We start from the raw sequence: 72,089 nt of genomic DNA on the forward strand, positions 1-72,089 counted from the left end.
AGTGATATAATCTAAAAAATTGTTCAATGTTATATTAAAATAAATTGCATTTATTTAAAAGAAATGAGTTTCCATTTAGAAAGTAAGGAAAACTAAATAAATTACAGTGATGTGTTCTGTTTTTTTTTTAAATTTACATGAATGTAAACTTTTGTTTATGTATTTTAATTCTTTTTTGCACATTGGTGAATCGGCATTTTAATTTTTCTTTTGGCTCGTGTAGAAAATAAGGCCAAGAAATGATTTGCCATAATCCTCCATATATTGATTTATTTCTTTACAAATAAATTACAATAATGTGTGCTGTTTTTTTAAATTTACCACAATGTATAGTATTATTTATATGTATTTTAATTAATTTTGCAAATTGCGTGAATCACCTTATTTATTTTTTCTTTCGCTCCGTGAAGTCAATAAGACAACAACAATGTTTTGCAATAATAGGGGATATTTTTATTTATTTATTTACAAATACATTACAGTGCTGTGTTCTGTTTTGTAATTTACCAGAATATATTCTCTTATTGAATGTATTTTCATTTTCTTTCAAATTGGGTGAATATGATTTATTTCTTTACAAATAAACTACATTGCTGGGTTCATTTCGTTTTTAATTTACAAAATTGTATACTCTATTACTATGTATATAAATTATTTTTGCAAATATCGTGAATCACTTTATTTTACATCCTTTGGCTCCGTGAAGAAAAGAAGGCAAAGATAAATCTTTGTTGTAATACTCGATTTTATTTTGTTCCGTTTAATTACACCTCGGCGTAGGACGCATTGTAAACTCATTAATATTTGAGTTCAATAATATTTTCATATTGGCATATGAGGGGAAAAGATGCTACAGCAAATTAAAATGTATTTTACTTAAGGCAGATACAGATAAGAATTGTGCAGGAACATTATCGTTCCCTCACTCAAGAGCGTGAAAATGGCAGTATACATCTGTGTGAGGTGTATGGTCTACCACACGATCATACATCTGTGTGAGGTGTATGGTCTACCACACGATCATACATCTGTGTGAGGTGTATGGTCTACCACACGATCACGCTATTGCAGCGTAGGTTGAGCGCATTTTATAAACTGACAATACATTTCATTTTCTAAAACTCATGTATAAACTCGCAAAAACTCGTCATCCACTGGTTGTATTTATGGATATCACAACAACTACATAAGTAGATTTTTTTTATCTGTAACTCAATTTTCCTTATTTAATAGCATGTCAATATTGTGATCATCATAAGTTATACTGTATTTATGTCTCTGCTTTATTTGTGAACTGAATTAAATGTTAATATTGATTTCAGTTTAAAATTGAAAATTGATACTTGCAGTTTTAAATCAGAAGATTACAACTACAAAATATTCGCTTTCATTACTTATTATTTTGTCTCTCGCAGATATCTCCACATTTGGGTTATATTAAAGGTTAATTATATAAGTATCTAATAAATATTACTTTGTAATACATTTTGAAAATGTCTTATATGGTTTGCAATATACACATTGTTAAAAGCTATCCATTAAACAAAAATATTATTGTTATTTATTTTTCGGCCTGAATAATTGGTAATATATTAACTAAATTTAAAACTAAAATATTATAAAACGCTATCAACTCTGATGGGTACCCCTAACTCACTTAAGGGAAAGTAAATGCGGCTGGGCATAGTGCTGACCACACTATCTCTTCATTTGCCGAGGTCACAGAAACAAGTGAACTCTACTTCACTTGCCTTATAGACCGTCAGGTTTGAAAAGGAAACTTTTTCACTTTTTAAAATCAATTTAATGCAGATACATTTATGTGTATACTTAAAAGACAAAACATGTATGAAGGTTACCTTTTTACAAAATTCAGAAATATAATCAGTTTGAATAGCTGAAGTGTTACAGTAGTTGTGATTTAGTTATATCTTCAAATTTTAAAATTTACTACACTCCCACACTTAAGTTAGCACATTATTTTGTGTGTTTTAAAAGACCACTTACAGGCTACTCTTAGCACATTACCTACACTCTATTTTAACACATCACTCTCACGGTACCGGTATCCAATCAGCTACACTCTAACTATATAATCAAAACCACCCCGAAAGCCTTTCGTTATACCAGCTTTACACAGTTGCTTGGCTAATAGACAGAACATTTTGACATTCCAACACACATGTTGCACAGCTGCCAGCCTAACACACGAAATCACTGGGGCGTTTAACACGAATCTTTATAAATGACTACACGCTACTTTTAACACATATTCTACACGCAATAAAAATCATCACCTGCACGCTATTTAAATCATCACCTACACGCTACACTTAAAATATCAAGTACACGATTTTATAATTCATCACCTGCACGCTACCTTTAACAGATCACGTACACGCTTTTCATAACACACCCCACCGCCTACACTCTAAACTTAACACACCACCTACACTCTAAACTTAACACACCACATACATGTTCTTGTTAAAACATCATCTAAACTCATTTTTATCTAAACATGTACACCCTATTCTTAACACATTACCTACACGATGAACTAAACACATCACCTACACGCTAAACTTAACACATCGCATACACGCTAAACTTAACACATTACCTACACGCTAAAGTTAACAAGTTACCTACACTCTAAACTTAACACATCATCTGCACGTAGCAACACACATACCTTCACACGCATCGATCCCCGTCTCAAAACGTTTTATAAATTAGTAGCTTTTAATGTTACTATCATCTTGACTGTGCAGTACTGTCACACTCAACATGCCACAAAGGGCATAGGTTGTTGATTATTAACAGAATATCTTGTTTACCATTTGGTTTTAGATTTTGCTATTCGATTTTACAGAAAACTTTGTAGAACTATAGGAACTTAGAGAGTAAAGTATTTTTTTTAACCAGACAGTCCATGAAGCAGGTAAAGTAGTGTTTAACTGTTTTAATGACATTTGTATACAAAGCGATAGTTTCGTCAGCATTTTGTCTTTATTTTTCCTGAATGTGTCAGCTACCCTTTTTAGTTAGTTTCACAACTCGAGACTTTCGGGTTGGCTGACTTATGCCCTACCATAAGAGCAAGGCGTCCAATATATTGGCTTTAGTATTTATAATAAAATAAAATATTTATAATAAAAAAACTATCTTAGATTTTGTGTTGGTATAAGAAAGAGGCGTAGCGACCCTTCCCAGCTCCCGGGGACAATCTTTCGATTTGCACCCCCGTCAAACTTTCGATTTCTTTTTCCAACCCATTTGGCGTCACCTGAGGTCGGCGCCCGTGGACATGTGTCCCCCCCTGCCCCCCCCCCCCCATCGCTACGCCTCTGGTATAAGCAAATACTACCAGCTGTAACGACGCAAGTTGTACATTAAAAATAGATTAGAGGTCAAGCAGAAGAAAGAATAAACATAGCATAGCTTAGTCAGGTAGACAAATAGAACTGTATGAGATGACCGGTCACGTGAGACGGTCAGATGACCACTGAAGCATGTGTCAGCAGTTGGAGATAGGTAGCGCTAGAGAAGGGTTGGTGAGTAGAAGTCTTTTATTAGCAGACGTGTTAGGTCTGACGCAGTTGACATGTGGAGTATGTAGATAGTTAAAATGTAGATAGTATTAAAGTTGGTCATGGGAGCGTGTAGGGAAAAGTCTATTGTTTGTTGCAGTTAGATAGTGTTAGCAGAGAGTCATGTGTTGAAAGTAATCATAGTAGGAGTCTGAGATTGATTTGTAAATAACCCGCTGTAGTATATCTTCAATTTTAATTGTTGTGTTTGATTTCACAAAACGTGCCAGGCTACATAAGACGATAGCAAGATACGATCCCCTGACTTGAATGTAATATAGTATACATGAAGGTATACACATTATATATATATATATATATATATATATATATATATATATATATATATATATATATATATATATATATATATATATATATATATATTTTTTTTTTTTTTTTTTTTTTTTTTTTTTATATATACACGTATGATCAAAACCACCCCGAATGCCTCTCCTTACACCAGCCTTACACACATTTTGACATTCCAACACACCAGTTGCACAGCTACAAGCCTAACACACGAGATCACTGAGGCATCGCAAAAGAACGTTTTCTAAGAAAATCCGAACAAAGGAAGTGCGCTTCTATGGTGTCTTTTATTATGTTAGCTTACGTATTTGCGCTTCCTTGTTACGACAACAAAGAGACAAAAACATCAGAGGCGGAACTAAAAAAAATAAGGGCCATTCTGCAAACAAAAATGTTGTGCCACAATATATATGTGTATATATATATATATATATATATATATATATATATATATATATATATATATATATATATATATATATATATATATATATATTTATATATATATATATAAATATATGGTTTGAACCTTTGCCTTTCTTTCACACTACAACTTAGCCAGTCTTAGCTACTGTAGAAGATCACTACTGTAATAGATCTGTTTTCTTTTTTTTCCAAAACCACTATCTTGGCTTGTTGTTGGGGCGCTAGCTTGTACACACTACCTCAGCACGCCCTGGTTTACGCTGATGGTGAAATGAACACCCTTCGAAGACGGCCTTGGTGTCAGAGGCGTCACGGGACTCTTGGGACACGGTAACCGGCGGAGGTCCCTAATGCAGCCAGACTGATGATTCAAGTAGTACACCTATCCCCCTGCGCATTACACCCAATAAGCGGACCCCAGGTGCTTAGATAGCCACTGGAGATATCTGGGCGCTCAACTACACATTTTATACAAATGTTAGCTTTATGAGTACTCAAAAAACTTACCAAATGTTACCGAAGTTGGGATGGTCTCAAGGGAAGGAATTCAAATTATACACGTTAACTATCGTATTTGCTTGCAAAAGAAAAAGAAGTAAACGTACATAAAAAAAGAAAATAGTACAGAATAGTGTTTCTACCAATACAACAAACGACCTTTTTACATTATAAAATCACAATGGATTGTGGGCCCCTAATGAATGTTATAGAGAAGCAAAATTCGTCTTAATACCTAGCAGCCTCTCACGTGATGGACTTTGATTTAATTTTTTTTTTAAATTGCTGACCACAGCGTGTGTTTGGTTTTTGGAGAAAGAGGACTCGGGATGGTGTCTTTAGAATAAAGATAATCCAAGAGCATCTTTAACAAAACAACCATCAAGTAAAAAATGCAAGAATATATTTTAACTATAAAAAAAAATGATTATGGTTGGTTGTGTGCCCCTTAACGGTCTTAACCTCCTGGTATTGCGGGGTCTGGTTGCATTGTAGTTCCGCCCCTGATATACATATTATGTCTTATATACACATTCAAAAGAACATTGACTAATACGCATTTCTCAAAACAGGAATTAATACATACTTAAAGATATAACTAACCAACCGACCGTCCGATCGACCGACCCACCGACCCACCGACTAACCGACCAACTTAATTACAGAATGTCATTAAACAAGAACCTAGACTATTAATCTGCTGTGCTAAGAAACTAAAATACTAGCAGGCTGATGAACTTACTGACCAACCGACTGACTGACATCTAAATGCAACTTTGTTTTCTAAGAAATTATCGTTTTCGAGGATATATTTAAAGCTTTTGTTAAACTTTAGATGTCTCAAGAGATATATTTCATCCTGAAAGACAGGTAACTAAATTTCTATTTCGTGCATCATTTCCTCAATGGAGTCCTCTTACAACTTTCAGTGTGTTGACACTGTTCAATCTTTTTAGTAAATTCTTTTCAATTTTGAAGAATTCCAATATCGGTAAGTAAGTAATCAACTGTTAAATTTTAGTAAAATAGATGCGTCCCCACTATATATCAAACGAAAGATCAGGCATAATAAAGTCTAAACAGTTTTTTTTTAAAATTTAGATTATATTAAGATTATGCTTATTTTATTTACACCTCTCTCTATCACTTTCTTTCTCCCTGAATATATATATATATATATATATATATATATATATATATATATATATATATATATATATATATATATATATTTAAATATATATATTTAAATATATATATTTAAATCGATATTTAAAAAAGTATTGATTTTAAAAAAACCTATAGTCATTTCTTCATTCGGTGCCCAAAAGCTAAACCATATCGAAAAATTATAAAAAATTGAGACCTTGGGATAATAATTATGGGTTAACTGGGATGTTTCTTTTTATCCGTAAAATAATCCAAACAGTTTCGTCACTTTGCGAATGATTCAATTAGCATCTATTTTTAGACAATCAAATCAGAAATTGAGATCGAGAATCTAATAATAGACCATTAGTAACATATACCATCAGTCATACTGATGTTTAAATCACATCATATATTTTTTTTTTACATGTTAAAAAAAATCTTGTTCATGTGTGTCACTTTAGAGAATGACGCGGCGCCTATGCGGTAGTGTAAACTGGGGAGGGGGCTCTTTAGAGCGACCCTCTACGTCCTGACACATGGGCGGTCACCGAAGTGTGTTCTACCTCATTGTTTCGGTGACTAATTAACGTACACTCAGTTTTCATACGGTAGTGTGGGTAAACCCGTGTCACGATATTTATGATCCAAGCGCAGGCATTGTTTACATTTAAATAACTCACTTTTAGAAAACAAGGTAATGCGTCTAAGAACATGGATGAAACCTTTTTTATATATTTCGTCGGACTTTCTTCTATTCCCGCGGCAACGCGCGGGGGCGGGTACGCTAGTATATATATAAAGCAATGTATGTCTGTCTGTCTGTCTGTCTGTCTGTCTATCTGTTTGTCTTTTATGCATTACTACACCTCTTATCACATCGCCGTGAAACTTTGGGAAGTTGTTGAGAATATTGTGGGGAGGCTTCTGTGAAAAAATAAATATTAAAAATTCGCAGGGGTGGCGCCCCGAAAGGGCGCGATTTGTTTTTTTCTATATACGGTATATAAAAATAAAAAATAAACTTTTTTGGTTTGGCATCATTTATCCGATAGCCATGAGACTTTGGGTAGTTTATTATACTACTCCAAGGAAGGGTTCTATCAAAAATATAATTTTAAATTTCGCAAGGGCGGCGCCACGGGAGGGTCCAATTTTTCTCTATATACGGTATATAAAAAAAGTGAATTGCAGTGACACCGTCCATCCGATAGGCATGAAACTTTGGGGAGTTCATTATAAAACTCTAGGGAAGGGTTCTGTGAAAAATCATTTTTAATTTGGCAAGGGCGGCGCCACGGGAGGGTGCGATTTTTCTCTCTATATAGTGTATATAAAAATAAAAGTCAATTTTGATATGACATTGTTATCCGATAGCCATGAGACTTTGGGGGAGTTGATTGGGACACTTCAGGGATGGGTTCTGTAAAAAAATCTTTTTTTTTTTTTAATTTCGCAAGGGCGGCGCCACGGAATGGTGGGATTTTTCTCAATATACGGTATATAAAAATAAAGGTCGACTTTGGTTTGACACCATTTATCTGACCGCCATCAAACTTTGGGGAGTTGATAAGAACAATTCAGGGAAGGGTTCTGTAAAAAAAAATCATTTTTTAATTTCGCAAGGGTGGCGCCACGGGAGGGTGCGTTTTTTCTATACGGTATATAAAAATAATAAAAGTGAATTGCGGTGACACCGTTCACAAAATTGCCATGAATCTTTGGGAAGGTGTTCAGAATATTTCTGGGGAGGCTTCTGCGCTAAAAACATTTTTAAATTTTGCAAGGGTGGCCCCACGGGAGGGTGCGATTTTTCTTAATGTACGGTATATAAAAATAAAAGTCGATTCTGGTTTGACACCGTTCATCCGATAGCCATGAGACTTTTGGGAGTTGATAACAACACTCTGGGGAAGGGTTCTGAAAAAAAATCATTTTTAAATTCGGGTGCAATTTTTTCTCTATATAAGGTATATAAAAAATAAAAAATGATTGCGGTTCGATACATTAATCCGAGTGCCATAAAACTATAGGGAGCCAGGGGCCGTACGCGGCGCCTATGCGATAGTGTAATCGGGGAAAGGGGGGGGGGGCTCCTGACAGCGCCCCTCTACGTCCCAGACACATGGGCGGTTACCGGAGTGTGTTCTACTCATTATTTTGATGAGTGATTAACGTACACTGAAGGTTATCATGCGGTAGTGTAGGAAAACCACCCGTGTCCCGATATATATATATATATATATATATATATATATATATATATATATATATATATATATATATATATATATATATATATATATATATATATATATATATATATATATATATATATATATATTTAAATAACTCACTTTTTGAAAAACAAGGTCACGAGTCTAAGAATATAGGATTGGTAACGCACTGATGAAGCCCTTAAATATTTCGTCGGACTTTCTTCTAGTCCCGCGGCAACGCGCGGGGACGGGTACGCTAGTATATATATATATATATATATATATATATATATATATATATATAATCAATGTACAAATAAATTTATGCTGTGAAATATTTTGTCTGAATGAATAAATAAAACACATACAGATATAAATCAATAAACACATTAATATATATATATATATATATATATATATATATATATATATATATATATATATATATATATATATATATATATATATATATCAATATGTTGATATTATTCCTATTTTACGTCACGTTTATTCAAATATATATGGAACGACGTGGCCTATATATCTCTATTTCTATATATATTGATATTACAGGGAGCATTGAACTACATGAAATAAGTAAATAAACTACCCTTTAAAACGTGACGGTTAATGGGGCAAGTGAGCTAGAGTTCAACTGTTTTTGTGACCTCGGCACATGAAGGGATAAGGTGATCAGCACGACGACCAGCGACCTCTGACGTGATTTAAGTACCAATCAGAGCTGGAAACATTCGTTTATATTACACTGTATTGAATCCGGATTCGAACACTTGACTTTCGAGTTAGCAGTCTAGCACTCTGCCATTAGGGGTCACTGAAATTGAAGATGCTGTAGACCGAAATTTTACTGCCATTTGTGGCTGTCTAGCTATCAAATATTATATGGGTTCTGGTAAATTCCGCTAATCAACGTTACGTCATTATATTATTTTTACTCAATTTTACGCTGCTTGTGTTTCCGTAACAAAATGCCTAAACCCCTTTTTTGTTGTCGTCCACAAACGTCTATTTTTTTCTGGAGCTCCTTCCCTCCCCCACCGTGTAGACCTCATAAATGGATGACCCTTAAGTAAAACATGCTTTCTACTTGGATATTGCATTATATGTAATATAATTTTTTGATAATAACTAATACGCAGGTATAATAACTAACATATATTTAACTTACTCTAAAGTTTTTCAATTTCTACGCAGATTAACTTTAAACGTAAATGCTCATTTTATGAGATCAGCCTGCGCCAAAAAGTAACTTTAGCAGATTACCTGGGGTTTACATACATCTTTGTTCTCAGCGAGTCTTCATCCCGTCATCAATACTGTTTCTACATTCTTCTTTTATAGTTTATGTCAGGTATTTCTATTTTATAGCTTCATGTTACTAAATTAGGGTTTATTAATCTTTGTTTATTTTCGACAATTGTTTTTTATTACATAGTTATTGCTCTACCGTGACCTGTTTGTTAAAAATATCGATACTTAAAACAGTTTATAACTAGAACAGTAAATTTAAAAGACTTAAGTGTTATTTTTAATAGTATGTGTACATTGAGCAGGAAGCAGCAAGCTCTAAAAAAAAAACCGGCAAATCAGAAGAAAGATAAAAATATTACCTCGCACTACTCTATACTCAGAACATGCATCATAACACCATTGTTATACAATTAATATTAATGTTTCTGTTAGTACGTTTTTGTATTAAAATAATATAACTTTTCTAATTCCATTAAAAACTATATTTTTATCTGAACTATGTTTAAATAGTATGATTGCTCAACTGTTTAAAAAAAGACTTGAAGAATATAAGTCAATTACGCAAATAGTTTGACTAAAGATTATTGTACGATTATTTCAGATTCTACAACAGCTTTATCTCCACACAAACGAAAATCCAAACTGCGAAAAGTTTAAAATTTAATTTGAAAACGGTATACATTCACACATTTTGATAATTTAATTTCCTGCGATTGTCATTTTTATATTATATTATATATTTTTTGGATGTTTTGCTTAAAATTGAATATAAAACATTGTTTACTATCTTGTTAAAATACGTCAAAAAAATCAATGGCATTTCTAAATTTAGAAATGTTTGGGTTTGTTTTAGAAACAGCTGTGGATTACTTAGATAAAGCTTCTACGGTTGCTACTACAATTGCTATATTTTACCCTCCTGCTGCACCAGTTGCTGGTGTGTTAAAACTAGCAACAGGAAGCTGCTCATTAGTTTTTAAAATCCACAAGGGTGAAGATATGTTGAGTATAAGCAAGACAGTAGGTGAGCTTTTATTACCAGGCTCATTAAAAGCACTCAAAGGAAAACCAATTTTAATTTCTATCGTGAAATGGGGTAAAATAATAAAAAGCTTTAATTCGGCAAAAAATAAAATCATTGGCATCTATAATGGAGATCGCAACGTATTCAATATGTTAAAATTACTAAACTGCAGTAACGCCATTTATGAAGGGATTGACGATTTGAAAAAATGTGAATCACCAAATGACAAAACACAATCAATTTCATCGAAAAAAGAAGGTGAAACATGCCCTAAAGATGATGAAAAGAAATAGTGTCCCCATGATAGATTTAAAATATCAATTAGAGTTTTTGAGAAGTCCACTTGCAATATGCTTGCTAATTCAACTTTTTTTTTAAAGTTATCTTTATATGCTGGTTGTTTGAGTGTGAACTGCATTCTCTTACCAACAGTTTGTTGTTTTAAAAGATATATTTTAAAATTAATCGTTTAACTGTTAATAAACAGATAAAAGTGATTTAAGGTTTTGCAACACATTGTATTTTAAATTAGTTTTGAGGCTGAACCAAAAGTAATAACATTGTTCTTGTATATGCATTTTATATTTTTATCTTACATGAGTGAATTTTATTCATTTATATTTTTACTATCTCGTATACAGAATATAAAAACAATATTTGAAAAGCGCAAAGAAAAACAAACTCAATTTTGACAGTTTTTATATTTTGAAACTAAAAGAAGAAAAGAGTGCTTTCAGTTTCTCTTAGTTTCGATGTTTATACCTCGTATGATGGAATGATTAGTACATACTTTATGTATACATATAGACTAGTAATTTTCCATACTTCTACATATATTATAGATCGTTATGGTAAATTATAATCAGGAGATATAAACAGTAAGCCACTAAGCCTATTATAAGCACATGGAGCTCACTTCTATTTATGAAATTTACACTGTAGGGTAGACGTGTCATAACATTCTAGTGGGCTACAATTATACTAGTATCACTAGCAGTTGTGTACTGAATAACTAGGCTTTTGTTTTCAAAATATTTGTATGAGGCTCATTGTAATTTCTTTTGGGAGCTTCAAACAAAAGAAAGTTCAGTCCAACAACTTTACCACACCAGAAAGACCACAGACAAGCGTGTCATTAAGGAATAAAGGAAGAAGGTAATGTCGGGACCTTTTTCTGTGTTCTGTACAGTAAGATGAAAATCTAAGACGTGTTCCCATTGAATATCATGTCGAAAACCATAAACAAAATATACTTTTGTGTTGTGTTTTTGTATGACAATTATACAAATAATTACTATAATGATTGCCATGGTCGTAGCTAAAACATGTTACAGTTCCTTACTGTTTTGTAAAAAAAAAATATTTTTTGGAAAAAAATGTTTTACATTCCTGACGGTTCTTATCAGTATCAATACATATTTGAGCCAATAAAAATTAACAAAACATTATATTTTCTTCGACGTATATTTTAAGTGTCCCAAAAGCAATATCATAACACATTGTTAAAGGCAAAACTTCATTCAGAACTTAATTCCGTAAATAAAGGGTTAACGCAAACACAAACGCAAAAACATAGTCATTAGCACAAATATAAACTTAATAGAAAATATACAAATACACAAGGTCAAATATAAACACAACCATGATTGCAAAAACTAACTAAAAAAATGGCAAAAGCAAAAGTAATCTCGAACATAAACACAAAGCTAAACGCAAAAATAAACGCAAACAATAACGAAAACTGAAACGCAAACGCCAAAAAAATCAAACGAAAAAAACATAAAATCAAACATAAACAACAAATAGTAACGAAAACAAAACCAAAAGCGTAATGGAAAACAAAGACAATGCTAATGCATTCATAATCGCACAAATCAACGTAAACATGTGGGACATTAAGTAACGGCTTCTAAACTCTTATTGATAAAAATAATATTTAGTAATCATAACATTCAGTGTGTACAATAAATAAAAGTTATTATTAAAAAAAACTGTGTATTACCTATATCATTGCACTTAATCAATGCATGCTAATTATAACGTTTTTTTCCAAATATAAACTAACTAAAAGGGGTGTAATTTTTTTATTGTCGTTTATCATGATAGATAACTCACAAAATTTAAAATTACAACAGATACAATATACACATTCATTCATTTTATTTTGTTTTAGAAAAGTATAGAATTTTCATTGGTTTGATAAATTGCGACATTGTTAGGCTTAGTGGTATTAGGGAGGTCTAATAACGAACAATCAATGCAATTATACATCACATCCAAGAGCGTCTGGGAGGTAGTGTGGACAAACGCATAAAAAACAATATGCGATTGGTAATGCAATAATGACATTATTTAAATACGAGCCGACCCGCGGCATATCATACGACGCTATTTAGTTGTTGTTTTTTCTACTTTTCAGTTATTCATAATTTGTGAATTCTACACTACCAACGCTGCCGCTGAAAATATTTCTTTAAAACACTATAAGTAGCTCGTTAAGGACGATAACCCCCCCTCCCCCCTCCTTTAAAGTAAACTCCACTTAGTTACCCCCCACCCCCTACGTTTAAAATCGTTTCAAACTAAATTATCTGCCCTGAATAGTCGTCACTAAACCCGGCTCTGTTTGTGAACATTTAGACTGAACCACAGCTCACCAGACCATGTAGGGTGAGGGTGGTAGGGAGCGCGATTACAGCTTGTTTTCTAGCGTCTCCCAGAAGAGAATTATATATATAGATAGTGCTTCAGTCCAGTGGCGTCGCTAGGTCAGGTGTCACCCTGGCACGGTAGGTGACTGACTTATTAGTTATTCAGCTTAACTTTTATTTCCTCCTCAAATGATGCAGTTGGTATACTCCCACCACCCACCCCTCTCACGCCGATGTTAGGGTGATAGCTTAAAATTGTGCAAAAAATATTATGCAAAAATAATATACAAAATGTTTATACAGAGTCGGTTATATATTATTATTAATATAGCTGTGTTTTCAATATAGTGAGTATACAGTAAGCATGTATACATCATGGTGTCACACCTACCGCTCCCCACCTTGCCTAGATCATCAATTTCTACTCACAATACTTGTTTTTAATCCTTTTAATTTTCAATAATTGAATTAGCAATAAACAATTTTTCCATATATATTTTAACTTCTGTCTGTGTGTTGGTGCAAACCTGTAAATGGTGTCGACCAGTGCGGTCCGCACCCTACGCCCCTGCCAGCCTTCCTTCTGAGAACTCAGCAACGAGCGGGAATGGTGACAGTTACACTAGCTTATAATACATGGTATGTATAGCCTATTAAAAAATATATTTTCTTTACTCAAAAAAATCAATTGCGCAATTGCATACTGACATTGGCATGTGACCATCTATATAGTAAGGTTGAACTTAAATTAAAAACAGAATACGACATTTGGTGCATGCGCAAAAATGTTTGGAATTTCCAGACTTGCTTCTACTTCCTTCTTTAATAAAAGCCGTGAATTATGCACACCTGCAATTTGAAACACGACCTTCCCGAATAGCAACTACGGTACGCTTTTAGAAGTTTCAACAGTGTGCAATATACACGCATGATCGATATGTTCCACTAAATACCAGCATAGATTTGCAGTCGTTGGTTAAAAGCACGTATTCTAAAATGATCATTCGGGCCGCCTTTATAATATTTTATTAACGTGTGTTTTAAGAATTGGATGTGACAGCTCCATTACATGTACATAACATAGATATATTTTGTAAGTGTTCAAGGTGTGAAAGGTTTAAAAAATAGTAAAACTAAACTTCAGGCTATGATACTGATATTAATTTTCTATTACTTAGAGTGACTATAAACATTATTTGTAACTTTGTATAATCGTGCTACACGGGGTTGTAATTTTACCCTGGTTTGTAATGTTACTCCAGGTTGTAATGCTACATTGGGTTGTAGTGTTAAATCGGGTTGTAGTTCTATACAGAGTTATAGTTCTTCTCTGGGTTATATTTTTTCACGTGTTTGTAGTTCTACAACAGGTTGTAGTGTTACTTCGGGGTGTAGCGCCTTATTTATGGCTAATTTTTTTTAGTGTAATAATTTGTTAGTTGTATACATTTTATTTAAAATTTACTAGAATAAAAAATACACACTTTATTTAACAACGCAATCGTTTAAACACTATTGAAACACACTGAATAATTATATTTTAAAAATGCATAAATGTTATTTTTCGTAACGAAGCATAACAAGATGTGTGGTGATTAAAAAAATGTAAGTCATTTATAAAAGTATAACATTTAAAAATAAAAGGAATACAAATGTAATGGGAATTATACTGTAGAAAACAAAAACATGTGGCTTCCATTAATAAAAGATGGACACAATACATTTTTTTTACAATTCATTGATGTATAAATTTAATACGCTTTAAAATTTTCTAAAATATCCATATCTGTGTTTTAAAATGTTAAATGTTATTCTGATAAATAAAATTTAATTTATAAATTGTATACATCGAAACAAACGCAAAACAATATCAACTAATCATATCTGCTTAAATGAAAACCCCGTTTAGCTTAATCACTCTTAGTTGTTTTTCCCCTTTTTCCTTTTAATTTGTCATACAGTTAAAACATATCAACATAATTTTACATTTCATAAATTTCAACTCAAAGTATATGAAGGAATTATTGATTTAGAATAATGTAAAAGTAATCACATTTTTTTTCAGGAAGCGTGTACAAGGAATTAGAAATTGTAAATGAATGTTAATTATGTTGTGTTTTTTTTCAAAATACGTTTTAAATATATTGATCCAGAAATATCCTTCAATGATGCAAATAAAAAATTAAATTAAAGTTCAAAAAGTAATTTAGCAAAGACTTCTAAATCTCAAATAAAAAAATAAAAATGTGTTATACAATTTAATGATATATAAATAGTAATATTCTGGTTATATTTCAAAATTTAATTTATCACAACCAGATACATATAGAATAAAACCTAATTAAGTATGCAATTCAAAGCTACCGATTAAGTAATATCCTGATGTCAGTACAAACAATAATTTAAAAAACAAAAACTGCTAAATCTAAAATAAAACATATTAAGTATTCAGCTCAAGTCTACAGAAAGAAATATTCTGATTTTACAGTATATTAATAAGTCATGTAAGCAAATACAATGATTAACAAAGTTTTTGACCAATGGGCCAATAATGGATCAAAGGCCGTGGATTAGGTAGTTTTTCATACTGATCTGGATCAAAACATAGAGGTATATTGCCCCACTCGGCAACCGGTAATGTCGATGCTTTTACTTGGAACATTAACATCCGCTTTAATGCTGGTGGAAGTTTAGTTTCCTGTAGTTTGACTTCCCTCTCTGGGCCATACCCCAATAAAGTAGACACGGCAATAAATGCTAGCTTAACTAGCGGCCACGGCTGTTGGGATGCCAGTTCTAATATTGCATGTATTTCGTTATTGTTAAGGTTTGAACTATAAGATGATGTTGTTCTTGGATATAACTTATTGATAAAAACCAGATCGGCATTATTTATAAACCCAATGGCGAAAAAATATTTTATACAATCGTAGTTTCTTTCACTTATGGCGAGACTAATAAAAGAAACATCATCCTGGTTTTTCGATGATGCCACAGGTACAGCCCCATTGCAGAAAAAAAATCTCAGAAACTCATTCTTTTTGCTTTTAATTAAATTATAAATACAATAGGAATATTTGTTCGGTTTGTTGCAAAAGTAACACGTATTCAAAACACTCTCTCTGTGTGATTCATTAACAACAGGGTTTATCCCCATGTTTAAAAATGTTTTAATATATGACGGTTTCTTATAATTTGTGTCGATTTCTAAGGCGCGTATTAAAACCGATCTATTTTCACAGTCGGTTAAATCTAGGTTTGGTCTAAGTTGTATTAGCTTTTCAAACCAGAACTTGTCATTACGACCCAAGGACAGCATTAGAGCCGTTTCTCCATCATTATTTTGTTCGTTTATAGACGCCCCATTCGATATCAGCAGCTTAAATATTTCTTTTTTGTATTTTGTACAGCTCATAGACGTGGGTGGATTTGATTTTGAAACTGGAAACTTGGCTGAATATAACAACGGTGTATTGCCATCTAAACCTTTAATATTAACATCTGCTCCAGATGTTACTAAAAGTTCAGCCATCTCAAAATTTTTATTTGTTACAGCAATGAACAAAGGCGTTTCTCTTCTTTGTGAAATGATATTTACCTCTATTCCGTAATGTAATAATAATTTGACAACCTCCATATTGTTTTTTCTAACAGCGTAGTGTAACGCCGTCATACCTTCTTTGTTTTTGTGATGGACGTTTGCACCACCATCTATCAGTTGTTGTGAATATTCCTTTTTGTTGCAAAAAAATAACGGTGTTTCGCCTATGTCTGATTGTTTATTCACATCTAGCCCGGACATCAAAATTCGATAAAAAATCGATGTGCTTTTGCATTTAGCAGCATAGTGTAAGGCAGACATTCCTTTATTATTTATTTTAGTTAAATCAGCGCTATTTTCTAGTAAAATCTCTACTGCATCTTCCGACATATAATCTAAAGCTGATAGTAACGGTGTATCGCCATATCTATTTATTTCATTTATATCAGTCCCAAAATTTAGTAATAATCTCATGTTGTCAACTTGATTGTATCGACAAGCTATAATGAAAGCCGTTTCGTCAAAATTATTTTTCTTTTGAGCAAATGTATTTACTCGTGTATCTTGAACTGTAATTTTTTCCGCTACTAAATGATTTTGAGGATTATCATTCAATTTAGTTTTAGGAAAAAATAAATCTATGTGTTTGGTATTCTTTTGAGATCTATTACAATAATCAAGTATCATTCTCATGATATTTGTGTTTGGAAACTCTGCTGCTATGTGTAGTGATGTGTAACTGCAATCGTCTACTGCCCAAACATCGGCCCCTGCATTCAATAACAATGCAACAATATTCTCTGCACCAGACTCCACGGCAATCATTAAAGCTGTTCTTTCACTAAAGTCCGTGACTGTGAGAGAGGACTTTGCCTCAAGTAACAACGATACAATCGTTTCTAATTTCAGCCGAGCAGCTAACATTAACGCTGTTCTACCTTGACTGTTTCTCACGTCAACCGCGGCAGAATGGCGCAGTAATACAGAAATTGCGTCTTTGTTATCCTTTTCTACAGCAATATGAAGTGCTGTGCTTTCAGAGAAATCTACTGAGTTAACGTTAGCACCATGCTGTAACAATGCATCAATCATTTCAGCCAGTATTTTGTGTGTGTTTTCACTTCTACAATTGCAAATGTTATTAGCAACAAAGAAGGGTTCATAAAGTGGGTTAACATTTGTTAGTCTTTTTCTATTTGAATTGTTCTTCGCATTGCAAAATGAATCAATATGTTCGATAGATACCGCTCGTATTAAAGCTGGCTCTAAATCGTCGTCACTGTAGTTGACATCGGCTCCGGCCTCTAGAAGTAGTTTAATTAATGCAGAATTACCATGATCGATTGCAACCATAAGAAGAGGTAAATTATCCTCATAATAACTGTTATAATAATCCTCCTCAGACTCCAATGTTTGTTTATGGCAAGTTTCCATCTTACAACCACTTCTCAACAAATTGTTTACTATTTCAACACTGTTCATCTCCACAGCAAGTCTTAAAACTGTTTGATTGCGTGTCCCACAACAGGCATTAACATCAGCACCGTTGTCGATTAAAAGACCAGCTATTGAAGGATTATTTGACAATATCGCCTTCATCAAAGGACTCTCGCCTTTATTATCAACACAGTTGACATTTGCTTTCGATTTCAAAAGGAATTTAATGATCGAAACATTGCAAGCTTCAACATGTCTTGAAAGTATTGAACATCCGTTCGTGTCCACTTCATCGACGGATGCTCCCGCCTTGATAAAGTATTGCAGGTATTTTTCATTCAAATTATTATCCAGCGCAATAGAGAAACACGATTTTTCCTTTTTGTTCAAAGCCCGTGGGTCCGCTCCATATTTTAGCAGCAGTTTAGCAATTTCTGGTTGGTCTTTGGAAGCAATATGTAAAGCCGTGTTTTTTTCTTTATCTGAGGCATTAATATCAATCTTTGTGCCCAGTAAACATTTCACGATCTCATCGTGTTTTAACCTTACGGCTATTATCAACAACGTCTCTTCTGAATCGTTTGTTATATTAATATTATCATGAAGACAATTGATAAGATGCACAATAAAATCAGTATTTGTAAAATCGGAATCCTTAAAATCACGAAGACAAACATGGAAACCCCTTGCAAGTAGATCTTTGAAGATATCGAAATTTGAATTTCTCAGAGACAAAACGAGAGGTGAAACATAATGAAAATAACCTGTATCAAATATCGAAGCGATAGTTTTAGATTTGCTGTAACCTTCAATAACACCGTCAAGAAACCCATGGGAATGGGCCATAACGACAGCGTCCCAGCCGCCGTCACAAGAAAATCTAGCACCTGATTGGATGAGGATTCTGACAATGTCACTTAAACCTTTCCGTACTGCCAATGTTAGGGCTGTGCATGGAAGTTCCCTCGAAAAGACCGACACATTAACATTAGCCCCTTGCTCAATTAAACTTTGTACGGCCGCTGCGTTATTGGATTCTACAGCAGTCATCAGCGCAGTCCTGCCAAATTTGTCAAACTTATTTAAATCCACAGTTTGTATAACATTTCCTCTGCGAAAATTGCGAGGCGGGTTTCGATACATTCTGTTTTTTTAAACAAAATGGTACACTTAACGTTAAAAAAACCTTCAAATTAGGAACGCTTTTTTTTTCCTGGTTGTATCTGAAAAATAAAAACAAGGTAAGATATATGTAAAACCAAGGAAAAGAAATACAAAAAAGTACTCATGCACTAACTCATCTTCTAGTCTTTATTAAGTTACCGGCTGTAAAGAATGCCATACTAACTAAACTTTACGTTGACTAATCAGATTGTATACATATTATTAGTATGGTATTGTAATTAGATTGATTTTCAAAGCCCATTTAAAGGCAAGACACCTCAATTGAAAATTCACACATTTTTAAACCTCTGTAGCTTTGCTGTCATAAAAGATATACAAAATCTAATTATAGATTTATTTTATTTTGATTTTCATAACGATAGCTAGAATGTCTTTTTTAATGAAATGTTTAACGTAAACAAAAATATGTGCTTATAATAAAAGGCTTAATGTATGTGGAATATTGCACGTTTAAATGATAAAGGTTCTAAGATTAGTTATTGAATTCTGAATTCTGAGTAAAAAATGCAAATTTGAGAAACAAAAACTAGAAAAAAATGTTAACAGTAAAACACATCATTTTCTGTGTCGAAGAGCCAATTGACAAATAAAATATGTGCTGATTATTGTTGAAATGTTTAGATAGTTTTTTTTTCTAAACAAGCAAAACATATAATAACAGATAATTAATTAATGACTATTACATATTATTAAATATGTTATTAATCGAGCGTTTTTCACAGAACAACCATCATTAAACCAGTTCTGTTTGTTAGCCGCTCGTCTCACATAAATATAATGTCTATGACTACTTAGATCACGGGTTCCCAACCTGGGGGTCGCGACCCCCATGGGGGTCGCGAAGGGCTTTCTGGGGGGTCGCCAACTGGTATACTAAACCTTATTAATTTGAAACAAAACATAAATATTTAGAAGAATTTTTGAAATTCGGCTTTACTAACATCACTGGAAAGGGAATAGAGAAGAAGCAAAGCGTACTCTACAAAGTTGTTCTCAGTCACGAGTTTATGAAATCGTCAAAACTTAAACGTCATTTGACACGAGTCATTCGAAAAACTCCAAAAAAGATATGCAGTTCTTTCGTCGGTATGAAGCTAGTTGCAAACGTCAGAGACTTGATCGAACAGGAAGTTTTCACCAAGGAAACACAGCATTTAGTGCAAGCATCAAATGAAGTCGCGACAGAAAATGCCAAGCAAAAAAAAATCACAATAGGAGAAAATCTCACCAAACGCTGCATGTTGAAGATGGTGAAGTTAATTCTTACATGTCCATAGATGTTAAATAACACATTTTTATTGAAATTAAACTTTCACCATTGTTTGCTTTTCAAGTTGATAAATCAACAGACGTAAATCGTGTTCGCAGTTGTTAGTCTTTGTTTATATTCATTCAGATGATAGCAAAGAAGAGAAAATAAATATGTTTTTTTTTAAATTGGATGATTAAAATGGGTTAAAACGGCTGTGAGGGTTTGTACGGATGGTCCACCATCGATGTTTAGGTCAAAATCGGGCTTTCAGAAAGCAGAAAAGATTTAGCTCCCTAACCACTGCCCTCGCCAATCGCCATCAAAACTCCATTGCTAGTATAATTCGTAAATTATATAAAATCTGGAGCCTTCAAAGAACTGAGCAAAGACCTGAATAAAGATCACGAGGTTCTGCTCTTCTACACTACAGTGCGCTGGCTGTCAAACGAATTGTTGTGAATTGTGTTTTTGAATTGAAATCTGAAATCAAATTGCTCTTGGAAATGCAAAGGAAACAAGACCTTTTGGTATACTTAAAACGACATAGAGTGGTTGGAGAGAGTATCATGCCTAGCAGATGTGTTCGAACATCAACATAAGCATAACCTGAAGCTTCAGGGAAAGTGAACGTATATTATCACTTTCCATGATAATCTCGGGGCATTTTTATCAAAGCTGCAAAATCGGCGAAGAAAATAAATCTTGGAAATATTGTAAATTTGAGAAACTCTGCAGTGTGGTAGATGAATCTAATTGTGAGATAATTAAAATTTTGAAAGAAGAAATTTCTGGGCATCTTGAATCTATTGAAAACGAACTGCAGCGCTATTTCTCTGAGCTGAAAAAAGAAGAATCTGCATTTACGCATTACCCATTCTCTTCTTCCCTTGATGTTGCCAGCATTCCCGATGAATTACAAGATGATATCTTTGATTTGTAGAATGATTCCGCGTAAGATGAAAAACTTCAGACACAATATTGATGTAGTATTAACCATTTATATCCAAACGTAAAATTGATTGACTTTTCGAGAATATAATTTTATTTTGAACACTATTTTTCGATTAACAACAAAATTAAAATAATGATATTGACATAGGTTGGCGTTAAAAAAGAAATTACTTAAAAAAAAATTAACCGCGAATGTTTAGTGAATAGTATGCAATTTTACTCATGGTATTAAAACATTTATCAAGAGTAGTTCATATTGAAATTCTACTAGAAAATCTTATTTTAGTGCTTATTGATTTCCATACTAATTTCGGCTCTTTAATTCTATGGGGGTCGCGGGTCACTAAATTTTTATAAAAGGGGGTCGCCACTCGTAAAAGGTTGGGAACCACTGACTTAGATTGTACCTTAAACAAGTTTATAGCCTCATGAACATAACCTACAACCCCTTCCGCCGTTGCAAATGTTAATTCAACAGCTATGGCGCTTTCGTGTAGTTAGGGTCAAGTGCTAGTAAAATCTATACGGGGCAAAGGGCTTACACATTAAAACATGTGTTGTTTAAATTCCGATGTAAAGTCCGATGTATCCGTTCAAGACTAAACAAAACGAAGTAACACAGAGGCGTAGCGAGAGGGGCGGGAGGCGGAGGGTACATATGTCCCTGGGCGCCGACCCTATGGGGCGCAAAATGGGTTGGGAAAAAAATAAAAGCTGCAGTTTTGCATTACAAAAATAAAAAAAAAAAAAAAAAAAAAAAAAAAAAAAAAAATATATATATATATATATATATATATATATATATATATATATATATATATATATATATATATATATATATATATATATATATATATATATATATATATATATATATATATATATATATATGAGAAGAGGGCGCCAAATTGAAAGTTTGTCCCGGGTAGGATACGCCTCTGATGTAACAAGACTAAAATACCGGCCGTTGATTGACAAGCAAGCAGACGATGAAAGGGGGGTTGGAATTGGTAAATTCGTCAAAGTGAAAGATATGTTCATTTCGCATTGTTTAAGCTTATAAAACGTACCTAACAGTATTTAATATTGTTCCAATGACAATTATCAGTGCATTTCTTGACAATTTATCAAATCAATCTAGTTGGAATTTTAAATGGAAGTCATTTTGTATTAAAATTCAAAGTTAATGATCATCAATTATCGTTTTATAATTAAAACCCTTACCTTAAAACCAAATTATTGATAACAAAACATGGCTTCCAGTAAACTAAAGCCCTTCCTGGTTGCTGAGTCAGTCAATATGGTGGACGGGAATTAAGTCGCAAGAAGGTAAATGGGTTAAAGTTTTCACAGCACGGTGGTGACATATGTGTATTACGCTTTGTATCAAATGCAGTCGTTATAATGTATTCAATAGGATAACGTAAAACGATGCAATTGTATTAACCGGTTTATGGTCCGCATGGTGAGGATTTTAAAAGAAAAGATTATATATCTTTATATATATATATATATATATATATATATATATATATATATATATATATATATATATATATATATATATATATATATATACATATAATCTGTTTTTCGCTTTTGACGAGATTTATAGACACGTTTGTATAATATTCGTTAGTACAGTTATAAAAAATATTCAATGCCATTTCAACTACCTTAAGTATACAGTTAAGTACAAAGAGCTCAATGTTCAAACTGCAAGGAGAACAAAGCTTTAACACATTTTACAATTATTTAATCTTGAGTTATAACAGTCTGATTTGAAAAACACAAGATATATATAATATATATATATATATATATATATATATATATATATATATATATATATGTATATATATATATATATATATATATATATATATATATATATATATATATATATATATATATATATATATATATATATATATATATATATATATATATATATATATATATATATATATACTAGAATACCCGTCATCCGTTGGATAACTGTGGGTTTCGGGGGTCATCCATCAAAAAACATCACGTCTGTCACTCAGAGGCATAGCGACCCTTCCCGGCGCCCGGGGACAAACTTTTCGATTTGAATCCCCCCCCCCCCCCCCCGCAAGATTTCGATTTGCAACCCCCCCCCTCAAACTTTTGATGTGCACCCCACCCCCCCCACTCAAACTTTTGATTTAAACCCCCCTCAACCTTTCAATTCATTTTTCCAAACCATTTTGGCGCCCCAACATATGTCCCCCCCCCCGCCTCTCCTTCCCCCCTCCACCTCCCCTCCCCCCCCCGCCTCCCCTCCCGCCCCCCCCCTTCTCCTCGCTACGCTACTGCAGTGTCACTTATCGTCACAAAAAACAGACCCCACATTCAAAAATATGTTTTTTATCTTTTAAAAACACCGAAAACACCGATTTCGGACTATTCCTTCATATACTGACGTCACATGTGACCTACTCAACTCTACTTCACCTGCCCAGTGTCCCGCCAAGTCTCAGACAACATGTTTTTATCGTTTAAAAAACGATTCCAGCCGAGCATGTCTCTGACCACACTATCCTTTCATATGCTTAGGACAAAGAAACAGATGAAATCTACTTCACCTGCCCTGTATCCTTCCAAGTTCGGATAGGCAATTTTATCATTCACATCTAAAAAAAAAAATTGAAAAAAAAATATCATTGACATATTGGTCTAGAACCTGTGCCACCCGCATGAGAGCCGGCTACGCTACCAACTCAGCTATTTACTCGTGACGTCACAAGTGAATTTTTATACTATACTTTGAGTCTCCTTATGCAACTTGATTTACGCGCATAGATCTAGATCTAAGTCTAATAGAAGTAACTTTCAAATTAAATTTTATCTTAAATTAGCCAAACAAAGATTTATATAAAATAATTAAGGCCTGAAATAGATTCTAGATGTATTAAGGCCTGAAATAGATTCTAGATGTAGAATTTACATTATGTCTAGATCTAGAATTTACATTGAGTCTAGTGACCTAGATCTAGGCTAGATCTAGATCTAGGCTAGATTCATAACTTTCCTTCGACAGCTGATCTTTAGATCTAGAGAAATTTATTGTAAAACTAAATGAAAAAAGACAGTTTAAAATTGATATAAGTGTTGGAACGTAATAAATACAGCAAACGGACGTATTGTTAAAGTTATGACCGACAGAAAATTAGATTTAGAACGCGTTAAACTTTTAAATGGGAACACAATTTTCTTCGATAGACGCCGCCATTTTATTGTACTAAAGAGTAAACAAAAAACTGTGACGTCACGGACCCGCCGAGTGTAGTGGTCGTTCTAAACTTTTAAAAAAAATAAGGTTACTCTACGTATGAATAAATCAATAAATTAATTAACGTCTTTAAATAAATGTGTGATTAACAGTCTGTCTGCATTAAAAAATTATTCTCTACCTACATACTATTTTACAGCTCTCCAGATAGAGTAGAACGTATCACAATACTCGATCGGACAAACAAAAAAACAAACAAAAAAAAACAAAAAAATAAATATTCAAACATGTAAACAAACTTGACTTTTAGTAGTATATAGAATACCCGTCATCCGTTGGATAACTGTGGGTTTCGGGGGTCATCAATCAAAAAACATCACGTCTGTCACTCAGAGGCAGAGCGACCCTTCCCGGCGCCCTGGGACAAAGTTTTCGATTTGAACCCCCCCCCCCCGCAAGATTTTGATTTGAACCCCCCCCCCCTTCAAACTTTTGATGTGCACCCCCCCCCCCCCGACACTCAAACTTTCGATTTGAACCCCCCCTCAACCTTTCAATTTAATTTTCCAAACCATTTTGGCGCCCCAACATATGTCCCCCCGCCCCCCCCCCCCCTTCCCCTATCCACCTCCCCCCGCCTCCCCTTCCCCCCCGCCCCCCCTACCCCATCCACCTCCCCCCCCTCCCCTTCCCCCCCCCCCGCCTCCCCTCCCCTACCGTCCCCCGCCTCCCCTCCCCTACCGTCCCCCCACACCTCCTCGCTACGCTACTGCAGTGTCACTTATCGTCACAAAAAAACAGACCCCACATTCAAAAATATGTTTTTTATCTTTTAAAAACACCGAAAACACCGATTTCGGACTATCCCTTCATGTACTGACGTCACATGTGACCTACTCAACTCTACTTCACCTGCCCAGTGTCCCGCCAAGTCTCAGACAACATGTATTTATCGTTTAAAAAACGATTCCAGCCGAGCATGTCTCTGACCACACTATCCTTACATATGCTTAGGACAAAGAAACAGATGAACTCTACTTCACCTGCCCTGTATCTTGCCAAGTTCAGATAGGCAACTTTATCATTCACATCTAAAAAAAAAAAATTGAAAAAAAAATTTCATCGACATATTGGTCTAGAACCCGTGCCACCTGCATGAGAGCCGACTACGCTACCAGCTTAGCTATTTACTCGTGACGTCACAAGTGAATTTTTATACTATACTTTTGAGTCTCCGCGCATAGATCTAGATCTAAGTCTAGTAGTAGTAACTTTCAAATTAAATTTTATCTTAAATTAGCCAAAAAAAGATTTATATAAAAAAATAGATTCTAGATGTAGAATTTACATTAAGTCTAGATCTAGAATTTACATTGAGTCTAGTGACCTACATCTAGGCTAGATCTAGATAGATCTAGATCTAGGCTAGCTTCATAACTTTCCTTCGACAGCTGATCTTTAGATCTAGAGAAATTTATCGTAAAACTAAATGAAAAAGACAGTTGAAAATTGATATAAGTGTTGGAACGTAATAAATACAGCAAACGGACGTATTGTTTAAGTTATAGCCGGCAGAATATTAGCTTTGTAACGCGTTAAACGTTTGAATGGGCCACAAAGTCTATGATGGAGTCCGCCATTTTTATTGTACCAAAAAAGTAAACACATCAAGGGACGTCACTATCCCCACAAAGTTTATTCAAAGTATTAACATTTTAAAAAAATACGGTTAATTTAACAATGAATAAATCAATAAATTAATTGACGTCTTTAAATAAATTTGTGATTAACAGTCTGTCTTAAAACAAAAATTTTTCTCTACCTACATACTATTTTACAGCTTTCCACGATGAGTGCAACCATGAGAAATAGTTAATCAGGCAAACAAAAAAACAAACAAATAAATATTCAAACATGTAAACAAACTTGACTTTTAGTAGTATTAAGATATATATATATATATATATATATATATATATATATATATATATATATATATATATATATATATATATATATATATATATATATATGGGTGTGTAAACACATATTGTTTACAAGATATATATATATATATATATATATATATATGTATATATATATGTATATATATATATATATATATATATATATATATATATATATATATATATATATATATATATATATATATATATGTATGTATATATATATATATATATATATATATATATATATTTATATATATACATATATATATATATATGTGTGTGTGTATTATTTTTTGTATCAGATTCTTAATTAACCAATATAATTTGCGAAACCCACTTATTTTTTTTCTGATCTAATTAGATTAAAAAAAAAACATTTTTTTCCCCAGAAAGTTATTTGTCAAAAGACATATTACACAGCAAGCAATATTTTTTTTGTAAATAAGACCCTTGCTAATAAAAATGATCGTAGTTATTGACCATTAGTACATTAATTGTTTTTTTTAATTATGTTACGTTCTATTCAGCTTACATATAGAAAACAGACTTTTTGTATTTATACATGTTTTAGAAAATAACCAAATATTGCATCAAATAACACACTCGAGTGTTACATGAAAAACACATTTTAAAACACTTTAATTTAGAAAAAATAGCAAGCATACACTTTAGTTGAGCTTATTTCTAAGAAGTAGAAAAATCAATCTACATTTCAATTTTATCATTACAGCTACGTTGTGACTTTTCATGCATTTAACTCTTAGCAAAACTTACGACACATTAGCATTCAACACTCAAAAACATGACCATATGTTTATGACATTTATTGACGATCTGTCAATGAAACTCTACTTACGTGAGGCGAAAAAAAAGCGAACTTATTCCTTATCGATTTTTTCTAGCTTAAAGGTAAGAAGTAACGCTGATCAAGATAAAATCTCATTATAAATTCAGCTTATACTTTTACAATCAAATAAAGTAAAGTTTTAATCAATAAAGACTCAGTTAAACGAATACAGTTCGCTTCGTATAATGGCAACAACGTTTAATCAAAATCATCGCTCATTTGAATTATTATTTTAAGTTTCAAACTTAATTTTTGAAGTAAAATCCGTTCAACGCTTGTTAAGGAAGATAAGCAAAGTAGGCTACACAACAAATGTTTAGATGAAACAACATGTTATAATGATATTGTTTTCTTTATCTCTTTTATTATTTATTAATCGCTGGCATAACATTGAAATAAAATCACTTACATAATACTTGCCGTTTGAATTTAAACACAAACCAAGCTGTTAGGATTCTTTCGAAAACAAAACGTATAGAAAGGAGAACTTTAGTCCACTACACACTTATATCTTTAACATACCATTAAAGAAAAGTTATATATGTAACACGTGTCAAGTAACTGCGCGGTTGTTGTCTACCCTGTCACCGGGTCAACTGATAACATCGTCCCCTTGTAAATTAAGCTTTGTTTAATTAAAGCAATGGTCATTATGACTAAATCGATACTCGTTGTAAATAAATTTATGTACGTTGTAAGTAGATTCATCGTCATCTATGTTATTGGATTCTTCCGGCACTTAACATAGGCACACAACTCTATCAATAGCATAATCGATCCTTTTTTTTCTACCTAAGCTGGCAGAAACTAAACTGGCATACCTACAACACTGAATTATGATATTTAATTTTTAAATTAAGCAATCATATGATAACAGAGTTTACTTGCTTGTTTTTGTTTTTAATATATAAAATATCATTGTTAAATATACGGTATCTTTTTTCATTGAAATATAATTTTGTTACTGGAAAAATGTTTTATATTTTAGAAATTACGTTCAGATAATATTAGTAAACAATGCTTACATAATGTAGAATTAAAAATATATAAATAATCATCTTTATTTGTAACCTCAGAATGGGAATACAAATCAATTTCAATTGTATATTAAGCAGCCATTTTAATTTTAAAGAATCGTTTACAATTAACACTGCAATCAATTTAATATTACTTTTAAACTGGTATTAAACATAAAATCAATCAATAATCACTGACATTGAATAAAAATGTTGATATGAATGAGTTACTTCTAAAATAAAAATAAAATTCTCTTGGTAAATTTAAGGGGTTTTGTATATATTGTAAAAATGTATGTAAATTGTAAAAGTTATAAACATTAAAGAAGGGTTGTATTTATTTTTAATATTTGTGTAGACAATTAAGTTGGTCGTTTAATTAACACATAAATATAGCTCCTATTAATCACACATTTGAATAGTGCGCTGGCGCAGTAAAGGAAAAATGACTTTTAATATAAACACCTATATAAAAATATATTTTACCCTTTTGCGCAGTAATACATAATTTATTCTTAAATTGTTAAGGATATCTTAGCTCTGGTTTTATCAACCCATGCATTTAAAAAAACAAAGTAGTATAGTGTAAATATGTAATGCAAAATAGTAAAAAAAAGTGTAAATATAAATGTGTGTTATGCATGTAAGCTACAATTGTAAATAGTATCTTTTAATAACTAAAAACAATAACAGTTCTTTACATGTACCATTTTGATTTCTTTCTTTAACATTCTAAATATTTTATATAAATTAAAAGTGTAAAAAATAATTAAAGTATCACATTATATCTAAGATGCGCAGAAAGCAAATAAGAATAACATAAATTTTATAATATATATATATATATATATATATATATATATATATATATATATATATATATATATATATATATATATATATTATAAAATTTATGTTATGCTTATTTGCTATATATATGTATAGTGCTAAATGTTATTTAAATATATTTTAATTAATCATTATTTTAAGATATTACTAGTATACACAATCATAGTAAATAATTATACGTTTTTACATTTTGACATATGTGCTTGCTGTTAAAATATGTATGATTTTTTTTTTAAATAAGATAGTAGAATAATAAATGTATTATTATAATTATCGTAACAGTAATATAGAATCCTAATATATAAAAGCACTAGCAGTCCCGGCCAGGCCCTGCTCTGGCTTCTGTGAAAAACCTTTCTGTTAAAGACCATTACCTGTGTGTTTAGTAATCATCATAAACCCGGCATTGCTCACCCAAACCACAACCAACCAAAACCAAAACAACAAAACGCAAACATAAAGCTAACACAATTACAAATACAAACGAAAACAAAAACCTAACAACAAACCCAACCACAACCACAAACACCAATACAAACACAAAGAAAAAACAAATAAAATAGCTAACGAAAACAAAAACCTAACAATAAACCCAACCACAACCAGAAACACCAACACGAACACACAAAAAAAAACGAAAAAGCAAACTAAAACAAACCAAATCCAAACGCAAAACCAACCACAAACACAAACACAAACCCAAAGAAAAAACCCAAACGAAAACGAAATAAAATACTTAAAAAAAACTTTTTTAAAAACCACGTTTTTCTTGTGGACTAAAAAGTAGAAAATAAATTTTCATACATTTGATGGCAAAAAACGTGGGTACGTTCACCATCAAATTTCCCGACCCATCTGCCCGACCGACGTTTTTTGTCATCAAACGTATGAAAATTTATTTTCTACTTTTTAGTCCACAAGAAAAACGTGGTTTTTAAAAAAGTTTTTTTAAGTATTTTATTTTCTCCTTTTTAGTCCGTTGCTACACATGAAAAACGTTGTTTTTAAAAAAGTTTTTTATATAGTTTATTTGCTACTATATCTAATGACTTGATTAAGTATGACTTGACTAAGTGTTTATAAATACACGGACTAAAAATCTTGAGCGACCAGGATTCGAACCTGGGTTGTCGCGGCCACAACGCGAAGTACTAACCACTATACGATCACGGCCAGCGCGCTCACATCGATTGGGGCCGAAGTAACTGTGCTAATAGGCCTCCAGTCTTGTCGGTATCTTTAGAAATCATGTCCTCAATTTTATGGTCCTTGGGGCCTAATTAAATTAAGCTAATTACGGTCTCTAATTGCTAGTTTTTATGATTGCATCTGAAATTGTTAGGCGAAAGTAGCCTACATGCCAAATTTCAGATCTATTGAGCAATCAGAAGTGGGCTAATTTTCGATGTCAATTTTAACAACAAACAAACAAATCCACAAATCCACAAACGCGAAGCTGAGTTAAGAAAAACGTGTTAAAAAGAAAGAACAAAAACGAACCAAATCAAAACGCAACCACTAATGCAAACCCAACCTAAACACAAAGAAAACACTAAAGAGAACATAAACACAAAGTGCTCACAGTCTAGCCCGGGGCGGAATCGCCTATTTCAGCTTAATAAATGACTATAGTACCCCAACTTATTCATAGTCTTTTGCACTCACTTTTACGAACGTAGGCGCCGAACCGTACACGGGAAGCCCGGGGCCCCAAATAGCACCCTGTCTGGGCGCCAGAGGATGCACCATGACGTAACCGCCTGATTCAACTTAGTAAACGTCTATAGTACATAACTTATTCATAGTCTTTTGAACTCACGCGGACGTAGGTACCATAGCGTACACGGGAACGCCAGGGGCGCCAAAATAGCACCCTGTCGGGGTGCCGGAGGACGCCCGGATTTGATTCACTTAAAGACTATAGTAACCTTTCTTATCCATAGTCTATCGCACTGTTTAAAAAAAAATTATGCAGCATAGCGCTCACATGATAGCCCAGGGTGCCAAATCGAACCGTGCAGGGGCGCCGGCGGATGCGCCTATTTCAAAAATAGTAAACAAAATGATAATACTCCAAGCTTATCCGTAAATGGAAAGAAATAAACATATAGGATTTTTAGGACCTGGCTTATTAAATGTTATCGAGTTAAAAAAAATTATTGAACAGTATATTCAGTGCATAGAATAAATAAAAGGCAGTATTAAAAATACCAACGACATTAATCAATCCCCGCTAATTATGTAATTATTTTTTTCTTAACACCAAAATAAAGTAATAAAAAGTAAATTTTTTCTTCCCCCGATTTAATATTTTTTTTAAAGGGAAGTAACTGTGCAGTCAATACATTTCAGACACAAATTTAGATATTTTATAAACGTTGATACACTTTTTAAAAAATTTATGTAATGTTCATAATTAAAAGTTATTATCCTAAGTACATAAAATGAAAATTGTTTTAAAGACTTTCAATAGTAATTTTTTAACTCATAAATGTAGACTATGAGCACGATAATAGTCTAACACTTAAATCCATCAAAGTATCCACGACAAACAAATTTATATTTACATACAGAATTGAGCTTTATATATTAGATATGTGCGCAATTCTCTCTCTCTCTGTCTAAAAAATATTTTTACAGGCCATGAGATCAGTATCTTCAGCGATATATGGAGAACTCGATACTGACTTATGTTGAAAATAACATGCTGGGTGTTTTAAATAAATAAAATACATTTTATTTAAAGAAGGAAAAAAATAAAGGCATATTTGAATGAAGAAACACACTTTTAATTATGCAACCGAAAACGTGTTTATGGTTGTGACAAGAACGCAATAAACAATGATGTCACTTGCCACATATTTAAACAATGGAAACTACACAAACACCAATGGCGTCATCTTCCAATTTTAGAATATAAAGAAATAAACTATTTCATTCAAATATGAATTAGATCTATAGATCTATTTATCGAGACGTAGGCTACACTATGAAATGTATACAATTTTCTCGGCAAAAAATTATATAAATAACTTTAAAAAACAACAGAAAAGCCGTTGAACAGCCGTGTTTTTTAAAGGAACCATTTAATTATCTTAATCAGTGTAATCATTTAATATCGTGTTGTGTTGACTAATAATGAAAATAATTTGTTTATTAATAGGTATTGGTAGCCTATTTTATTTTAAATGTATAGGATTTTTAGCTATTTTGTTACTTTTTTGTTTTGTCACTAATATCATTTGACGTGTAGTAAAGAATATTGCGTTTCGAGCAATAAATGTTTGAAGCAATATTTTCTCAAACAAGTGGAACATTAAAATATATAGGCCTATAATTCACGTGAAACAAGTACCGACGGCTAGCATGTAATAGATGGCTAACATAACGTTTTGAATGGTTCTATGTTGTATTAACACGAACAATGTCACATTTTGGAACTGAATCTATTTTTTTTTTTAAAACCTTCTGGTTAATAAAAAATATAATGTGCGGCACAATTGTTGTACCCGAATATATCGCTTGTCTGTTTATAATTATTTTAATAATGACATAATAGCATAATTTAAACAGTTAACTAAAAATCAAAGGAAGGTATTCAAAATAAGATATATCTGATGAAACTAAAAACGAAAACATTAGTACATCTTATATATTCATTGTTAATTTAAAAATACTGAGGCCTAATATTTTAAATCTTTATCTTACGCACGCAAGTGGTTTCTACACGCATTAGAATATTATTTTATATACTTTTTATGGTTTGAAATGATATTGCATATTTGAATTCTTATATGTATTAACGATAAGTATAAGAACCATGCTTTTAAAAAATAAAATGCATGAATAAGGCTAAATATAAAACAGCTTTTGAAATACACAATGACAAATTTCATTTTTATTTTATTTTGTGAAAGTTAACGAAATAATTTTTATAATGACAGTGACAAACGTATAGGCCTACTTCCTTTTTTCTTGAAATTATGTTTTCAGATTAAAAATCTATTAATCGACCCAAGCAGAATAGTCTCAAATGTATTCGAGACGCCAATTAAATCTTTAAAAAAATGCTTGGTGTAACTAAAACTAATGTGGATATAAACCCTCATTATTTATGATTTTTCAGATTTAAAAAAATAGTGAATGTATTTGGCATTTTATTATTTTCAGCTATAAAAGCAAAAGCAATTTGGTTTTCACGTGATAATGAAGACATATACAAGGCATTTTATAGGCTAGCATAGATTGTATTATACAAAATGTAATCAACCATTGCAGAACTATATCATGTTGTTTAAAATAGCATTATGTTTTTTTTAAAACTTTACCTGTAAAGTGTAAAGAAATAACGATCACGTAGTTCCTGTAAAGCCAATTAAAGTTTATCTTACGAGAGTGAATCATCTGGTTATAACTTAGGTTTAATAAAACTAAATACAAACGTACCTTAATCTCAAAAAACAAAAAAACAATTCAAGTTATCTGGATTTGAAAACATTTATAACATTGATTCTATAAATATTAAATTTCTGAATTATTTTAGGCTAAAGATTTTTTTTTTTTTTTGCGGGCACTATAAAATCCGAATATTAAAAATTAAAACAAAAACCAACAACGAAAGATGTCCATGTCAACAATAGGATAGAAGGATATTGTCTTCAACTCCGTAGCCTCCATTTATATATGTGATTAAAGTTATTTTAAAATATTGAAGACAATTTTTAATTTATGATCCAATAATGAGCATATTCTAATTAATTATACACTTTAAATTAAGGGTATGATTTGAAATTCCATTTAACATACGATTCATTCAAAAGTTCGCGTGCTGATGCTCTATTTGCAGGATCGTACTGAAACATTTTATTTAAAACTTCGCGTATATCTTGGGAAAATGTTTCTGCAAGAGTGTACTCGGGTTGAGATTCCTTTGCCAGTTGATACATGTGTTGTACTTCCTCGTGTTTTGGCCATGGTGGATGTTGTGTGGCCATTTCTACAACTGTACAGGCCAGACTCCTAAATGATTGACACAATTATTTTGATCATTTTTTTTCACCTTTTTAAAGATAATATTTTAAAACCATATGCACTGGCCGAACTAATCAATACGTTATACCATCACATTGTATTTTAATAGTGCACGTTGTGGTAACAATTTTATGTTAACGTTTTACTACATTACGATATTAGACGTCATTTAATCAATTACCTTGAGACGTTACGACTATTAGAAGGTTAGTGGTTCCGCGCAGCCTGGTGCCCTCGGACTCCCGCAGCCATGTGGGCTGGAGTGGATGAACAGGGACTGGGAACGAAAGGGGTTTTTATGGCCCTACAGCAGATGTTTCGACCTGAAGCTACGACCTCCTCGTGGTCGCGGAAGGGGACCCGGGTTTCTACCCGGGGAGCTAGCGGTAGCTAGGGGTCTTTGATCTGTACGCCCGAGACCTACGGAAGGAGCCGCTGTAGGACTTTCGTAGGACGGGCTCCGAAGAGCCTGGTACGTCGGACTCCCAAGTCCCCTACATGAGCGAGCCGGGAGATTTGTCCGCACTAGACTGGCGAATCTCCGTTGCTTGCTCTAAATAGCGTGGGGGAGGAGAGGTGCAAGACTGCCGGGAACCAAGAAGGGTTTTGCTCTCTACCCTAACCAGATGTCTTGACTTTAAGCTGCGGCCTTTACGTGGTTTCGGATGTGTGCCACTAGTCGGACCAAGCTCATGACCCCCCTAGTGGGTGCGGGATGGCTAGTGGTAGCCAACAGCAGCTAGAGGTTTTTGATCTGGCCGAGTAGAGCTGCTGTATGCGTTCGGCTCTTCCGAAGAGCCTGGTACGTCGGACTCCCAAGTCCCCCACATAATAGCGTGGGGGAGGAGAGGTGCAAGACTGCCGGGAACCGAGAAGGGTTTTGCTCTCGACCCTAACCAGATGTCTTGACTTTAAGCGGCGGCCTTAACGGGGCTTCGGAATAATGCCACTGGTCCGACCAAACTCATGTCCCCCCTAGTGGGTGCGGAATGGCCAGTGGCAGATAACAGCAGCTAGAGGGTTTTGATCTGGCGGAATGCCCCCCACGATCAAGCTGGGTACCAGGCGGTGGGACGACGTCCCGCGTCTGGTGGGTGGGGAAGGAAAGCCCGGTGAGAGCCCACGGAAGTAGCGACCGATGTGTGGGAAACTCTTGTGGTCGGAGTTTGCTACACTGAGGCCTGCCTGGCTGATGGAAGTCAACCTTCTGAGCCGGTTTCCGTATAAGGAAGGAAGGAAGAAGGTTAGTGGATCCGTCAAAAACAATATATTTAATACCACAAAATTCCCGAAAATTAAGGGTTTTTACCGGATCCAAAATTTGAAAATTCATACGAAATTAGTTGAAAGATGTGCACTTAGAATGTTTGGCTGAGTGCCCCAAAATATGGTAGAAGATCATGAATAAATTGTTTATTGGACTTAAAATGTAATATTTTACGAAAGGTGTAAATCCTTCGAAGAGGTTAATTTTCAAGATGGCCGCCGTTGTTGGAGTTACGAAAACATTACCATTTTTTTACAAGCTTTTATTTAACTCACTTCCTCGTCAGTCTGTCTAGACGGAAACGCAGGAGTGAAAATTCGGACAGTTCTACTTGACCGATACGATTCACAGTTGGCACGTGGGTCAAGACATGAAGACAATGCAATCTGAAACTAAATTTGACTTAATTGGATGCCTAATTAATTTTTTATGAATTAATTAAAATTTGGACCGAATTAGTAGGCATGTCGAGCCAACCACACCACACGCGTCATCACCTTCAATAGCTGCGCCATCACGTAATGGCGGCGTTCAAAAACCATTGCGCGCCTACTGAACGTGATGTTCAGTAGGCGCGCAATGGTTTTTAGTCATGTAACTCTAAACATGTAAATAAAACATGTAAAGTACTGAAAAAAAAATTCATAAAAAACGTTTTAATAACAAGCTTTTATGTAATGATGCACTAAAAAGTAGAAAATAAATTATAGACTACTATTTAAATAACTATAAAGAAAAGCGTGGGTCACTTTAGTATCTATTGGATACCTTTACTAATGTTAAGGAAGACACCCACGCTTTTCTTTATAGTTATTTAAATAGTAGTCTATAATTTATTTTCTACTTTTTAGTGCATCATTACATAAAAGCTTGTTATTAAAACGTTTTTTATGAATTTTTTAGTGGAAGTGCATATTCGGATGTATCTTAAAAAAGCTGTAGAAAAAAATAATTGCTCTCTAGAATTAAAAAAAAAAATATTTTTCACCGGAGACTACCCCTTTAACAATTAGGTATTTGGTTTTATATATCATACAACAAAGTGTTGAGATAAATTTAGCAGGCGTAAGAAACGTTTAGATGTATAACTTACTAGCTACAATTTGATGGCTTTAAATATTTATTGAAATGTATCTTTAAATATGAATTTAGCTGAGATACTAAACAAAAGCATTACCAAATGTCAGCTTTACAGTCGTATGGTGTATCAGTATTTCCTTTCAACACCTCTGGGGCCATCCACTTTGTAGTACCTGCGTTCCATGATTTCGGTTGATTGGATTTTGTCACAATTTTAGACAATCCGAAATCGGCTAGCTTAACTCTGTGCTCATTTTCTAGTAGAACATTTTCACCTATTTAAAAATGACAAACTACCGAATGTAGAAAATAAATAAATTTATTTTTTTTTAAAATGACATTCGATAATTTTGTCTAAAATCAGGATATGTATAAAACGTTATATATTTTATAATATGCATGTCGTCTTTTTTTTTCTTTTGCTATTTAGATACATTTTTTAATAATGAGGCGTACTAACCGTTTAGACGATATTGTATATATATTTAACTATTCAACACTACACTGTAGGTATATAAATATACAATAACACACACACACACACACTATACTCTATGTATGTTGTAGATTATCTTGTTTGTTTTAATATTAAACACACCGATACAATTGCAATCATAATTACATTTAATTAAATTTAAATCATTTATCAGTTGTTGTTTTTTGTCAGTTAATGTAGTCAATTATTGGTAAGTATTTTGAAATGGGAGTTTATTATAATAATTTAAAAAATGCATTAGCATATATGACTATTAAAATATTACTTTAGGGCTACAATGAATTAGCCTTACCTTTTACATCTCTGTGTATAACTGGTGGGCTTTGGTTATGTAGAAAATTTAGCCCTTCTAGTATTTGCCTTGTAAATAACTTGATCTTTTCCTCACACAAACTCTTTTTAATTTTTATATACGTTCTAAGTGAACCCTAATATGAATATCAGAAATTACATTTTTTTAAGTTTTCAATACACTTGAAAATGTAGTTACCACTATAATCTTTTGAACCAAATTATAAAGTATTATGTAATACATTTTGAAATAATATACAGCTTATGCTACATGCTGATTTTGTTTTACATAAATATAATTACATTTTTTTAAATTTATAATCCGAGCTATGATTTTTTAAAAAAAGTTCCACTTTTGACATAGCAATCCGTAGAGAAAATAGGGGAGAGTTTATATGTTTCTTGACATCGGGATGGTGTGGTCAGTACTATGCCCGGGCGCCTTTACTTAGAACAATGTAAGTTAGATGCTCATCATAGGTGTGGGGAATCATGGACGTATTACAGTCACAGCACCACAAGAAGATCCAAGCCCAAGACCTCCTAGCTACTATTCGATCACGCTTCCCATTTATATGACTTTTTGCTAATAATTTAAAAAGTATTTCTTTTAAAGGATAAAATTTTACCATTGGCATGTATTCGAAAAACATATATATGCTGCTTTGTTTCTTTTGAAATCCGAAAAAATATACAAGTCTCGGATGATTTAATCTGAACAATATCTTCAGCTCTGTTTTGATTTTCTGTAAAATATATAGATGCCATTGGTACATAAATAAATGGATAACTTTAAAATGAAGTTTTCCTTTGTCATTATCTATTAAAGTCATAAGTTAAGGTATTTGTCGTAAGTGATGACATTACCTACTATTAGCATTATAATAATCCGTGGTCATAAAATTACCTTTAAAGAGTTTATGATTCATGCAATATCTCTATATAAAGCAATGAGGTCGACTTTGGTTAGGCGCTTCAAATTTGGCAGGAAGTTGGTTCGGCTAATAATAGTCTGTTTAATTTCTTTTCACAAAATGTATTTGTTACAGATTATATGGTTTCTTTTCATATTTAACGGCTCTTAGTCGATTTTCGGAGGAGCAAAACGTTTTTTATTACAAAGCGGTTTCGGTCTAGGAGAATTTTCTCGCGGTCATTTTTTAGCTTTCATCAAAGGCTTGCAGTCTTACCGACAGTTTATCCACACGGCATGGCTATCTATCGAGGAGCGTGCATAAAAGTCATACATCATATAGCTTCAGTAATTTTACACAAAGGTTTAGATATTATTTTAAAGTAATATTATATTAAAATTTTTTAGAACTATATATCGAACGACTAAAAGTGTTTGCGTTAAAATCCGTCCAGCAATTGTATTCTCTAAAAATGGAATTAGCTGCCTTTAGTTAGCTCCTGCTCGAATATCAAGCACGAAACGAATTAAGCGAACCATACATTTTTCACCACAACAGTCCTCTGATCAAGAGTTCACTAGCATGTTTGAAAACTTTTCGTTTTGAAATCATATTCAAAAGTCTTATGCTATTAAATATTTTAAATTAAATTTTAAATTTTAATTTTAATTATCCATCTTGTTAGATTAATACTCCATATTATTGCATTTTTGTCCATGGTCTAAAATTGTAAGTTTAATTTTCGAAGATTTTCGAAATGTATTATTAAAATGTATTATTTATTATATATTAAAGATGTTAATGAAAAATCGCCATACAATGGAAAGTGAGTTAATTTATTTTTCAAGGTTTTTTGGAAAATAATACTGTATATAATAAAAATAAACCGGGAGTGATCTCCCCTAAACTTTCTCGAATATTCTAATATAACACTACGGGGGATGGCAACTCGGGATATAGACTTCTAGACATGATTTTTAATCCATTTTAAATACTCAAATTTTTTAAAATAGAATATAATCTCTTAGAAAAAAGAAATGCACACCAAGTGAACGCTAAATAAAGATGTGCATAATAGTGCGCAATATTATTAGTACTTTATAAATTTACTAGCCGTCCCGGCCAGGCCCTGCTCTGGCTTCTGTGAAAAACCTTTCTGTTAAAGACCATTACCTGTGTGTTTAGTAATCATCATAAACCCGGCATTGCTCACCCAAACCACAACCAACCAAAACCAAAACAACAAAACGCAAACATAAAGCTAACACAATTACAAATACAAACGAAAACAAAAACCTAACAACAAACCCAACCACAACCACAAACACCAATACAAACACAAAGAAAAAACAAACAAAAAAGCAAACGAAAACAAAAACCTAACAACAAACCCAACCACAAACACCAATACCAACAAAAAAAAAACAACGAAAAAGCAAACGAAAACAAACCAAATCCAAACGCAAAACCAACCAAAAACACAAAAACAAACCCAAACAAAAAAACACAAACAAAAACGAAAAAAGAAAGAACAAAAACGAACCAAATCAAAACGCAACCACTAACGCAAACCCACCTAAACACAAAGAAAACACTAACGCGAACATAAACGCCCGGGGCGGAATCACCTGTTTTAGCTTAATGAACGACTATAGTACCCCAACATATTCATAGTCTTTTGCACTCACTTAAACGAACGCGCCTGTTTCAATTTGATGAACAATTTTAATACTCCAAGCTTATCCGTAAAATACCTACAACATTTGCACTTGATCAATCCCCGCTAATTATGTAATTTTTTTTTTCCCAACACCAAAACAAAGTAATTAAAAAGTAAATTATTTTCGACTAATGCAATGGTTTTATAAAGGGAAGTAATTTTGTTTTCCTAATTTATCAAAGGGAAGTAAGTGCTATAGGACTAAATAAAGACATAATTAGAATTTTTGTAAAAGATGATATTTTTTTAAAACTTGTGTTTAATGAACATGCCGACAATTATTACTATAATTTGAAAAATGAAAATTATTTCCCAACACTTTCAATAGTAATTTTTTAGCTCATAAAATTAGACAAATGCGCACGATAATTTTCTAACACTTAAATTCATACAATTCCAACGACAATCATATGCATTATATACAGAACTGAGCTTTATATATTAGACATGCGTTTTTGAGAAATCGGAAGTAGCGTTAATAAGTACTTCCGATAAACGGAAATTACTCAAAATTTGAAAGATGGTAGAGAATTAGATCTTTTACTCACATGTGAAATTTCATTTATCTATCTGAAATAGAACTCAAGTTATAGGCTTTTGAAAAATTCAAAGTAGAAAAAGTACCACGTCCGGTTATCAGAAATCGCTCAAAAGTTGATACGGATCTACGATTTTGATAAAATACTTATATATGAAATTTCATCAACCTAGCTGTAAGGGTACTCAAGTTATCGTGTTTACACACGGACAGAATTGGATAATCCCGTTTTTCCAACTCCATTACGCATAAAACGCCAACATTTTTATATATCTGGGTTTATGATTTTTGCCCGATTAAAATAAGTCTTCTATATCCCGGATGTGATGAAGGACTGAGGAGTAAAACGGTGAAAACTGTCCAACTTTAATGTGATTTTTGTGCACGATTACAAGACTTTCTATATACTTCGTATATACGAGAAAGTAAAAAGGGCTTCTGAAGTATTTTTTTTACTACAGAAGATACACGCAATGGTTTTATTACTGTTTTTTTCTGCATGTATGACTTACTGGGAATAAATCCTCGTCAAGTTCCATTTCTTTAAGTGCAAACTTTTTATCGTTATTTCTATTTAAATCTTTTAAAAGATATACAAATCCATATTGTCCTTTCCCAAGAAACGTCGACTTTGCCCATTTCTCAGGAAAGCCAGGGGCTATGATTTCTGTAAAGCAAAAATGTCATGTAAGAATTAATTTTAAATAAGTAACAACTTTATACTTTAAGAAATAAACCGGGAGTGATCTCCCCTAAACTATCTCGAATATTTTTATATAACTTGGAATGTAGACATGATTTTTTATTACGTAAACTTTTAAAAATAGAATAGAATCTCATAGAAAAAAGAATTGCGCACCAAGCGATCGTCAAAACAAAATGTGCATAATAGTGCGCAGTATTATTAGTACTTTATAAATGTACATGCATTTTTTTTGAGAAATCGGAAATAGCGTAAATTAGTACTTCCGTTCAACGGAAATTACTGAATCTATCAGTTAGAAGGGCCTGAAATTTCATATCGGGCGTTTCGATCTAGACAGACAGAATGACGTCAGACAGAGGAAGCAAGTTAAATAAAAGCTTGTAAAAAATACAATACTTTACAAACTATTGTTAAATTTGCCAAAAGGGCTTTATTATTATAACACTATTAATCTTTTTTCTTCTGTCGATTTATCTCCTATTTATAATCGTTTTTTGTTACCTTGTTGGTTGTCAACAGTTATTGCTTCTCGTTTAACAAGCCATAAAACTGAGATTACTTTTTTCTGTATTATTTTGAGCTCACAACTTTGCATTTTTTCTAGTAACGACACTATTTGTTTTTGCTCAGATATTTTATAATTGCCAGGTTTTTTCTCAGCTATGGCTTTTAGGCAGTCAAGTGCAGCTTCTTGTTCCATTACATTGTTAGATCGAATGAGGCTCAGAAGACAGTCTAGTGGTTCCGCAGCTAGAACCTAAAATATAATATTTTATCGAAACTATAGATTTTTGAGGCTCTAAGCAATAGCGCTAATTTGTAATTAATTTCAAAATGTCACCTCATAAATTATTTCAGCGTGTAAACACATTTTCGTGAGGCATCGTATCAATGATATCACACTAAAGTCGTTGTATGATTTGTTTGTGTTTGCTATAGCTTGTCTTAAACCCTGAGTTATCATCTGTGCATCCTCTAAACAAAACAAAATGTATTATCTGACAAAGAAGTATTATGTAATTTACTTTTTGAAAATTTCAATACGATAACTATAAATATAACGTCGTACATGATGTTTATCATATTTTAACGATCTATTAATATGGCCTAATAAAAATGTTTGTGTATGGGTGACGAGATATTTTTTAAATGACAAAATGTCAGTGTTCAATATCTTGCATTTTCAAATCAAATGAGCGACTTACATAACTTTTACAGTTTATATAGTCTTTGTTTTTAATTTTTGTACTTGGATTATAACTTAGCTTATACATTTTCATACAAAATTGCAATTTTAAATTTATTTTTAAATGTTAAATGAAAGGGGAAAAAAGGAGAAAATAGAAATCTCATATTTTACAAATTAAATTGCTTTAATTATTTCTGGCTCACACAATACCTTTAGTGGGAAAAAACGATCTTTCGGTTTGATCTATTAAGACTTTTAAAAGATGAATTCTCATACATGTATCAGTATCTTTCAGACAATCGAACATTGAAAAAACCTGAGAAAATAAAATAAACACAAAATTGACATTTGAAAAAAAAAGCAAAAATATGTTATATGCCTATATATATATATATATATATATATATATATATATATATATATATATATACATATATATATATATATATATATATATATATATATATATATATATATATATATATATATATATATATAAAGCAATGTACTTGTGTGTGTGTCGATCTGACTTTCATGCATTACTTCACCTTTCATCCGATCATCATTAAACTTTGAGAATTTCGTTGAAAATACAACTAGTGACGTTTGTGCGGTATATAAAAAATAAAAGTGTGAAGCGGATCGACGCCGTTCATCAGAGTGCCATGAAACTTTGTGGAGTTGATGAGATTACTCTCGAGAAGGTTTATTTGAACAAAATAATTAAAATTTCTTATGGACGGCGCCCGGGATGGTGCGATTTTTGTCAATACGTGGTTTGGCAACCAGAGTTTAAGAGCGGCTATATTACCACTAGGTATCCGTTAATTTGGGCGTCCGGCATAGCGGATAATTTATTCAGCGTTAACACTGGCACTGGATTGCCCGTTTCTTCTTGTAAGCACTATTGGATTTGCGTTGGTTTTTTTTAAGCCATACACTATAGATACGATTAGATATTCAACACAGCTAATGTACTAATGTATATGTTCGCATTAGCATTTTGGCTGGATCTGCCGAAAGAAAACTAGATCTGATAAACCACGGGCTTTAGTTTGTTTTCTATTCTATAAAGGTTGCTGTCCCCAGAAATTCAGCCCATTGAGAACTAAACAGGATTTCTAAACTTGCATACTCAACATACTCGTTAAACTTCCTAAAACATTTTTTAAATCAATCCTAATACATAAAAGCCCATATGTCCACTTCTCTATCTCTGTCCGCAAAATATTTTCGCAGGGTATCACATCAGAATCTCCAGTGATATATGGAGAACATGATACGGACTTATGTTGAAAATAATATGGTAGATGTTTGAAATGTATAACCAACATTTTAATTAAAGAAGAAATATAAAAAAAAAAATATTCGAATGCAGAAAAACAGTTTTACTTATGCAACAGGAAAAGTGTTATAGTTGTGCAAAAGAACCCATTAAACAATGACGTCACTAATGTTTATACATTAACTAATGACGTCATCTGCCGAGTTTAGAATAAAAAGAAAAGAACTATTTCATTCAAATTTAATTTTGATCTTAGTACGCTATAAAATGTATACAATACAATTTTTCCGGCCAAAAGTTATAAAATGTATTTTATCTATTTTGATTCTAGATCTAGAGATTCTAGATCTAGACTAGATCTAAATCTACGCAAAAACTAGACGTAGACGCTAAGACCTAGATTTATACACTATCTATTCTAGAATCTATTCCAAAAATAAATTTCTATATTAAACTATTTCAGGCTTTAATTATTGTATAGAAATCTTTGTTTGTTTAGCTATTGAACTGGCTAATTTGGGATTAAAAATATGTCTTTCATTCTCCATTTTTATAGGGTACTTAAATAGCAGAGATGATAATGTACTTAATACCACGTAGGTGGTGCGGGATCGAGAGACACCTAGTCAAACTTATTTTTTAATTATTTTTTATAAGTCTTCTTCTTCTTCTTCGTTCTTAATTATTAGTGTTGAAGGGGATTGTGATTTATCTGCCAGTGGGTTTGAACTCGAGACTTTGTTCGAATTTATCAACCATGAGCTTTTTGCCGACTCGACCACGCCTCCAACACAATTAAGCGTTACGTGTCAACTGGTTATGGGCCATTAAGGCCATTGACTCCGATTTCAGCCTGCTTTTCTTTTTAAATTTGCTTCCACAGCCTTTGTCCAACCAAGAACAAACTACAAGGCAGCAGTTGTTTAATTTTGGAGTTGTCTCTCCTTTATATATGAAACTTCCGGTTTTAGACTATAAAGAAAGTAACTACTTCATTCAAATTTGATTGAGATCTAGATCTTTAGATCTATTCAATAAGACGTACGCTATGAAATATTTACAATTTTATCGGTCAAACTAATACAAATTAGTTAAAAAACAACACAATGACCATTTAATAGCCAGATTGTTAACGAAATCATTTAAGTCACTTAATCAGTGTGTGTGTGTGTTATGTTAAATGTGTCGGATTTTTAGCTAATTAGTTATTTCTTTGCTTTGTCACTAATATCGTTCAGAGTGTAGTAAAGCACATTTCGTTTTGACCAATAACTATTTCATATATTAATTTTCTCAAACAAGTACAACATTTTAAAATATATAGGCCTATAATTCACGTGAAACGGGTACCGATGGCTAGTGTAAAATAAAAGGCTTAAAAAGATGTTGCAAGGTTGAAAAAAACTTACCGTATAAATTTTTTCAGCGCTAGATTTCTCTATAGTGTTTTCATTTTCTAATAAATGAAATATAATGCCAGCAGATAGGTTTACAAACAAGACCCATTGCTGAAAAGATATTGTTTATTGATGTAAAAAGTAGAAATATATGTTCAGTAATTGTAAGAAACTTCACACAGGTAAATGTCAAATATAATTCGTTAAGCATCTTATCCTAAATAAGAAATAGGGGTCTACGACAAAGTCCCGAAAGACACTTGCCCGAATGCCGTTTGCCCGAAGGCCGATTTCCCGAATGGACACTTGCCCGAATGGGACGAATGCCCGAATGGACCTAGCTAGACCTAGACCTAGACCTAAACTTGGCCTAGACCTAGACCTAGACCTAGACCTAGACCTAGACCTAGACCTAGACCTAGACCTAGACCTAGACCTAGACCTAGACCTAGACCTAGACCTAGACCTAGACCTAGACCTAGACCTAGACCTAGACCTAGACCTAGACCTAGACCTAGACCTAGACCTAGACCTAGACCTAGACCTAGACCTAGACCTAGACCTAGACCTAGACCTAGACCTAGACCTAGACCTAGACCTAGACCTAGACCTAGACCTAGACCTAGACCTAGACCTAGACCTAGACCTAGACCTAGACCTAGACCTAGACCTAGACCTAGACCTAGACCTAGACCTAGACCTAGACCTAGACCTAGACCTAGACCTAGACCTAGACCTAGACCTAGACCTAGACCTAGACCTAGACCTAGACCTAGACCTAGATCTTTGTTTTATTAAGTATGTTTTTGTATCCTATTTTTGCTTTTTTATGTAAAGTTTTTAATGAATTTGAATACCCATATCGTTGTGTCTGTGTGTTCTAGCTAAAATATACCTAGACCCAGACCAAGACCAAGACCCAGACACTTAGAAAGCATGAACGAGTATGTTTCATTTGTAATAGAAGCCTCTTACTTTATGTTTAATCGTTTCTAAATTATGTAATCTCTCTAGTAGAATTTCTATTATTCCCTGCTGTGCCAAAGACTGAAATTAAAGGGGATTTTGAAATATTAAAGAATGTATTTAATAACATTCCTACAGTGAAATACTAATGCTCGATAAAAAAAGATTAATAAGATAATTAAACAAAAAATTATGTAATTTACCTTTGAGAATCGTCTGCTAAATTTACAAAATGATTTTAAATTTTGAAGAATCATGTTAATAAACTCTGGGGCTGAAATGTTTAGTAGTTTGTGTAATCTAAAGGGCTGAACTGTCAATTCTGTAGATTTTTTTAATGAGATAATAAAAATACAATTCTGTTTATAAATTAGATTTTTTTATTCTACACATAGATATTTTAAATATTGCTTATAAAAATAATAAAATAATTTTTAAAGTGTATATTTAAAAATAAATATTTAGAATCATTAATACCTTATATAAATAAATAAATAAATAAATAAATAAATAAATAAATATATATATATATATATATATATATATATATATATATATATATATATATATATATATATATATATATATATATATATTTGTGAAAACCATAAAAGACTACTAAAAACAAAGCTCTTTATAAACTCGCTATCTAACATCTAGTGTGTTATTATAAGTACAACGAATTTCTGAATCTATTTGAGCTTTTAATCAGAGCCGAAACCTTTTAAAATGTAACAAGTTTAGCTAATAATGAAGAAAATATATAATAATGTTGAAAGCCCAACTTACAATTTCATGAAATACACATAGCCCTAAACCTCTGACTACAACTAAAACTTGATATAATTCCTAATTAACACAACTTACACTAGGAAAACAAGATACAGAATACTATTGAAATTTAAGTTAATTACTGCCTAGTTTAAATATCACAACATGATGCCATGGGCTCTCTCTCTGTGGGTGTCTCGCGCCTTTTTTATAATTCTATCTCCACAGGATTATGGGATATAGACACGAAGGTCAAGGACTACCTAGGGGGGGAGGACAAAACACGCGTACAACGAGTACAGTTGTGATCACCGTCACAGGGGTCTGGTGGAAAATTTCTTAGTTTAATAAAAGATAATTCAAGGCCATTTGAGAATTAGTACATTTTAACTATTAAAAAGGACCTAAGTAGGTCACATATGTTGCAGAGAAATTGTTCTTGACATACTTTGCTGTTTACACTTTTTAAGAGGAAAATTAAAGTAATTTTTGTAATCGAATTTAAAGTGACCGAAAACTGACATAGAATGACTGCGGCCTCATATAAACATAAATTTTAAAAAGTGCTAGAATTAGATCGACCAGTGGCATATGCGACAAAATGTTGATATTTGGTAAGGAGACTACTCTAATGCCGTAGACACCAGTGTTTCTTCCAGACTTTTTTCTCTGGGGGGGGGGGATATTTTCAGGGGGGGGGGGGGGACACTGTTAAAAGTATATATGTTCAATATATATATTCCATTTCGTTCGTGGGAGCGGCAGGGATTCCTGGAAGAAAATCTGATAGGCACCATGAAAAATTCAAGAATCTCAGAAATAACATATAAAGGGTTTAATAATTGAGTCAATAATTTCAAATTTTTAATTTTCTGACTACACGCAAAAATAAACGAAGAAAACTTTTGGTTTAAAGAAAAAACTCCTTTTAAAAAGTATACTAAACGGTTTTCAAATAGGTGTAAAAATTATAAAAATAAATTATTTTTAATTGTTCAATTAAATAAAGAAATATAACTGCGTCAGTAATTTAAACTTTTAATTCACTTATTCTTTGAGTGCACATAAAATTAAACGATAATATCAAGTGGATGGAAGAAAAAACATGTAACTTTCATTCTATATCATTTTTTTAAAAATAATTATACACTATAATTTTTTTTTTAAATTATAATTATAATTTAAGGTGGCAACTTGTAAAACCTGATATGTCTGCTTTTGGAAAAAAGTTGATTTTATAGCATCCTTTGAAACTGCAGTTGTATTAGTATGGTTTTTGTTCGTCACACTTTTTTTTTACATGTTACGACATCAGGTAAAATAGTTTCCCCATCATTAAGATTAAACTTACTTTTGTACTTTTGTACATTTCGATGGCCCACTAATTTCTAACCACCAACCCCGACCTCCACTTCTTTCATTTCATGTAATATATAAAACTCTCTTATGTTTTTTGAACATTGCATATAGTATAAACCTTTAACTTCATCGCCATTGTGTAGTATTTTTAAAGTGTTAATTTTAGTACTGAAATTTAATTTTATGTCTAGAAAACTCTAAATACCTGACAGCACTGGGAATATGATTTTTATTAACTCAAATGCCAGTGCAGGGCCTGGACGGTACGGCTAAAAAAGATATATATAAAATATATACCTGCGAGTTTTAAATCGGCAAGATGTTTTCCAATTTCAGAACATTCTTTTACTGATTTTTTTCTCATCACACTACACACCACCTCAAAGAATTTTTGCTGCACGTAACATTCTACGTAGTTAAATTCGTTTGCATTTCTGATCGTTGACATAACATCTCTAATTTGTTGCCGCAACTGATCTACCGACATTTCCACTTCCTTAACAAAATGAAAGCAAAATACACATTCATATTTAATTATGAAGACATTGTGGCTGTATACATTCATACATTATTTCTGCATATGAAGGGGTTTATTTATATAACTGTATAACTTGTCAACGCTTTAGCTAAATGTTCGTTTTTCTAAACTTATTTCATTTGTTTTATTATTTCTTTAAAAATAAATAAAGATATTGAATACTTACTAAATGTGTTTGGTGTTCCTTTAATTTCCTAAGAGAAATAAACAATACAATTTGTGATAGTGACCAAACAGTAAAAATAAATACGTTTTTACAAGCTTAACACTGTCTTCCACCTGTCTTTCTATTGCCTGTCTAAATCGAACGAGCGAGCGAAATTTCTGGTACTTTTAACCGACCAATTTATCTGCAATTAGGCACATGGTTCAAGACTCAAAGACAATGTAATATTACATAAAATGTGACTGAATTAAATGCCTAATTGATTTTTTATGAATTAGTTCAATATTTCTCAAATTAGTAGGGGTTCTCACTATTTCTAATCCGCATTAATATACGCAGGTTACCTTGTTCATTTGGAGCGCAATACATTTTAGTCAAGCAAATCTCTTGTATTGAAAATGTTAACTAATGAAAAATAAAATGCATGAGAATCGTTTTAATAACAAGTTTTTATGTAACAAGTTATTGAAAATGAGAAAAGTAGATTATAATTAAGTATATTATAATACACTACTATTAAAACAATAATAAAGAAAAGCGTGGATGTCTTTCTAAATGTATTCAAAGGTATCCAATAGATAATGGTGACCCACGCTTTTCTTTATATATTATTAATAATAGTGTATTATAATATGTTTAAAGAAAACATGTATTTTCTCTTTTTTAGTGTATTATTACATAACATTTTTATGTTTTATATAAAAACGATTTTTATTCTTATAAGCTTTTGTTTTACTTGCTTTCTGTTTCTGTCTACATCTTGTTTTTTCTTGTCTAGATGAAAACGGGCGAGCGAAATTTCGGACACTACTAGCCATTCGATTTCTATGAAATTCGGAACGCGGGTCAAGACCCGATGGCAATGCACTATGATATTAAATGTAATGACTAATTAGTTTTTTAATAAGTGTTATAGCTGGGGTCTATGTGTCCCGCAGCTAGAGGGTATGCACTACCATTATATTCTGTCTAGCCATTCAATAGTTCATCCTAAAGCACGACGACATCAAAGTATACAGATGATTCGACATGATGACGTTATTTAATTTTACTATTTATAGCACAATTAAAAATACTAAGGAGAACTTGAACGAACGGTACTAAAACTGAATTACATTACGACCTCACCATAAGACATCAAGAACAAGACTACTAAAAACGTATCCCCCCCCCCCCCCCCGACAACAACGATCCTACACTGAACCGTCACATTCTTGCATACCGCGTCATACTTTGGCTCTTTCAATATACTCACGCACCAATATTCATTTTGCATTAATTCGCATAATCAAACATACATCCTAACAATGAGTTAATATTTTTCTAAAATAAGTAGACTGTCTGGATTCTAATTCTACAATTACGTTCTATTATCGGCTCAACAATGAGCTTAACCAACCCGACCAAGACGACCGCATAATTTATTCCAATTTATAAATGTATAATAAAATCCATTGCTGAGAAACAAAGATTTTAATGACATTTAATTTTACACATGTTTTATATCTTAGTCTTTCAATATTAGTAAGCTTTTAAAAATTCTTAACACGTTGCACATTTTTTTTCTCTGGTTTATCAAACCTTTATATATATATATATATATATATATATATATATATATATATATATATATATATATATATATATATATATATATATATATATATATATATATATATATATATATATATATATATATATATATATATATATATATATATATATATAATATATATTATATATATATATTATATATATATATATATATATATATATATATATATATATATATATATATATATATATATATATATATATATATATATATATATATATATATATATATATATATATATATATATTATATATATATATATATATATATATATATATATATATATATATATATATATATATATATATATATATATATATATATGTATGCATATATGCATATTAGGGATGTCTTTATCTTCAATATGCATACACAAATATTTAGCCATGCAAATATTATTTACTTTATTATCTCGTTGAATGTAGAAGTTTTAGAATCTGAAGACTGCCATGCCGTTGGCCATTTACCTAGAGAATAGTGTAATATAACATTTTGTATATGAATATTTAAAAATAGAGCAATATCTCTTATACAAAGCATGTATAATATTTAAACTGCTTATTAAGATATAATTACTAACATTTTTATCAATAAACAATGTTAAACATATATTTGATTTAAAATCGTTATTTATATTTTTTTTTACTTCGATTGTATATTTCAAAATATATACGATGTTATTATCATTAAATGTTTTGGAATAGTTCAGCTAATCGTTAATTTGACATAGATGAAATACCTTTTTAAGTATGTAATACCGCGATATATTATTGAACATTTTTTCTTTACGTTTTTAGAAGATTGAAAAATGTAATTGTAAAATTCTTAGAAAAAGAAAAACAACGTACCGCATGAGAGCAATTCATTGTAAAGTAACTGGAAACCAATATCTAAATTTTTAAAACGCTTGGTAAGTGCTTTAAATATCAAGACAGAATTTGATTCGCTACCACAACTGAGCTTGAAGGCACTTTTACCATTATTAAAATCTTCTTTAAGTAAGAGTCTAACAATGTCTGTATGTCCCTTAAAACAAGCCTCAAGTAACGCATTTCTCTGAAGATTGTTCACACAATTCATATCAGCGCCTTTCTCAATAAAAAATTTAACAATTTCTGTGTGGCCGCTACTTGCTGCATTGAGTACAACATTATTTCCACATTTATTAATTTCAGTGAGACTTGCGTTATGTTGCAAAAGTAATTCGATAACACTGAGATGACCAGCTTGAATAGCAAGCAATAACGAAGTATTGCCTGAATTATCGCATTGTGTTATGCAAAAATCTTTTGTGAGTAGAAAACGTACTGTGTCTATATTGCCCATAAAACATGCTTCCATTAATGCATTTCTGTGATATTTATTGACACGATTAATGTCGGCGCCTTTCTCAATAAGAAATTTAACAACTTCTGTATGACCGCCCCATGCAGCCCAAATTAATGCGTTACATCCATCATTGTCTACATCATCGAGACTTGCTTCATTACCCACAAGCATTTCAACAGTCTTCAGATGCCCCTTTTCACAAGCAAGCATCAAAGCAATACTGACAGTATTATACGTTTGTTTCATATTAAAATCTTTTCTTAGTAAACACTCAACAGTTTCTGTATGTCCCATAAAAGAAGCTTCCATCAAAGCATTTCTTTGATATCGACTAAAACAATTAACATCAGCGCCTTTCTCGATAAGAAATTTGACAATATCTGTGTGGCCACCATGCGCAGCCCAGATTAAAGCGTTGCATCCATTGTTGTCTACATAAGTGAGACTTGCTTTATAATGCACTAACAATTGCACAGTCTTTAGATGTCCTTTTGCGCAAACAAGCAATAGAGCGTTATTGCCAATATTATTTGTGTTTATCGTATTAAAAAATTTACTTATTAAAAATTGAACTGTCTGTGTATGCCCATTAAAACAAGCTTCTGTAAATGCAGTTCTTTGAAAATTATTGGTGCAATCGATATCTATGCCATTCTCAATAAGAAATTTAACAACGTTTGTGTGACCGCCGCGTGCAGCCCAAATTAAAGCGCCATCTCCATTATTATCAACACCAGTTAAGCTTGAATTATGTTGCACAAGCAATTCTACAATTCCAACTTTTCCAGCTTTAGAAGCAAGCATCAAAGCTTTATTTGTAATATTACACAATTGTTTGGTAACTAAATCGCTCGTTAATAGCAATCCAACAATTTCGATATGCCCTTTAAAGCAAGCCTCTGTGAATGCATTTCTTTGAAATTTATTGATACAATTAAGATCAGCGCCTTTTTCAATTAAAAATTTAAAAACTTCTGTGTGACCACCAAACGCAGCCCAAATCAAAGCGTTATATCCGATATTATCAACATCAGCGATACTTGCGTTATGTAGCAAAAGTAAATCAACAATGCTAAAGTGTCCGGATTTGCAAGCAAGCAATAACGCACTTTTTCCATCACTATCCTTTTGTTCAATATTACAATTTTCAGTCAATAAAACTTGAACAGTTTCTGTGTGTCCCATCATACAAGCTTCCATTAAAGCATTCCTCTGAAATTTGTTAACGTAGTTTATATTGGTCCGTTTCTGGATTAAGAAATTAATAGTGTTCGTGTGGCCACCACGTGCAGCTTTTAGTAAAGAGTTAGATCCATTATTGTTTATAGCTTCGAGACTTGCATTATGTTGCAAAAGTAATTGAACTATACTCAGGTGTCCATTACTACAGGCAAGCAATAACGCACTGTTTCCATATTTATCCTTTTGTTCGATATTAACTTCTTTATTTAATAGATATCGAACCATTTGCGTGTTTCCTTTAAGGCAGGCAGTCATTAAAGCACTTTTAAAATATATATTGACACAATTAATATCTGCATTTTTTGTTAAAATTAACTCCACAACTTCGGAATGACATTTCAATGAAGCTTTAAGTAGAGCGTTATTTCCATGACTATCTGTACTATTAAGATTTGCATCTCGTTGCAAAAGTAAATCAACACAGCTAAGGTGTCCAGCTTCACAAGCAAGCAATAACGCATTGTTCCCATTATTATCCTTTCTTTCGATCGGAAAATTTTTTGTTAGTAAGAATTGAACAGTTTGTGTGTGTCCAAAAAAACTAGCTTCCATTAACGCATTTCTTTGAAAGTTATTAACCTCGTAAATGTCTACATATTTGTCAATGATAAATTTAATAACTTCTGTTTGACCCTTTATTGCAGCCTTAAGTAAAGAGTTATATCCATGTTTATCTACAGCAGTGAGACTTGCATTGTGTTGTAAAAGTAATTCAACAACTTTGAGGTGTCCATCTTCACAAGCAAGCAATAATGCAGTATTTCCATTGTTATCCTTCTGTTCTACGTTAAAGTTTTTAGTTAGTAGAAGTCGAACAGTCTCCGTGTGCCCCATAAAGCAAGCTTCCATTAATGCGTTTCTTTTAAACGAATTGATAGAATCTATACTGGCACCTTTTTCAATAAGAAATTTCACAATTTCAGTGTGACCACTCCATGCAGCCCAAATCAAAGCATTGCATCCACTACTATCTAAATCAATGAGACTTGCGTTTTGTTCTAGAAGTAATTTCACCGTCTCTAAGTATCCGTTACCACAAGCAAACACGAACGCACTCTTTCCATTGTTATTCATTTTTTTTTAAAAATCAAACTCTTTTGTTAATAAAAAACGAACAGTATGCGTATGTCCCAAGAAGCAGGCTTCCTTTAAAGTTTTTCTTTGTAATGTACTTGGTACATCTTATTTTGACTCTCTTATCTAAAAGAAATCCAACAACTTATGTGTGACCATTCGCTGCAGCCAGTAGCAAAGCATAAGACCTATTAGTATCAATATAATAGACACTCGCGTTATTTTCAAATAAAATACTTTTTATTGTTGACAGGTCGCCTTGTTTACAAGCGGAAACAAACTCATTACACTTTATTTTATCGATACCATTGGTGTTGTCTCGAACTGAATTATTTCCATTGCTATTTAATAAAACATCTTTTGAGTTATTGATTTTGATTCATTTCCAACCTATACAAACGTATGTGAAACAAAAAAATTAGTATAAGAATTTTATGAATTATGTATGAAATTTTGATTAATTAAAGTTACTTTAAATGTAAAAACAAATGTTAGTTTGACCATAATAGTGGTGATACTATTTTAGCTGATGTCAGAACATTTACATGATATAAAGGGTGACTGCTTTAATGTGTACTTTTCTGAACAAAACTAGTATACTAAATAAATTAACAAGTTAAACTGCAGGCAAAACGAGCAACCTATTTTTTTTTTAAGTAGCAGGTTTAGCAAGTAGTCTATCCAAATATCAGATATCACAGAAGTTGTTTTTTTAGCACCGTATTAGGAAATTTAGTAGAATCGATTTTAAAATATGTGTTTTTTTTTCTTTTTTCATGTTATTATCGTTTATTTTTTGCATGTAATCAAAGTACTAAGGGAATTAAAAGTTGAAATACCTGACAAAAGTAAATCCCCTTTTATGGGTATAATAGAGCGGTAAATCTTTTTAATTTTTATTTTTTATTTTCACAACTATTTGTAAACTGTTTAGTATAATTTAAAGAAAGTTTTTCTTCGTATAATTTGGCAAAGTCGGCAAGGCACGGGGAAAATTTAAAGTTTAAATTCAGACGCCGACGCGTCCCTTTAATAATTAAATCTCAGGAGAAAAAGCGTTCAATTATTCTCGTCCAATAAGACTTTTCTGAGTATCTGGTATTTTCAGATGCCTACGGAACCAAATAGATAAGATTAAGGTCAATTTTCGATCACTTTAAACTCGAATATTGAATATACTTTAATTTTCCCGTTAAACAGAGAGCAAACGGCAAACTATGTCAAGAACAATTTCCCTACAACTTACCTGCAAGTACCCGAACTAATAGGTGTGAGAAAGAAACCGAAAGAGAAAGAAAGCTGAAGACGAAGCTAAAGCTGAAGCTACAGCTTTAGTTGTGATTTACAAAATATAATGTTCGCATTGTACGCAATTTAGTAAGAACTAGACTATCCGATTTTCTTGAATAACCGTGTGTTTCGAGGGTTATCCATAAATAACGTCATGTTTGTTTGACGATTTTTATCTTTCCCCTTCCCTTCCCCCTGTCACACATCTTTACAAAAAGTCAGAACTATATTCAAAAAGACATCACACCTTAGGCTGAGAATGGGTCTGACCACATTATCCTTTCATATGTTGAGAAGACTGAAACAGGTGAACTCTACTTCACCTGCTCCGTGTCCCGCCAATTCACGATAGGCAAAATTTTCATTCACATATACAAACATTGAAACAAAATGAAGATTGACATGATGTGCCTTGAACCAGGGGCGTAGCGAGGGGGGGGGGGGCGGGGTGCGGACCGCACAGGGTGACACCATTTAGGGGGGGTGACACCAAGGCAAAAAATAGCAAAATATATAGAGAAAAACTTGAGGGGGGGGGGGTGCAAATCGAAAACTTGAGGGGGGGGGGGTGCAAATCGAAAACTTGAGGGGGGTGCAAATAAAAAAAGTTTGAGGGGGAGGGTGGAAATCGAAAACTTGATAGGGGGGATGCAAATCGAAAACTTGATGGGGGTGCAAATCATTATGTGCCGCACCGGGTGACACCCGACCTCGCTACGCCACTGCCTTGAACCCGTACCACCCGCATGATAACTATTACACTATCATATCAGTTATCTAGGCACTTCCGATTGAGTGCAAAATTAATGGTATAGTTTACTTAGAGTCTGCGTAAGAAACTTGAGTTAGGTGAATAGGCCTTGTTATTTCAAATTTAATTGTATCCCAAATTTGCCAATTTTACAATTTTATAGCTAAACAAAAAAATGATTTATATAAAATAATTAAGGTCTGAAATAGTTTAGTATAGAAACTCATTATTGGCATAGATTCTAGATCTAGAAAGAGGTAGATCTTGATATAGAATCAACGACTGGCTTAAGTCTAGAATTTCCGTAGATCTAAAAACTAGATCTAGAGTTTAGATAGATGAATCCCTTATTATCGAATTAGATGATCATCGAAAATGAAAGGCAAATATCTATATCAATTATTTATGGACTAACATAGTTTAATAAAGAAACTCAATACTTTTTTGTGTTTTTATTATAGTTTTTATTTTTAACTAATTAATTTTGGTTTGACCTAGATTTTAGATCTCTGTTCTACTTTAATAACTTTGACTTTCCTTTCCTCCGACAGCTTATCTGTAGATCTAGAGAAATTTCTTTATATTCAAAATTGCATAACTGTTGAAAATGTATAATAGTGTTGGAAACTAATAAATATGGCAAACGGACGTATCGTTAAAGCTATAGCCAAAAAAAAAAGGCTTTATAATGCTTTCAACTTTTGAATGGGCAACATGATATTCCATAGAAGCCGCCATGTTTGTTGTAAAAAGTAAATAAATCACATGAATTTATTATAAATAAAGTAATTATTCTGAACTTTTATAATTAAAGTGGTGTTTCTAACAATGTATATATCAATACATTTTTAAACTTCTTTAAATGAATTTGTGATTAAAAGTTTGGTAAAAAATTTAAATTATTCTCTATATAAATACTTGTTTACAGTTCTACACATAGTGTAGATGCTCTTAGGTAACTAACTAGACAACCAAAAATACACCAAAAATATATATATATATATACAAACCTTTAAATAAACTTGAGTTTTAGTAGTATATAGACGGAATAAAGTATATATTTGAGAATGTTCGTAGCTCAAGTGGTATTTGGCAGATAACTTGGATATTTTAAAGCAAATCAAAATATGCAGTAATTTACAGTCATTTACATTGTTTGAATAAAACGTAATTTAAAGCAAACTATATTATAGTAAGTAATATAAAGGTCATGTTTTACATTTAAAACGGGAAGTTAATCCCAAATTATGTCGATAAACTTATATTACCTGATATTAGGCTCATGTCATATTTTGTTTTTTAAATATATTTACTAATTGTTTAATAACATGTATAATGTTTTTATTTAAGAAATATAATTTCGTACCGTTTGTAAAATGAGTATTGATATACAAACCTATGTAGGCCTATAACCTAACACAAAGAAATTTTTCCCCCCAAAAAAAAGATTCATTTTAGGAATTCCCGTTATTACATATCGTAGAGTGTAGTGTTTAAAGAAAACACTATGATAAAAATCTTGACTATAATAAAAATACTTAAATCAGTATACTTTTCAAAAGATGAACTTTGAATTTTTTACTCGCAAGTAGTCTACTATAAATACATATTTAATTTTTTTGTAATTTAAATATTTTTTTTTATATTTCGTTGCTTGCAGTTTTAAACTTTATTTAAACACAGTTTATATTAATAAGATATATATTACCAAATTATAGGGCATTCTAAACATCAGTAATAATACATTTCTTTTCTTTTGTCAATAGTAATTCGCTGTTAGGAGAGAGACTATTTCTAGCTTTTATCATACGGATCATGATAGAAAATATACAACATTTATATTTAAAAACAAAGTATATTTAATATTTCTGTCTGGAGAATGTATCTAAACAGTTTTCGACTTCAGTCACAATAGCGTGATGGATGAATGTTATCAAACACGATTGATTTACTTAGGTTTTGCTCCAGATAAAGCAGATAGTTGAACTGAAAACCCAATAGTCTCGAGTTTGGATCCCGGGCTTGGGTACTTAATACGTCGATGAGTACACTCAGCTCTAATGGGTACCAGGCTCTTATAAGATATAGTTAAACACGACTGGTTGAAAGGCTGACTACATTATCTCTTCAAAATAGGTAAAGAACAGCATTCTTTTTTTTCCAAAGGGAAAAGAAGAAAATCAATAAAATGATATATTTTAGAACCTATAGAATTATAAAACTAAATATGTAAGTTATAGTCCCACATATTATCAACGCCAGGCAGGATTTTAAGACTAGGTTCGTTTATTCTGGAAACAGTAACTTCAAACAATTAATCTTTTTACAACTTCTGTCAATTTAATAGTTGTTAAAATTCAATTTGTAATTGTATTGATGTAAATAGAAAACCGTTTCCTAAATGGTATTCAAGTTGGTTTCGTATATATTTATACCATTTGAAAAGTCTCATAGAAATTGAAAATGAGTAGCACAACTAACCTTTAACATGGCAATACCTTATTTACTTCAAAAGAAATGATAATTCAAAAGGACAGTTACATTGAAAAGTTTCGCGCATGCATGCTGTGCAAGAATGTACAGGCTGCGTCTAGTTGGACTTGAAACATATTATCGATAAGCTAGTACTGTAGACACTGTATTATTGCATTACATATCACTAAGCCTATAAGTTCTCGACGTCTCTATACATTTACAGGAGTAAAAGCATTTAGCCTTTGCGGATTGTGTATTTTTATAAACAAAAACAAATCTTGCTAACCTGTTATTCTACATACTTTAAATATAGGATCAATACAACCCTTTAAGAGTTTGATTGCGATAAGTATTCAGATACTGATTGCTTGTGTTAGTTTTGTATGAAAAAGCCATTTTCTTAAGGTCTTTCATATAAGTAATTTTTAAAAATTACCTATGCAAGTAATATAATACCCCTATTTACATTAAAATAGAAGAAACTACACCGATTAATATTTGTCATTACAAATCTCGCTTGCTTAATTATATAAAAGCATACATTAAAGTAATCTTGAATCGTAAATAGCTAAAAACTAGGACAAGCTTTATAGATAATATTAGCAGGCGCCTTTTCCTAAAAAACCCAAATCAATCAATAGGCCGACCTAAAGTCGTAAGCGAGACAGCACAAGTTCAAGTCCTTCTATTTTACCTGCCTAACAAAACGTTAGGGTTACGAGACGTTACTGTAAACACCTTGTTGCCACATTCCAGGATATGATAAGCAAACGTTTAGAAAGAAGGGAAGTTTCGAAGTGTATACAAATTTAATAAGATGGTGAATGCAATCAATTATCAATAATGTTGAAATTAAAACTGCCTCAGAGGCGTAGCGATGGGGGAGCAGGGGGACATATGTCCCCGGGCACCGACCTGAGGGGGCGCCAAATGGGTTAAAAAAGTAATCGAAAGTTTGAGGGGGGTGCAAATTGAAAGTTTGAGGCGGGTGCAAATTGAAAGTTTCATGGGGGTGCAAATCGAAAGTTTGTTCCCGGACGCCGCGAAGGGTCGTTACGCCTCTGAACTGCCAAATTAAGGATGCCGCGCTTGAAGATTTTCACAATTTAAAACGACATAATAACCTGAAGTCCTTGCAAGTCTTCACATAAAACAAACTATAGGCTCTCTTATCAGCAGGCGCGGGTGATGAATACCAAATTAGTCAAAATGTTTATTTATACACTTAATCATATTTATCATATAGTTACAACTCAAAGAGTTAAGTCTATATATTAAAACAAAAATAGCCGTAAATTTCCTGCCGTTGAAATAGTGATGGCATCTTGAATTTTATTTACCGTTTTAACATCGGAATAACTCAAAGATAGCTAATGCAGGTTCAGTAAAAACGTACATGATAATAGAGGCATATGTGGGTAGCAATACTGACAGATTACATTTTCAGATTTTAAAATACTTTTGTTTTAACATTGTTCTTCTGAAAATCACTTTTAAAAAATTCATTTTAAAATTACAAAATAAATGCTGCTTAACACTACTGTAACTTCTCTATTTTCTTTTACCACATCCCACCGCCATGTATCGAACCCACCCACTCCTACAGTAATGCAAACATTTACACTTGTATAAAACTGTGTGTTTGATTCCACGTATATTACACGAAGGGTTGAATATACCTCACAAAAAAAGGTCACAAACATTTTGATTTGTGGATTCGTTCATTTATTCGTTAATTTCATTAAGAACACGCCGAAGAAACAAGGGCTATAAACATTTTGGAAATTCTTTAAGCTAAGCAGCGACCAGCAGTTGTTAGGTATGTGCTGCAATTTACCCGTCACGGCACTTTACGGCCTGTGTTGTGTAGAGTAAGGTCTGTGTATGCGCCTAAAATAACCTTTATACACATGTATGTGTACTTTGGCACTACTTCTCAATTGTATTGTACATTTTATAATATACTAAGCATACCGCCTAGCTCCACATAGGTTTTCAAAAAAAAAAACGTATGAGAATTCGAATGAATGATTAATTTGTGATTAGCTGCAATGTGGAGTGTTTTTGTTTTTTTGTCGAGCTGACCCTCGATGTAGCATACGCCGCTATCAAGTTGTTTTATTTTCTACTTATCAACAATTCAAAATTTGTGAATTCGACACTACCCCACCCCCTGCCTCCCCCCACCCCACCCCGCCCAATGAAAGCAGCCGTTTACACACGACATTGAAAATATCAAGCAAAACTTATTATCTCCCCTTAGTTTCAAATCGTTTAAAAACTAAATTATCTGCCCATAATAGCCCTCACGTAGTCGAACCGGCTCTACTATTGTAAATATTCGGGGTGAACCACAGCTCATCTGACAGGTGGGGATGAGGGTGGTGGCTAAGCTGCGTGGTGTTTTCTATGGTCTCCATGAAGATAATTTTAAATATACGTTACAAAACAAGTAAAACAACATTAAACACATGTACAAATTTAACACTTAGTGGTTTATAGAGCTCTCATAAGGGATTTGTTAACATTCATTTTTTGAATAGCTTTGGCTATTTAATCGATCTGAAAGAGTGTGTCACTGATTTTTACCATTGTGTTTTTTTATACTTTTGGTACTTGTCTTGTTTGTCCTTGTTTGTCTCCTCGTAATTGTACAGTCGCGTGTAGTAATCGGTAAATATCGATTGTAATTTATCCGGGTCAGCCGTCTCTACTTCATTGATATCAGTGAGATGTGTGATTTGTTTTGACATTTGAATACTTTCTTCTAATATTACTGTGTGGTGTGAGAGGGATTTCCGAACCGATGATTGGTCTAATCGGTATGGTTCCTATAGTTGTCCTTCCGTTATGGTTTGATATTTATTTGGGGTGGTAAAGTATCATATAAAGTCGGGAAAAGGCAAAATGGGCCGACCAAAAAGATCATGGAGAAAAAGAGTAGAAGAAGAGGCAAAGATTACCGCTCTCTCGTGGGCACAGAAAAAAGGGAAAACAAACTCTGATCACAATAATTACACATGGAGAAACTTAAGATCTGTGCTATAACACATTATAGGTCAATGGCAATGGTAGTTTACTAAGGTGGCAGTCGTACGTCTGGTGAAAGAAAGGGATATAACTCTGCAAAACTAAAACTATGAGTTATTACGTATTACCTCCATTAATCTAATAGGTGTTAGATGTAACGTAAAAGTTAATTTTAACGAAAAAAAAGATCGTGGCCATTTATAGCGATTATACATTTTATTCTCCATGTCTACAATAAAAAATACATAATTCAATTTTCGTTAGCTATAAATGTACGGTTGTCCTTGTAAAATATTGTAACAAAAAATATAAATAATACAGACGTTTAATAATAATTAATAACTATTTCTAAGCTTATTTCACATTGAAAAAGTTATACTAAAAGTTCAATATTCAAATAAAAATAAATATTAAAAGTTTGTTAATCAAGTATTTAAATCACAGTTTTCTACTTACATGTGCATTTACCTTTTACTAAACTCCAACTCTTACAACAGCCGCCTGATTATAATTTTACCTCGAGAGACTAAGGATAAACTGGGGCGTGTACCTGGCCATTAGCTGAAGGGATCACGTTTTGCCAATCCGCTCCATAACTTTTTTTCCGTATAGCCCAAGGGATTGCTAAACTAAAGATTTGTTATCGTTATTGGTTACAGATGTTTACAAGTGCTAGTTATCCTATCTCTCCTAGATGGGCTAGCTTGTCTCACATCCCTAGAGGTTTGAACACGAGTCTTTTGGGTTAGCGGTTATCTTCACTTCATTCATCATTTGCTGTGTTTATGTATTTAAAAATGTCCCCGGTGTTATCGAATCTTTTCGATACTTAAATATGTTTTTGAAGATCGAGATAACAGAAATATAAATTTAGAATTAAAACTATTTAAGCACACTCTGGAATAGAAAATATAAACATTCCCACATTCCCGCCGATCACCATACACCAAATGTGCAAGACTGTTATCGGTCAGGTAATAAAATAAATTGACAAATACAGGATGGTAAAGAAAGCAAAAGTTATTAAAGCTTCTGCTCTCCAAAGCTAAGCTTTTTCTGGACAAAAATATAATTGGAGTTCTCAAAACTTAAATTGAAATTTAAACGATATTAATTCTGTTTCCAGTTACACATATAACTAAAGAGCAGGAAAATGAGTCTAAAGGTACAATTAGTTATTAAAAATTAGTAATAACCTCTGCAAAACTTAATAGTCATAAATTATATTTCAAAAGCAGTACTCTAGAAATGTTTTTTTGTGTTTTAGATATTTTCTTAATCAATCGTTGATGTACTAGATGGCTTGTTCAATTAATTAAAAGACTATCCAGAATTTGTGTTTAAATATTAGATACCTTAGAGCCTATGATCATTAATGTAATATCAGGGAAAAAATTTCTTGCACGGAAACGTAGGTTTACTCATATAGACATGTACACATAACTATATCGTAGTATTAACGAAGGTTTAACTTTAAAAAAATCTACTAACAGCCGCTTTAAACTATTGATTTACTTTTAAACATTTTCGTTATTTGAAGATGAAACAAGTCAAACCTTAAATATCTTACATATAATTACTATAATAATTAGTGTATGCATTGTTTGAATACTTTTTAGCGTAATATAATGTAATATAATTTACAAACATGTAATGCAAGGAAATAGTTGGATTGTTTTAAAAATTGAATTGTACAAAATATGAAATAAAAATTATAGTTATTTTTAAAAAGTAAAACAAAAAAAAATTTCGTTAATTTTGTAATTTACCCTTTTGGGCCGTTAATGGTGCGGTATTGAGTTTCTCACATTTGCTACCAATTAAGGGTAAAAACAAGAACAAAAACGTATATATAATACAATACATTCTGAAATCTTGAAACCTACCTATTGGGTGCTGATTAGCAAAATATCGTTCCAACGTTAGCTTCAAGACGGATATTAAATTTATTTTTATAGATGTGCATAAACGTAAATTTGTATATATATATATGTATATATATATATATATATATATATATATATATATATATATATATATATATATATATATATATATATATATATATATATATATATATATATTTAAATACATTTATATATATATATACTTATGTATATAATTTAAAATGATATTTTAATTAAACGCTGACGTTAGCGAACTTCCATTTGCTACAAGGCTAAGAAATATTTCAATGCGTGTTATTATCTATTCAACAGTTGTGGGGATATATAATTAATACTTGCCAACATTTAGCGTCCATGTGAACTAGTATTGCAGCCAAATATTCCTGTCATCTCACAGGATATAAATGCACAATATATAGGCATAATTCATTTTTACTTTTTATACATATTAGGAAAAATTGTAAATAATTATGATTAAAACAAGCATACAATGAAGCAATTTTAATTAATAACATCTAAAAATCTTGAAGTAATTTGCATTTTAATTAACCGTTAAATACATTGAATACAGGCGTGAAAAATCACTGAATTATGTTAATTTATCTGTTGTATGTTAATAAATATTCTCCAGAAACGGGTCATCAAAAAGTTCTGCGGCTGATGGCCTTTGTTTGGGATCATTCTGAAACATTTTTTCCAAAAACATTTTCAGCTCTTGTGATGAATCAACGGGGAGGTCGTAGACAGGTTTAGCGCATTTGGCAAGTTGAAGCATGTGTTGTTTAGGATTGTGTTTAGGCCAAGGAGGTTCTGTTGTTGCCATTTCCACAACTGTGCAAGCAAAACTCCTGGTAGGGATACATGTTTAGCAATCTTAAAATACTAGAATTTAAACTAACTTTACATTAAAATTAAAGTGTACTGTTATTTTGGAGGCCTTAGTTAATATGCACGTTGTTTTTCAATTAAAAAGTGGTTCGATGATTTTTTAAAAAAAATTTACGCAGTATTAATTCAAATGTGTTAAAAGTTTAAGTCTTGTTCAAATACTAACACAGACAATAAGAAAGTCGAATTGCTTTCAGCCATCAGTAATAAAATATAATGCATACATAAAAAATTATAAGAATATGCTTCTATGTATGTCTGATTGGCAAAATTATTTATGTTCTAAATTCCAAGATATAATATTAAATTAATAAATCCAAAACATATTTATAATTCAACTAGTCTATCAAATCAAATAATGCGGGCTCTATACACTAGAAAAAGTAACTTCATCACTTTCACTTCACTTGTTACATCATTTACATGTTGTATGCAACTCGTATATCACGAAATTGCATATAACAAAAAGAGCAAGTTAGAAAAGAATTGTCTCATTGTGTCATCCAACAGTGCTAGACACACATGCCTACATATTTTTATTATTTAGATGTGCTTTTAATACTGCCGAATAATAATTTGTTTTTGAATATGTTGCATTTACACATTAATTTATATGTTTTTAAGTTGGGAGCATTTTTTTTAACTCAAGGTTAATTCTTCTTGTAATCTGGGAGGGTGAAACGTAGTTTTGATTTTGGGGTAATCCAAAATCTTATTTTGGTAATTAATAGATTTATTTAATCTCAGTATTACCATAAATCGGCTTTACAATTATATGTTGTATCTTCGCCTGAGTCCAACATTTCTGGAGCCATCCACTTTGCTGTGCCCATAATTGAGTTTGGATAACTTGATTCAGTGACCAGCTTTGAAAGACCAAAATCAGCAATCTTTACACTGTCTTCATCTTCAAGTAAAATATTGTCTCCTGTAAATTAAAAAAATAAGGAAATGGTAGCGCACCAATTAATTGTTTAGAAGACTTTCCTCTACATTTAAATTTGAGTTAGCTTTGCACCGAAATTGCTAGATGGCAATGTACGTTTGGAAAACGAAATTTAAAAATCACGTTGAAAATTAAAAAACAAATAAGTGTAAAAAAATATTGTACACAATTATTTTCTTGTTATGTTCTGGGTATGAAAATGTATATATAAAGCTGCTATTTGATCAGTATGTTATTTTGTTGATAAAGGTTTTAAAACAATAAATTAAATATAAAATTGTTGAATATTTGAAAATAAATAAATATTACCTTTTATATCCCTATGTATTATTGGCGGGTTAAATCTATGTAAATAGTTTAGCCCTAAAAGAATTTGGTATGAAAACATCTTGATTTTAGTTTCCTGTAGATTACCTTTATTCTTTACATACGATCTCAATGAACCCTAGACAAAAACAAGTGTAAAATAACTTTCCACTGATCATTTTTTTTAAATCTAAATCATCAATAACAATTTAAATCAATTAAATCATTAAAGTTAAGCAAACTAAACAATTTGGATAACCAAATATAAATTTAAAACAATTGTTAAATATGGTTATGGTTAATTCGAATATTTTTTTCTGAACGATGCCGGAAAAATACATAGGCCATGGTCCTTTACATATAGGTTTTTCAGAGTTGTCATATATATATATATATATATATATATATATATATATATATATATATATATATATATATATATATATAAATGCACATATGTATGTATGTATGTATACATAAATTATGTTAGAAGTTAACAAATATGAGAAAAGAAAATATATTGGCAAATGCACTATCACATGAAATCACACTATTGACTCGAAAACGAACTCGTCATTTAGGCCCTACTAACAGAATTTAGTAGATTATTCAACTTACCAAACACATGTATTCGAAGAACAGAATTATCTTTGTACTTTTTAATTTGAATCCAAAGAACTGTACTAATTTACTATGATTTGTTTTCATCAAAACTGCCAATTCTGAATTTTTCTACAAAACAATGTTTAAAGAAAATAGATTTAAGACAATATAAATTAGGTTATATTTGAAAATATTTTAATAGAAATGTGTTTAGTAAATCACACTGTATAAAATCTTCGTTATCTATTGTGGTCTTAAATCACTCTATATCAGAGGTTTAGCGAGGGGGGGGGGGGGGGGGGGGGGCGGGGGTGCGTACCGCACCGGGTGACACCATTTAGGGGGGTGACACCAAGGCAAATAAATAGAGAAAAATAATAATGTCACTTAATTAAGTGATCAATTCGAGTGTTAAATAGTGTTTTAAGAGGTGTAAATCGAAAGTTTGAGGGGGGGGGGGGTGCAAATCAAAAGTATTAGGGGGATGCAAATCGAAAATTGAAAGTTTGTCCCCGGGAAGGGTTGCTACGCCCCTGAGGGGGGGGGGGGGGTGACACCATTAAGTGCCGCACCGGGTGACACCCGACCTTGCTACGACACTGCTCTATATATAACATGAGATGATAAGTATAACGAATTTTTATTCTACGTAAATATTTCTCCATAGAATCTTTGCTTATTTCAGATGGTTTTTTTTTATTATCTGGAACTGTTAAAGCAAATATGGTGCAATAAAATAGAGTTGTGTTAATGGAAAAGTTTCTAAAACAATTAAATATGCTTCAACATTTTCCAAAATTTTGTACCTGAAAAATAGTGTCAGTGTCATCAGAATTTATTCCGATTTCCTTCATCACATATTTTTTACTATGCTCGTCTTTTGTGTCTTGTAAAAGATGAACACCTCCAAAATTGCCATTTCCTAAACGTTTTGATTTCTTCCATTGTTCGGGAAAACCGGGAGCAGTGATTTCTGTGGTGTATTAATACATTTTTTAATATCATTATACTAGCCATCGGTACCCGTTTCTCGTGAATTATAGGCCTATATATTTTTAAATGTTGTACTTGTTTGAGAAAAATAAGTTATGAAATAGTTATTGGTAAAAACGCAATGTGCTTTAGAACACGCTGAAAGATATTAGTGACAAAGCAAAGAAAAACTAATTAGCTAAAAATCCGACACATTTAACATAACACTGGCACACACAAATTCAGTGTTTCTTCCAGACTTTTTTCTCCGTGGGGGGGGGGGAATTTCTTCGAGGGGGCGGACACTATTAAAAGTATATATTTTCTATATACATTTCATTTCGCTCGGGGGGGGGGGGGGCGGTAGACTTGTTTCGAGGGGGGCTCCTACCCCCTCCCCCCCCCGAAGAGATGCCTGCACTGATTAAGTCACTTAAATGATTCCGTTAAAAATCTGGCTATTCAATGGTCATTATGCTGTTTTTAAGTAATTTGTATTAGTTTGACCGATAAAATTGTATATATTTCATAGCGTACGTCTTGATGATTAGATTTATAGATCTAGATCTAAATCGAATTTGAATGAAGTAGTTTCTTCCTTTATAGTCTAAAATCGGAAGATTCACATATAAAAAAAAATATAAAAAATTAAGTTTGACTTGGTTTGTCTCGATCCCGCACCACCTGCGTGGTATTAAGTACACTATCATCTATAAGTTTAGGCCGGAAAAATTGTATTGTATACATTTCATAGCGTACGTAGATCTAAATCAAATGGAATGAAATAGTTCATTTCTTTTTATTCTAACCACGGTAGAGGACGTCATTAGTTAATGTGTAAACATTAGTGACGTCACTGTTTTATGCGTTCTTTTTCACAACTATAAACGCGTTTCCTGTTGCATAATTAAAATGTTTTTCTACATTCGAATACGCGTTAATTTTTTTATTTTTCTTCTTTAAATAAAATTGTGGTTATACATTTAAAACATCTAACATATTATTTTCAAGAAAAGCCGTATAAAGGTATCCATATATCGCTGCAAATTCTGACGTGATATCCGGCGAAAATATTTTGCAGACAGAGAGAGAGAGAGAGAGAGAGAGATAGAGAGAGAGAGAGAGAGAGAGAGAGACAGAGAGAAGTGCGCACATGGGTTTTTATATATTAGGATTGTTTAAGATTGGTACATTTTTTTAAAGTTGAGCACAGAATCTAAATTTAAAAAATAATAACACTAAAGATTTAAAATAATGTTTTGTATAAATGTTTGACGGATAATTATTCATATAATGTACTTAATTTATGTAGAATATTTATCAAAACATATTTGATTTAGACCTATGCATCTTTAATTATAACGTGTAAAAAGATAACTATCACTTTACCAATAAAATCATTTAAGATTATAGCATCGTGTTTTACGAGCCATAGGACAGAAACCGCTTTCTTCCGCGTTGAAGTTTCATTAGTTTGTTGCAACGTTGTAAGCAATGTCATGATTCCTTCGTGTTGTGAAATATGGTAATTTCCTGGCATTTTTTCGGCAATAGCTAATAAACAATCAACAGCAGCTTCTAGTTCTGAGGTGTCGTTAAAATGCATTACTGTGTTCAAACAGTTTAAGATATCAGCATCTAGGATCTGAAATGCAAATGTAAATTTTAAGATCCTAAAAAATAAAACAAACTAAAAAGAAATTCATGTTTTCACTGGTAATCTGAAGAAATTATCATAATATTCAAATTATTATTTAAAAAAAAACATAAGGAAGAAAAATAAGGGGTTAAAAGGAGAACAATAATAAGTAAGAAATGATTACCTCATAAACCATTACAGATCTTAAGCAAATCACTCTAAGGCATTTTAATAAAGTTGTGATAGACAGGTTGTTGAATGACCTGTTGACGTTTTTATTCCCCTGCAGTATCCATTGAGCTAAAGTTTGAACTACACCTGAAAAAAAAAAAAAAAAATTAATAAATAAGTATATATATAGCCTATATATATATATATATATATATATATATATATATATATATATATATATATATATATATATATATATATATATATATATATATATGTGTGTGTGTGTGTGTGTTATATAATATATATGTTATACATCAATTAATAAATTAACACGCACAAATGAATACCTTTACTGGGATATAGCAATTGACCAGTGCCTTCCAAACACAGTATTAACAGTTTTGTGCACGTGGTTGAATTTATATCGTTGATTTCAACAAACGTTTTAAAAACCTAATTTAAAGGAACGGCATTAAAAGTAAGTAAATGCTAGAAAACATATTCAACACAAAAACATATTTTAATTGATATATTTTATTCTTTATATTTAAATCATTTCAATTTATTTAAAATTCAGTAATCACCTAGGTAAGTGTCTAGTTAGTAGAAAAAATTGTGTGATTGAATTTAATCAGTATAATATAAATCGTACTCGAATATGTAGCGACTTTGAAAAATAAGTTGCTGTCGTAATAAACTACACATATTACCGTTATTAGTTCTTTTTTTTGAATATCATCAATATTCTCCACAATCAAGATACAGTTTAAGATAATGCAAGCTGATAAATACGTAAATTGTGTCCATTCCTAAAATATATCCATATATTATAATAAGTTACTACATTAAAGTAAGAACAATAATATTTTTTGAAAACACATTTATGCCTAGAATTTACTTTAAAATTAGTTTTTAAATAGCAGTGTGTATCACAAGCCTTAGAAGTATCAGTAATTTGGTCGAATAATATTTTACTTTAAAAGTTATTTTATAATATTAAAAAGTAAAGAATTCTCTTTAGACCTAACGATCCATTGGGCAGATAAAGTAGAGTTCATTCGTTTCTTGACCACAGCATATAAAAGGATAATGTGGTCAGCACTATGCCCAGCCGCCTTTACTTTCCTTAATGTAAGTTAGATACCCATCAGAGTTGGTTGAAATGCAGAGTTTCTTCCAGGCATCTCTTCGGGGGGTCTTCTTCATTGGTCCACGACGTACAAAATCACCCCCAACGATCCTTCATCCTTTCGTATTCATTTTATTATCTGTAAGCTAATACTTACAATGGTTTTGTTACCTTTAATAAAATGTATGGCCTTTTTTAAATTATTTCATGAGAACACTGTTAACCAATTTTTGACATTTAAACCTCCAATGTATCCCCACACCCCGAGATAGGAACACGCCTACCCAACCCTAATCTGTCGGTACTAAATATTCAAATAAAAATAAACACGACTTGAACATACCAACCTTACACGCTCCCACTTATCGCTTAATCCCACAGCAATCTGTTCGGCACCCCCCCCCCCCCCCACCCCCACATTATAAATAATAACACTTCAGCAGTTAGATCACACAGCACAGCATTTGACGCTTGGCTTGCCTTAAACACACAAGGACACTCTCTCCATGCCTCGTCAGATTAATCCCCCCCCCCCGCTGCCCACATCACCCTCAGACATGATAACCCCACATCCCTTTTAACCGTTCCAACGATCTCACCACCCAACCCAACATCAGTTTCAGATATTTTTTTATCTATTTTTTATTTCACTATTGTACAAATGTAAATGAAATATGTGTAAAACAACGAAGTTTGTGTGTGTGTGTGTGTGTGTGAGAGAGAGTGACTATTCTACTGGTTATACATAGGGTGAAAACACATATTGTGTGAACTGTATATTTTTACTTTCTCGTATATACGAAGTATAGAGAAAGTATTGTAATCGTGCAAAAAAAAATCGAGATTTTTACAAATCTCGACGTTTTACACCTCACTGATACGGAAAACATAATTTTGCAATCTTGTCCGTATGTCTGTGTGTGTGTGTGTGTGTGTGTGTGTGTGTGTCTGTGTGTCCGTGTGTAAACACGATTACTTGAGTACCGTTACAGCTAGGTTGATGAAATTTCATATATAAGTATTTTATCAAAATCGTAGATCCGTATCAACTTTTGAGCAATTTTCGATAACCGGAAGTGGTACTTTTCCTACTTTGAATTTTTCAAAAGCCTATAACTTGAGTACTATTTCAGATAGATACATGAAATTTCACATGTAAGTAAAAGATCTAATTCTCTACCTTCTGTTAAATTTTGAGTAATTTCCGTTGACTGGAAGTAGTAATTTACGCTACTTTCGATTTCTCAAAAAACTAATGTAAATTTTAGAAGTACTAATAATATTGCGCACTATTATGCGCTTTTTTATTTGGCGTTCACTTGGTGTGCAATTAATTTGTCTACGAGATTTTATTCTATTTTAAAAACTTTAAGTATTTAAAATGGATTCAAAATCATGTCTATAGCCCGAGTTCCCATCCCCTGTTATTTTATATAAGAATATTCGAGAAAGTTTAGGGGAGATCACTCCCGGTTTATTTATTTAACCAGCTTTTGTTTCCTTTTTGTACAAAGGTTATATATTCACCCTGATTTACTGTTAGATGTTTACCCTTTC

At 32.2% G+C, this 72,089-nt stretch overlaps 4 protein-coding genes across 9 annotated transcripts in view; 1 reads left to right on the forward strand and 3 right to left on the reverse strand.

Annotated features, from left to right (window-relative positions):
* LOC131937706 (uncharacterized) overlaps window positions 1–619 on the forward strand; it is a 14,936-nt gene extending 14,317 nt beyond the window's left edge. The window contains exon 16 of the mRNA XM_059295308.1: window positions 1–619. This exon is cut by the window's left edge and continues 80 nt beyond it. The gene's annotated coding sequence lies outside the window, so the exon portion shown is untranslated.
* A 14,776-nt stretch (window positions 620–15,395) lies between these two features.
* On the reverse strand, window positions 15,396–19,130 carry LOC131937703 (putative ankyrin repeat protein RF_0381). The gene has a single exon (XM_059295306.1). The coding sequence runs from the start codon at window positions 18,966–18,968 to the stop codon at window positions 15,666–15,668; it is 3,303 nt and encodes a 1,100-aa protein (XP_059151289.1). The 5' UTR covers window positions 18,969–19,130; the 3' UTR covers window positions 15,396–15,665.
* Window positions 19,131–31,832: 12,702 nt separating this feature from the next.
* LOC131937668 (serine/threonine-protein phosphatase 6 regulatory ankyrin repeat subunit C) lies at window positions 31,833–59,056 on the reverse strand. Of its 5 annotated transcripts, none has more exons than XM_059295261.1 (16): window positions 58,945–59,056; window positions 51,626–54,812; window positions 51,181–51,244; window positions 49,163–49,190; window positions 48,756–48,954; window positions 46,532–46,650; window positions 46,338–46,409; window positions 45,375–45,473; window positions 42,891–42,996; window positions 42,333–42,466; window positions 41,993–42,248; window positions 41,298–41,452; window positions 38,243–38,359; window positions 37,615–37,750; window positions 36,924–37,101; window positions 31,833–34,467 (listed from the first exon to the last, which is right to left on the reverse strand). In XM_059295261.1, exons 2-16 carry the CDS (start codon window positions 54,420–54,422, stop codon window positions 34,221–34,223), a joined length of 4,707 nt encoding a protein of 1,568 aa, XP_059151244.1. In that variant the 5' UTR covers window positions 54,423–54,812; window positions 58,945–59,056; the 3' UTR covers window positions 31,833–34,220. The 5 variants fall into 5 exon arrangements, with proteins under 5 accessions (XP_059151244.1, XP_059151247.1, XP_059151245.1 ...); XM_059295264.1 differs by lacking the exon at window positions 58,945–59,056 and adding an exon at window positions 57,860–57,998; XM_059295262.1 differs by lacking the exon at window positions 58,945–59,056 and adding an exon at window positions 57,830–57,998.
* A 5,010-nt stretch (window positions 59,057–64,066) lies between these two features.
* Window positions 64,067–72,089, reverse strand: part of LOC131937669 (ankyrin-3) — a 21,977-nt gene continuing 13,954 nt past the window's right edge. For both annotated transcript variants that reach the window (XM_059295266.1, XM_059295267.1), the window contains 9 exons: window positions 70,114–70,212; window positions 69,751–69,856; window positions 69,414–69,547; window positions 68,980–69,235; window positions 67,425–67,591; window positions 66,634–66,747; window positions 66,019–66,154; window positions 65,517–65,691; window positions 64,067–64,723 (listed from right to left, as the gene is read on the reverse strand). In XM_059295266.1, coding sequence (XP_059151249.1) covers window positions 64,489–64,723; window positions 65,517–65,691; window positions 66,019–66,154; window positions 66,634–66,747; window positions 67,425–67,591; window positions 68,980–69,235; window positions 69,414–69,547; window positions 69,751–69,856; window positions 70,114–70,212 — 1,422 coding nt within the window. In that variant the 3' untranslated portion in view covers window positions 64,067–64,488. The remainder of the gene's footprint in view (window positions 64,724–65,516; window positions 65,692–66,018; window positions 66,155–66,633; window positions 66,748–67,424; window positions 67,592–68,979; window positions 69,236–69,413; window positions 69,548–69,750; window positions 69,857–70,113; window positions 70,213–72,089) is intronic.

This window comes from Physella acuta, unplaced genomic scaffold (assembly GCF_028476545.2).
Source record: "Physella acuta isolate Inbredline_101_S28 unplaced genomic scaffold, ASM2847654v3 ptg000218l, whole genome shotgun sequence".
NCBI classification, from domain to species: Eukaryota; Metazoa; Mollusca; class Gastropoda; family Physidae; genus Physella; species Physella acuta.

Coding starts and splice junctions, on each gene's coding strand:
- LOC131937703 (XM_059295306.1), bottom strand. CDS start 18,968: ATGGCCCATTCCCATGGGTTTCTTGACGGTGTTATTGAAGGTTACAGC.
- LOC131937668 (XM_059295261.1), bottom strand. CDS start 54,422: ATGAATAACAATGGAAAGAGTGCGTTCGTGTTTGCTTGTGGTAACGGA. Junction 42,997..45,374: donor GCGCTGAAAAAATTTATACG/GTAAGTTTTTTT, acceptor TTATTTTCTCAG/GTTTTTTCAATGTTCGATTG. Junction 38,360..41,297: donor TTGACGAGGATTTATTCCCA/GTAAGTCATACA, acceptor TATATTTTACAG/AAAATCAAAACAGAGCTGAA.